Here is a 72,089-nt window from a genome sequence, read left to right as displayed (position 1 = left end):
ACATGTAACTATGCATTAGCAGGCAATCCTAAGCAAATGAGAGGAATGATAGTGAATCCCAGTTTTCTCCAGCATGCTAGTCAGCTCCCAACAGTGTAAGAGCAGGAATAGCTTGCTGCAAGCCTAAGAGTGGGGGGGGGGAGGATGTCAGGCATAATGTAAGTGGATTGGAGCCCTGTGGCTAGGGTTTTCTCCTAGCTAAGCACAGCTAAGCAAGGGGGTGTGTCTGAGTCTGCCTAGCACTCTTTACATTGCCTAAGCAGGTGTGCGTGCTGTGCACCGGGTTTTAAAGGAAAAAAAAAAGTTAAACCAGGAAATAGCAGCTCTGTGCACATTTGACACTCTGTTTGTGCGACGTGCCCCCGGGCTTAAACAGGAAGGCAATGGGAAGGGAAAACAGCAGTAGGAAGGTAATCAAGGAGAACTAGCATAGCTGACAGGTGAAATGTATCAGAATCAGCCAATTACACAGGCAGCAGACCAGCCCAGCCCAGAATACTACTATAAACTATGCAAACACCTTCTCTTCTGTTATTTCCCACACTCTACACCACCGGTGTATACAAGCGGGGAACTTTTAACAAACAAAACAACAAAATGATAGGGGCTGCAATAGCTATCATACAACAACTTGTGGAAGAGGCTGAGGGTCGTGAGGATGTGAATGCTGTCGACCAACCCACAGTGAGGAGACAGAGAAGAGTGTACAGACCCAGGGTAACCTACCAGGGGCTACATAAGCTGTAGATAATGGAGCACTATAGGGTGGACAGGGACCTCCTACAGCAAATTGTTGAGCTGTGCCGGCCACACCTGACACACAGAACTAATAGAGGGGAACCAATCCCAGTGGATACCAAGGTATGTGTAAGCCTAAGAATATTAGCTACAGGTACCTTCCAAAGGCCAACTGGGAATATGATGGGGATCTCACAGAAATCAGCATCCAGGTTACTCCACCAGTTCCTGGATGCCATGTGAGCACATGCTGGTGAGCACGTATATTTCCCTTACACCCGTGAGGCATTGGCCAGCAATATGCAACTGTTTCACCAAATAGCAGAATACCCTGAGGTAGTGGGTGCTATAGACTGCATGCACATAAGCATCAAAGCACCACCTGGTGAGCGGGGCAGGGTCTACATCAACCACAAGGGCTTATCCTCCGTCAACTGCCAGGTCATGTGCAATGCACAGGGCATAATAATGAATGTGTGTGCTGGCTGCCCTGGAAGCTATTACGATTCCCACATCTGGCATCTGACACAGCTGTACCAGAGATTTGCCAGTGGAGACATCCCTCATGGTCACCTAGTGTGGGATGCTGGATACTCACTGGAGCCATGGCTGATGACACCCATCAGAAATGCACACACACCCGAACAAGAACTCCATAATGAGGCACATGCACAGACCAGAATTATAGTAGAGCATGTGTTTGGGATGCTCACGTCACAGTTCCAGTGCCTGGACACATCTGGTGGAGCCTTGCAGTACTCACCAGCTACATGTACCCAAATTGTCATCGTATCTCCCACGCTACACAATATGATCCTGCGGAAACAGCTGCAGCAGGAAGAGCACAGGGCAGGGCCACACAGCCCCCAACCATTGCTAAGGCCTGCACAGGCACAGAGTGACTCGGAGGAGGAAAAACCTGAGCCTGCCCCAGTAGGCAGAAGGAGGCGTGCCCAGTATGCCCTGGCCTTGACAAAGAGGCAACGCATAGCACATACACTGACACAGGAGGGACCCAGGTAATAACACCTCTCTCTGACTCTCACATACAGTAAAAGGGATGCCAAACATGACACTACCTGTGCTCAGCCATGTGTAGGATGTGTATTATGTGCATCCGACATAAGCAGCCCTGCAGCACCACCCCTAATACTGGGACACCCACAAGGTAAGTGACTCACGCATGCCAGTCAGGGGGCTCACATTCCCAACAACACTCACAGCCATCAGGACAGATGTAGACAAATACAAACAAAGGCTGTGCTATGGCCTCTGAATGATGCTTATGGGTAACCTCCCCCCCAGGTCTACACAGACAGACTACAGCAGGTTAGGCAGTGGGACATTAGTTCTGAAGGGTAGGAAGTCAGAAACTAATATGTAGGTCAATCAAAGCTAAGATCTGTAGTACACTGATATGCCTCTAGTCAGCATAATAGCTTAGAATACAGAATGAAATGGAGTACCTGACATACCAGTAGAGTCGCAGCAAATGTGTACAAGTGTCAGGTGTGCCCCCCCCAGTCCTGCGTACTAATGTAATAACAGTCAGGTGTGCCCCCCCAATCCTGTGTAGAACTGTAGAAATAGTAAGGTGTGCCCCCCATCCTACGTAGAACTATAGTAACAGTCAGGTGTGCCCCCCCAATCCTGTGTAGAAATGTAGAAATAGTCAGGTGTGCCCCCAATCCTGTGTAGAAATGTAGAAATAGTCAGGTGTGACCCTCCCAATCCTGTGTAGGAATGCAGAAACAGTCAGGTGTGCTCCCCCAACCCTACTTAACTATGTAGTAACAGTCTGGTGTGCTCCCCCATGTGATGTACACACATCGTAACAGTTAGGTGCCCCCCCCACAACCCTATGTAGAAATGTAGTAACATGTATGTGTAGGTATAATATCAGTGGAGCACAAATGCACAGAGGTGGCCAAGGTAGCAGGATAGGTTGTAGCATCTGCACAATATGCAGATATGTGTGTGTTAGGTTGGTGTGTGTCCCATATCATGTGAGAGTGGTCGGTATGTATGCATGTTGAGGAAAGCCTGGTGGCCATTGCCCACTACCGCTGATGACAGGGACAAGTTCTCACAGCTGCAGTGCCATACACTATACCCATCAGTATAACACAAGATAGCAGTAAGCCATTGCAAATGTATGGTGGTAATATATGTCACCATCTGAAAGACTGACATGGCATGGCTGTTGGTCTGGATATACAAGCAGTACACAGGGGAAAGTGCCCCAGACATACAGTATATATTGTGTCACTGTGAAATGGGCACACCCTTGGAAAAGCACATACAGGTATGCATCACATTATCTGGACCTGTAATAGGGGATACTGGTGTTGTCTGCCCAAACACTCGCAGATCACAAAGGAGGTAGGACTGATGTATTGGGAAACAGCTGCTGGACCTGCACATGCAAGCATAACTGGAATGCCCAATGCATATCTGTGTGTCAGATGCAAGTAGTGTCCATAGCACACATGCACCTAGCTCATGCAAACACCACCCACAGGCACCTCTCTGGTCATATCCCTGCTGTGGGGAATGGGTACAGTAAGACCCCACCTGTATATGGCAATAGTGGAAGACTGCAGCATGCAGTGCAGGTGTGCCATGCAGGTGTGTCCCTAGCTGTAGGTAGCACCCTGCCAGCATCCACACCACCTGAGCAAGACTGTTAGGAGGTATTGGCATGAACACCTATCACACCTACCCTGTCACCCCAGGGGAATATACTGTATGGTGGTCTGGGACTGTAGTACTGGCAGAATGCAACAACCTGCCACATATGGCATGCAGCAACACCTAATGACCTACAGGCATCTGCCAAAGGCCTGTGTCTCACACATACTGCCAATGCATGTTATGTCACAGGCACCCAAATAACAACATAACATACTCCACATAAGCCATATGCAAGGCCATGTGGACAAACCACAGTAACATGTCCACCATATCCCACTTCATGAACTGTGGACCAACACTAACACACACCTGTGATGGGGTGATACCCTTAGGGAAAGTATCATAGAATGTATGCATAATGTATGGAAGAGGTTAGAATAATGGGGGGAGCATGGGCAGCATGGCATATGCAGGGTCCGACATCAAGCTGTGTTTACACACTATCCCTGGCTGCAAACACTTACATGGGTGGCTACACACCTGCAAGTACACCGCAATAGGGTAAATGTGCTGATCCATGGCCCTTGCCCCTGGCTGACCTGTGTGAATCTGTACAGCTGTGAGGCATTGCCACAGCAAGATAAGCCCAAACTGTCATGTTGATGGGCGTACAAGTATGGGATCCTCTGCCAGTACTGTACCAAGGTGCTGAACCGGATACACAAACTCAGCACCAAGTGTCTGCAGCTCCCCCTCCAGAATGGCATAACTTACCATGAATATGTAGCTGTCTGCCCACATTACTGGACACAGCTGCAGTCACCCTTGTCCCCTAAGACATCACTGTGAGCAAGAATGTACACCTGACAGCACATGAGGACAGAAAACATCACAGTGTATAATGGTACATGTCTGAATATCTCTGCTAACAGCAGTACCATGCAGCTGAAGCAGCACAGACACAATCACCTACAGTACACACTATCCCCTGCACATTTTGTCCCCATATTGCCAAATGATTGACGGATACCCTGCAGAAACAGTATACTACCTGTAGGTGTACAACACAAAGGTCTGCACTGCAGTACAAACTACCTGGACTCGATCCACACATTCAATACAGATGGCCATACTGGGAATGCTCACACACAAACAAATGAAGGCCATGTCTGCAAACACCAGTGGACCAGACATATCTGGCAGTCACAAATGTTAGTGCAGACACTCCTCAGTATGCACCACTCATGCTTTGCACACACAGTGGATAGGAATACAGACATATATCTAAGAAGAACACACTATAAGCCAAAAGTAGACATACATATATGTGTGGAAGAAGGTAACTGTGACAAGGAGCCATCCAGGCCTGTCCCACCCAGCACACAGCCAAAAGGCCACTACCACATGAGGTTTAGATGTCACTCACTGTAGATGCAAGCCACAGGTACCTGTCACCATTACAGACTATGTGGTGCTAGTGCTAGCTGTGCAACATGACTGTACAAGGAAGTAGTCATCTAGCAGCTGTATACATGTACCTGTGGAATATGACCCTGTGTGTGCACACATGTGGCGTGTCAACCTCTAGATGAATGGGTTATGGCCCATGCACACACACTGCCTTCCCCATAGCCCTACTATGACAAGCCTGCTGAGGTCATACACTGTGAAATACACCTTTGAGAAAGTTGTAGCCCATTAATCTCCGTGGCATGTCCTATAACTGCGTACTGCTGTAGTGTGATAAACTAGTTAGGTAGGAATTCCAATCCCAGCCATGGCAACTTTGTGAGTGTGAGTGAGTGTGTGTGTGTGTGTGTGTGTGTGTGTGTGTGTGTGTGTGTGTGTGTGTGTGTAGAGAGCAATGCTTTTTAGGGTAGTCACACTCCCTACAATTCAAATGCCCTACTTTGGTAAGGCTGCTGATGCCATCCACCTAGAAATGCACCTCTGGGAAGGTTGTAGCCCAGTAATCTCCATAATGCATCCCATAACTGCATACTGCTGTAGTGTGATAAAATAGTTAGGTAGGAGTTCTAATCCCAGACTTGGCAAGAGTGTGTGTGTCTGTCCCTATCTGTGTAGAGAGCAATGCTTTTTAGGCTACTCACACTCCCTACAGTTCACATGCCCTACTTTGGCAAGGCTGCTGATGTCATCAACCTTAAAATACACCTCTGGAAAAGTTGTAGCCCAGTAATCTCTGTGGTGCATCCTATAACTGTGTACTGCTGTAGTGTGATAAAATAGGTAGGAGATCTAATCCAAGACTTGACAACTGTGTGTGTGTGTGTGTGTGTGTGTGTGTGTGTGTGTGTGTGTGTGTGTGTGTGTGTGTGTGTGTGTGTGTGTGTGTGTCTTTCCCTGTCTGTGTAGACAGCAATGTTTTTTAGGCTAGTCACACTCCCTACAATTCAAATGTCCTATGTTGGCAAGGCTGCTGATGTTATCTATCTTGAAATACACCTTTGGGAAAGTTGTAGTCCATTAATCTCTGTGGTGCTTACTATAACTGCATACTGCTGTTGTGTGAAAAATAGTTAGGTAGACGTCCTAATCCCAGACATAGCAACTGTGGGTGTGTGTGTGTGTGTGTGTGTGTGTGTGTGTGTGTGTGTGTGTGTGTGTGTGTGTGTGTGTGTCTGTCTATGTAGAAAGCAACGCATTTTAAGCTAGTCACAGTACAATTCAAATGCCCTACTTTGCCAATCCTGCTGATGTCATTCACTGTGAAATGCACCTTTGGGGAAGAGGCATTCCAGCAATCCCCATGGTGTGTCTTATAACAGCATCATGCTGTATTGTGATATAGAACTCTGGTAGGGGTTCTATTCCCACACATGGCAATTGTGTATGTTTTGTCTGTGTTTCTATGTCTGTGTAGAGAGCAATGCATTTTAGGCTAGTCACACTCAGTCCAATTCAAATGCCCTACTTTGGCAATCCTGCTGATGTCATTCACTGTGATATACACCTTTGGGGAAGGGGCACTCTAGCAGACCATGTGGTGTGTTCTATAACAGCATCATGCTATAGTGTGATGTAGGACTCTGCTAGGAGTTCTATCCCCACACATGACAGCTGTGGATGTTTTGTGTGTGTTTCTATGTCTGTATAGGGAGCAATGCATTTTAGTCTAGTCACACTCAGTACAATTCAAATGCCCTACACTGGCAATCCTGCTGATGTCATTCACTGTAAAATAGTAGTTAGGTAGGAGTTCTAATCCCAGACATGACAGGGGTGTGTGTGTGTGTGTGTGTGTGTGTGTGTGTGTGTGTGTGTGTGTGTGTGTGTGTGTGTGTGTGTGTGTGTGTGTGTGTGTGAGTGCGTGTGTGTGTGTGTCAGTGTGTCAATGTGTGTCATTCATATCTTGTGTGGAGGTGGTTGTGAGTGTGTAACAACTGGACTCAATGTGGAGCGGGTTTTGCAAACTTCTTATATGATGGCCCAAGTATATATCACAATGTCCACCTTACAGTGATAACAGATGAGAAATAGCTGAGAGGCTGGGGTGCAAATCCAGACCCCTAAATGTGACATGAATGCCAGCTGAACAATGTTAGCAACCCTTGTATTACATAGGGAACACTCTCAACCCATGTCTCATACATACACACGCGCCTTGGCAACAGCCTCTATGTTGGTAGTACCCTGCATATTGCCCACTAATAGTAACCATGTTGTGATTGCAGTGTGCTACAGAGGGCATGGCACCCTGTCCATCAGTTCAATAGGCATGTACATGGTGACAGTGCACCCCCCCATATTCCCCACTGGACACCTGCAACACCTGTGGTGCCATCAAATGTGACCCACAAAGGACATACCTGCCTGAAACACAAGCCCTATATGGACAGATGCCACTGACACCAAGGAATACCGGTATCATGCTTTCGATGTAAGTGCAGGGTCAACCTGATGTCCATTAACAGTTCCCGCCATATGATGCTAGGACTGGCACATCTGATGATAACATTCTGTGTACACAACATGGGCCAGACACCCCAGGTACAGTTACACATATCACTGTACATGCATGTAGGAGGTGTGCACATCCCAGACACTATCCATATCATTGACTAAGGAACACATACATGGCAAGCAATGCACAGCGTTGGCCACACGCAATAGTCACCCAGGTGACTGGATGGTGAATATAATACCCACCTGTGTGGGCAATTCCAGACATTAGAGCCCTGTGCCACAATGCAGACCATTGTTATGTGGCCTGATGACAAGGTATACCAACCACATAGCCTTGCATAGCCTTCTGGCACTGTCGACCACAGCACACCTGTGAAGCAGTGCACCCATGCATGTCAGTACTGGCACCAGTGTCTGTGTTGTGTGATGCATATGATCACATTCACACTCGCTGCAACCCCATTGGCATACTGAAGCATGCTGTGTGATGTCAGACACCTCCACATACCCTTTTCACATATAACCTCCTTATGAACCCTGTGGTGCATATGATACCTGCACAGTACTCTGTTGTGGCAATCCCACTAGTGATGAGTTGTATTCCTGGCCCTGCCAAGTGTGTCAGTGTGTGTGCATCCCTGTGAGAATGTGGCTGCATTGACGCTGACACCTGTTCATGCAGACAGGCATGTGTACTACACCCACTGCATAGCTACCATATCCCCGCTGCAGATGTCACTCACCATCACATATACATTCTGAGGGCTCCTCAACATGTAACCTATGTGGTGCATCCAATAACTGTAAGGACATGTGATAGCACTACATAGTCATGAGGGGTTTGATACCCTGTGCTGGTAGGTGTGTGACACAAACATGCTTAAGTTTTACTCTCCCTCCCCTCCCTGGCTTTTCTTTGCCTCTGGCTGCCTCTCTCACTCCCTCTCTGGTGGATGTAGAGACTTACACCTGCTTTGCTTAACCAGCAGCATGTGTATTTTAAGTGAAGCTCATGATCAGCTGATGGCCTCTGCACAAATTGCAGCCCTCCTCTAGCTGATTGGATGTGGAACAGCTGTGGTAACATTCCCATTGCCAATTGCATGGAAACACATACCAATATCTAGGAACGTCATGTTGCTGTTGGGCCTTTCATTCACTGTGAGCAGGAACTCAATCTGTTGTTTGGCAAACAGCATCTCAGATGGATTGGGGATTTACCTCTAACAGCATACACTGTGGAAACAGGCCAACACCCCGGAGGGGGATGTGTCTGACCTGACTGCAGACTGTAAATGCTGCTATACTGCATTTGGATTCATGTTGGTTTAACAGGGTTTGTGTGGATATGGCTGTCCTACATGTTTTAATACCTGCTATGTCAGGGCTATGTTTATGAGGGAACATCCATCTGTAGGGTCATCTGCAGACTGGCCAGTGTGTGGTGCCTTTTGTTTCAGGTGTTACTCACAGTGCACCTATCTGTGAACTGCAGAAAGTAGAGTGAGGATTGCAGTCTGTAGATGGTGACAGCTTTGAGAGTTACTGACTTTATATCCCTCATAGGAAATATGTTGCAACAAACCCTGTTACAACAGTAAATGAATGAGTTTATCACAGCAACATGTCAATATTGGCCCTGTGTATATGTCTCCAGCCCCAACCCTGTCAACCTTTGTACATATGTCATGCAGTAAGGGGTGCATATGTGCTGTACACCATAATTAGTGACATCATATCTGATAACAAGCCAGTGAGATATCAGACTGCTTCACATGTTATGTATAGTAGGGGTAATATTTGATGACATAACCTGGACATTCTGTGGTTGTGTGTACAGTACTAAGGTCTGTGTACTTATGGCTATTGTCAGCAGTGTGTGTATTGTTAATATGTACCTTGGCCTGTGTACAGACTGTGATAGATGTAATTGTTCTTGGTCCTGTTCTATCTGATGTTACATGCTGCTCCAATGTATGTTACCCTATTGGCTTACATGTTTGTAAGGCTATACACGCACATGTCCCATACAACAGACAGGCATTGGACCACACTGTGTAGCGGCCCAGTATATGTAGGGTTAGTATATGAGTGGTACATATGAAGTTGGTGTTGAACAGATAGTCCATATACTGTAATAATATGCTAGCATACCATATGTGGCTGTGGCTGTGTTCACTTTGGTTGTGGTTATGCACTTTCACACAGGTGTATGCTACTCTGTGCTGTGGCATGCCTGTAGAGCCTGCTATATATGCAGGTACATGTGTATTCCCCCATAGGAAATGTAGGCCAGTGTTGAGCTGGTCTGCCTGTAGCCTGCACAGTGCTTTGTTACATGCCTAGCAGCTTAGTGTCCTTACCCAGTGAGATGTAATGTCCAGATACTTGCCGGATGTACTGCTGCTGGGCCACCATAACAGTCATGTATGTCAGACAGAGCAGTGGGATGCTGTACAGATGTATGTCAATATCTAGTGGGTAGTATGTGGCCATGGCACCTCTGTACCAGTGGTTATTATGTGGCAGGACATACAGGGATGTGTGAACGCATAAACTATGGAGGCACATGTATACCAGTAGTTACGTGTTATACCCATCTACATTGCTGTTAACATCCATATTGTCAGGATTGGTCTACAAGTCTTGCACTAAAGGGTTATGTGTATACCTCTGGACTGTCCAGAGTGTGTCAGACTGTCCACATATATTGGCCATTATCTCTGCTGTAGTGCACAGGAGCATTACCTGCTAGTAATGATACTGTACTATGATGTCCTTAGGATGTCTGTCAGTAGCCAATGGCGCACATGTTAAAAGCAGATGTGACCTCCTACACACAACATGTCTGTGAAGACACTCCCTATTAAAGTAGCAATAGTCTACAAATATACCTGCTATACATACCTGACATCCCCTTGCACTATGAAGTTGGGACTATAGTGGCTGAGGTAGGACTACACTCTATTTTCAGGACACATGGTAAAGATATATGTACATATAATTATCCAGATATCTATATAGACACACACACACATACATATTGACATACATAGATGGATATGTATATGTACATAGATATACATATAAACTCACAGATATATACATATACAGAGCAATATATGTCTATACATATGCAGATAGAGATACATATGCATACATATGTATGGACATCTACATATATATTGACAGTTGTAGGTATATCAGAATAGATATGTATGCACATATAGTTATTGATATCTACATATATACCAACATAACTAGGCATATCTGTACACATAGGATGTGCATACATATATAGCTATATACATATACGTATATATATATATATATATATATATATATATATATATATATATATACATCTATATATACATATATGTATATGGGAGCGCTACAGAATCCTGAAAGCCCAAAATCCTGAAGACCATCAGGGGTGAGCTTCCTTAAGGTATATGGATGTACATTACCATACAATCCACCTTGGGTAAATGCAGGCCTACTACCACCTGCCATACAGACTGTTCTGTTTGTCAGTGTGCTTGTGATGGTGTCAGTTATACCTTGTTATGTAGCAGTTACATCCCATTGTGTCAACTGAGGTCTTTACCCCCTAGGGATTGTCTGCGGAGTGTAGATAGAGGCTGCTGAGCTATACATCTGCATTATTTACTGTTGATTGTTTGGTATCCTGTGGCCCAGTCTGAATTTACTATTGTACTACTTGATGGCCTTAGCCTGGACAGCAACATTTGTTAACTTTTCCAGACTACTGTATTAATATAACTGTTTCACAGTTGCATTACTCAGTTTATATGGATATCCGTGTCTAAACAGCTATATGACATGGCATATACAACTGTAATAGTACACAAATAAAGCATTCCCATTTATGCAAACCTGTGTGTAGTGTTATATCCTTTGATCTCTCTGTGGGTATATGTTGCAGGCAATGATTGTCATTTGTATGGGTGGCTCATACAGTCTCCAGTTGGGAAGATGGTAACTGTAGGAATAGTGGCTGTTCCATATTATGTGCACCTTCCACATAAGTATCTTACTATGCGTATCTCTGTGTGTGTATGTGTAGTTACATATATATATATATATATATATATATATATATATATATATATATATATATATATATATATATATATATATATATATATATATATATATATATATATATATTTATATATATATATATATATCTGTATCTGCATATATGTGTCTGTGTACATGTATCCTAGGGATGTTACCACATTGTACATTCCCTATGGGAGCCAGACTGTACTGCATGATATGTTACTGATACCAGGCTGAAATCATGCAGGTGGGATGGAGTACTGTTAACATCTTGTGCCCATGTCGTGTCAGATCCTGGGTATCGGGGCTGCAACAGTTGGTAGTGTATTGCAAGGCAGATGTGTTTGACTGTGGAGGGGGGAAATACCTAATCGTACAAGACATATGTTGTTTGGGGCCTCTCAACCCCAGTAACGGTGCATGTGGACATATATGTTTATGTTAATTTCATATTGTTATCTACAGATATATGTTCATATATACCTATACAGATATATATATATATATATATATATATATATATATATATATATATATATATATATATATCTGCTTACATATATATATAACTTGCTGTATATATGCAGACATATAGATATAGACATATATATCTATTGATGTATGCATCTGTATGTATATATGTTTACATTTATTTATATAAATATATATATGTATGTATATATTTCTATAGTATTTCTATATCTACATATATAGATATGTTATATCTATTTAGATAATAGTATCTACACACACACACACACACACACACACACACACACACACACACACACACACACACACACACACACACACACACACATACATTTTGGAATACATTCCCTGTACTGTTGAATAACTGGGCTGGATGATATGTTTGTAAATACATCAGGGTTATGTATATCTATCATGGCTTAGTAGAAAAATCCGTTTGGCTATGGTGTGCAGGCTCCTGGGTTCGAGCTTTGCTAAGGCTGTTTATTTTGTTGCTGGGCAGAACAAGGACCATTGGATACAGAGTGATTAAGGCACTTTTGAGGAGTTGTAAGCAGGTTTGCACAGGTTTGTGTGGAGGTAAGCACTGCTAACTTCCGGTTGCAGTTTCTTATACTCAGTTAGCTTCTAAATTGCTTAACCAGTGTAGGCATTGCTTACCTTCATGCAAACAGGCTGAAACCCACTTACTGCTGCTTAAAAGTGCTTACTCCCGCTTACCCCTGTGCTAATTTCTGTAAATGAAAAGAAAAAGGGGTTGATAGAAAAGTGGTGAAAAAAGGGGCACAAAGAGGGAAAGACAGTAGGAAAAATAGCTAGGGATTTGCAGGAAGGGTGTAGGGAAGGTCCATAGCTGCCCATGTCTTCTACAGCATATACATTGCATATACACTGAATTTGGAGGTAGATTTGGACACTCAAACCCCTGGGAGGGAGTGAGGACAACAATAATAAGTTGCAATGCCAATTAGACCAGATTACATGTGTCCAGTGGACACATATGCAAAACTAACAGCTATGTATGGGACAAGATTTTTTCTTTGGGAACAGATTGTCCTTTTTTTTTTTTCAGGTGAGAGTGGGATGTTGGGGAGGGGTAGTAGGAATACTTGTGGAGGTAGGCTGGGTAGGTTAACAGACACGACAAACAAGATGAATACAGGGGCAGTATATGACACATGTGGGGGGTAAACACCTTGATGGGGAGGGGTGTTGGGTAATCAGAAGCCCATGAGCCCCTAGTGGAAACAGTGGGACTGAGGTCCCCACCCATGGGCAGTCACCACTGCACCTTCACAGCCCAGAAGGTGGCTTTGCTGGGGGCTGAGTCACAGAGCCCGGCTGACCCTCTAGTCATGACACACAGCCCTCAAGCTGGTGTAGCAGATCACCAAACTGCTGCTTGAGCTCAGTACGCACCACGACCTGGACCTGGCGACTGGTGACAGGTTCCTGTCTGCGCCCGATCCCATGGGGGGGTGAGCCCCATCCCCTGAGGCACTTCCACCCAAAGGTGGTGCAAGACCAATGGACGAGGAGGTCCCGGGTTGGGCCCCAGACATGCTTGTGCCCAGTGCCATGGCCAGCTGAGCTGAGACAGGTAGGTCCGCTGGGACAGGCCTTCCCAAACGTGCTATAGTGTTTAGATATTGTCATATGTGGGTTAGTAATAGTCAACACATTCCAGGGTTAGGTATAACAGCATGCATGGATATTCCCATTAACTGAGACACCAGATACGGAACAGTTGCATAGCAAACAGAACACATGCATATATGGGGCCACAGTGGTAATAAGAACAGCATGCAGGTGCATTGATTGCACCATGCCACCAATGGTGGAATAATTCAATATAGAATATGCATGGGAACAATTAAAATATTTATCAAACAATTGGACATTATCAGAACTTAGGTGTCATTACATACCACTTGGGGTGGGTATGTTGATTATTGTTGGAGATATGGTAGGGGGGAAAGAAAGATGTCAATTAACAACTAGTATATTCTTGTAGTCCACATTACTTTCCTAGTCAGAGCAATAATCTTTACCTTACAAGTCTTACTACACTACCCTATAGCCTTAGTTTGGAAAGTGATATGGCTGTCATCATTGTTATACACGAACTGGTTTTACCTGCAGTATACACCTCTTACCTGGTATACCTGTGGAAGGAATATTTGTTAACACTAACTGTTTCTACACATACTCCAAGATTCTAAGTTGATGTTGTGCACATAGCTATCCAACTCTTTCTGCACAGACTCTGGCCATGTGTTGTCCACATGCAGGTGTTCCGGGACATATCTAGAATATTCTCTCTTCAACCTTTAGTGACCTGACACACACCTATACATGCTTTCTTACACAGTTATATTACGTAGCACAGTGTGGGTGACAGTGATCAGTGATATGTTATTATTCAGAGAAATTGCAACACTCACAATTCCCTACAATACCAGAGTGAACAGTACCAGTACAGGTTATAATGGTTTTTATTTCCCAGCACAGTGTTTGCATCCAACGTACCTGTGGGAGCAATGTTTGTTAGCTCTACCTGAATGTTCTCACACACAGTATCAGATTCCACATTACTATTATGCACATATATCTCACTCTGTTACTGTACACACTTTGGCCACAGCTTGACAAGCTGGGGTGTAAATGGGACATATGTGGCTTCTTCGTCTCATAAGGTATTGGAGAGTTGCTACTGTGCCAGCTTTGTTCTCATAGATGTGTGTCAATCAGTTGTATTTCCACTTTGATGCCTATACGTCTGGGATCATCCCACTGATTTCCCAGGGGTACACATTGATAGGCAACAGGTATGGGCCACATTACTGGACATTCTGGTCATATCTATTTGGGGGGTATGATTCTGTATACAGACGACTACCACTGGCAGGATTCGAACCATGGCTGTGTGTGCTAAAAATACAACAGTTCACATCTTAGTTGCATGTGCTATACTTTTTGTTTTATTTCCTATGACAGTAAATGCATGAGTATTACGTACTTGCCTCACGTCGCAACCTCACCAGGCAACTGACGTGGGCCTCCTGGTTTGTGGCCTGCTCCATTGCAGCGGTGGTGGACATAAGAGGAATATTTAGCCATACTTATCCATGATATACATGAGCTGGCAATTATTACACACATAGTGGGGTGATACTTACACACAACTGGAACACCCCTGCCACTCTAGCCTCTTGGATCCACTGCTCCAAGAAGTCCCCCTTATGCTGCTTCAGGTCAGCATAGTGATGCCTGACCTGCTCACCAGTTCGGGATATGCCAGTGGCACTGGTGAGGTCATGGGCGAGACAGTCCCAGGCCTCTGCCTTATACTGGGAGCCCTGGAACTGGTCCTGCAGCAGTATCTGATCATAGTCTTTGAAAAGGAGTCCTGCCATGACTCTGGACACCTGGATGCACCAGCACTGCACCCGAAAGCACACACCTTCTCCCCTTCCTGACATGGTGCCTGCAAGGGGAAGCTACAACCAGTTATGAGATGCAGTCCCACCTCTTGGGTTTAAGTAGGGCCGATTTCCCACACTTTTCTGTGATTGGCCAGTTTTGAAAAGTCTAGGCTATGGGCAAACCTGTTTACCTAGGGTTGACATTGCTTAACTGGGTATACCTCTGAGCACACTGAGTTAGCTGGCCTACACATTGCTTACACCTCCTAAGCTGGCCTGTGCAATGTTCGGCATTGCTTACATTAGACTTTGCATTATAATGCCTTTTTGACATTGATTTATTATTCCTTACACCTTATATGTATGCCTGGTATCTATGATTCATGTGTATGTACACTGTATGGGGTCCTTGTGTTTTATTGGGTACATCAACACTCTATTACAATTACACCTGACTTCTGGGCTTACTGCTGTACTCTAGTTCACATATTTATGTTATGTAGTGGGTTAAGGTACATATGTGTGTATACTGATTCCTTTCATAGGTTCATAGGTTGGTACTAGGCTACCGGCCCTAGGGCCTATACAAGCCTAGCCATAACAATTCCCTGGATATTTCTTCCCACAATATTTATTTCTCTGGACCCCTGTCTACTAGGGTGACTGACATGATCCCTGGGGTGAATTTCCTATATAGGTTCATAGGTTAAAGTATTAGTTCTAATTGTCGTTGGAAGTTTATAGGTTCATAGATTCATAGTTTAGTACTAAGCTAACTGCCCTTGCGAGCCATTTTAAGCCTAGCCAATAATCCCTTGTGAGACTCAAACCCTGCACCTTGTGTTTGTAAGGCAAACACCTTAGCCATTAAGCCACCCTCCCAACCCAAGTTGGTTCAGTTTGATTTTACTATGGTGAAGACTTGTTTGCTGATACCTCATTTGTCTGTACTTCTGTGATGGCTTAGTGGTTAACTACTGTGACTACGGTGTATAGGATCCTGGGTACAAGTCCTGCATGGCTGTCTATTTTGTTGATGGGCAGAACAAGGGTCATTGGATACAGAATGATTAAGGTACTTTTGAGCATTTGTAAGCGGGTTTGCATGGGTTTGCGCGAGGGTAAGCAATGCTAACCTCCGGTTACATATGCTTACAGAGAGTTAGCTTCAGAGTTGCTTAACCTGTGTGTGCATTGCTTACCCCCATGCAAATGGGCTTAAACTCACTTACTAGTGGTGAAATATGCTTACTACTGCTTACTGGTGCTTAAACCTGCTTACTAGTGCTTTATTAATTATGATACTGACACCTCACATGTGCATTTAGTGCAGTACTCCAGTTTATAAATATATGTTATTTAATGGGTTATGCAACATAAATATTAGTCATAATGTGCTTTGCCATGGAAAATGGAATGTGTTGCAGTGGGACTCAAACCAGGAATGCCTGCTCATAAGGCGAACACTCTGCCCACTACACTATTGCTATGCTACTTTATTTGCATATATCTTCCTTGTTATCCTCTTCAGCCATTTAAGCTGCATTAATCGAAGCTAAGCAATGGGCACACCTGCACACCTACGGTTAGCTTTAATCAGATATCAAAAAAAAAAAAAACAGGTTTGTTCATTTTATTTCTGTATACTTGCTGTTGTACATGACGGGGACTGTTGGTGGGGATATGCAGACACCTATGAGTGGTCTCGCACATTTCTTACCCCTTTCTGTTGTTCTTCATTGCAGGGGCGTGTATATTCTGAGAGCTCTGCTCTCAGACACACCCCCTGCACTCTTACATGCTTTGTGTAAGATTAGGAGCTCAGCCAGTGAGCCTCATTAATATGCATGCACGCTGCCATCCTGCTCCTAAATGGCCACCTCCGTAAAGGACTAAGCTAGTCCAGTATGGAAGAATAGTAAATCCGGGGGATGGTATTTTTCACTACGAAGTTTATATAAAGAATTACTAAATTAAAAATTAAGTGGTCAGCAGCCAAAAAAAAAAAACACAACTTTGAACGAACTGCGAAGCAGGTGTCAGACTTCCATGAAATCACAGTAAATTTATAATGCAAAATGTGACATGAAAAAAATACATTTTGCGCTTTCATCCACTTTCAAAGTGTTAACTTCATCAGAAATATTTGAATATCAAACTGCCCTTAAACAAAATGTATGTTTACGTCATTCCCAAATCCTTATAATTACATGTATACATACACATTAAAAAGCCCTCATTTTATAACAGTAGTCTGTTAGAAAACATATATATATATATATATATATATATATATATATATATATATATACACACACACATAGTGCAAAAATGCATATGTATGTATATGTTTGTGTGGACTTTAAAAATATAAAAATAAATGTATTAGAATTAAAAATAATATAAATATGAATATAAATATAAGTATATTGAGTAAGCCATTGTAGCCGATGTTGCACTAATGCTGAATGTACTAAAAATATCAACTATCATTGATCAAAATTAACATATATATGTAGAATATGAAATATACAAGTAAAAAAATATGCAAAACAGTTTATCTTTTAGATTCCAATTAAGTCATTTAAAAACATGCACATATACATATATACATATATACACACACTGTGAATATATATATATATATATATATATATATATATATATATATATATATATATATATATATATATCTATATATATATATATATATATATATATATATATATACATATATACATATATATATATATATATATATATATATATATATATATATATATATATATACATATGTATATATATATATATATATATATATATATATATATATATATATATATATACATATATATATATATATATATATATATATATATACAGATCTACCTTACAAGCTCGACACTTCACAAGATCGACGTTTAGAACGACAAGACCACAAGACTGATGGAGCAGATAACTGACGACTTGTAATCCCGACAGCGAAAACACAGACATGGGAAATGTGTGAGCATGACTCTGTAAGGGTGCAGGTAAGGTAAGTGTTCGATAGTGAGGGATTTAGGGTTAGGGTGCGGGTAAGGTAAGTGTGCGATAGTGAGGGACTTGAGGGTTAGGGTCAGATTAAGTGAGTTGGGGTTATGGTGCAGGTAAGGTAAGTGTGCGATAGTGAGGGACTTGAGGGTTGGGGTGGATTAAGTGAGTTAGGGTTAGGGTGCAGATAAGGTAAGTGTGCGATAGTGACGGAACTTAGGGTTAGGGTTTGGGTTAAGGTTAGTGCATAGATAGTTGAGTGCAAGGTGTAGTGTAGGTTTTTAGGTTAGTGGTGTGCTTGTGTTGTGTGTGTGTGTTGTGTGAAACAGCGAACTTTTTGTTTTGTTAACTGTTGGGATTGTGGTTTGTCGGTCGTGTGAACTTTCGTGTTTTTGCAGTTTCATTGTTGTGGTCTCGTCATTCTAAATGTCGATCTTGTGAAGTGTCAAGCTTGTAAGGTAGAGCCATATATATATATATATATATATATATATATATATATATATATAGATATATATATATATATATATATATATATATATATATATATATATATATATATATATATATATATATATATATATATATATATATGTGTGTGTGTGTGTGTGTGTACATATATATGTATATATATATATATATATATATATATATATACACACATACATATATGGCGACCACAGCAAACATAAGATCATTTCTCAGTATTTACAAATCCATGGCTTTAAGCTTCAAAATATTGGTGATGGAAACATTTTCATTTAAGCCTGGGGGATTCTGGCAATTCAGTCATAATTGCCGAAATAAATCTCTGTACTCCAAAATGGTTTCCCAAGGTCCCTTCTAGGATTAGGTGTTGCTCTCTCAAATACTGCAGATTTGTACTTCTTGAAGTCAGAACAGGCCATTGTATGCTTGTAAAGTGTATATTTCTCATTCGTCTTAGGAATGTCATACATAAGTTTATAAAGACACTTATTAAGGGACTGTTCTGTCTTCCATATGCAAAATGCTTTGCTGGGGTCATATATAGCAATATATACAATAGCTATATATATAACCTCTGTAGACATACACTTGCAAGAATCAACCAGTTTAATATTCATGTTCAGCATTATAAGTGTCAGGACTTCTTCCAAAATAAATCGACACTGATTGTACTTCCCAGATTTTGTCATTATTCTTACTCATGTATCACCCCAGGTTTTCTGTTCTCATATATATTTTCCAGATTTTTTCTCCTTTTGTGGGTTATCAAAGGTCCATTTCACACCACTGTCAAAACATTTTTATCAGTTGAAAATACTGAATAATATTTGTTGATAATTTTCCTAATCTCCTTCTTCTGGGTTGGTGTTCTAAAACCAAACTTCTGGTGAAATCTGCTGTGTCAGAAGACTTCAACAACGGTGCAGCTTGGCCCAAAATGGGGTTAAATCTAAGATGTCTTAACATGTCTACTTCCTTTCTAACGTCACAAACAAATTCTCTTGGGTAGCCTCTGTCGAGAAACATACCCACCATTTTCTCAAATTCCTTGTCAAAACCATCTTGTCAGTAATTATCCTGGATATCAAATTGTCCTTTGACTAACAAAACTTTTTTGAAACTTAGGGTAGTTACTCTGGAAATGTAAGTATGAATTTGGGAAGGGAAGGGCTTTCTGTAAATATTTGATTTGTATTGACCATCTTCTTTATAATGTAACACACCTAAATAGTTACAAAAGTTTTCAAAAACTGAGTGGGTGAATCTAACATATCCGATACTTGCATTAATATATTCTATGAATTCTTCCAACTTGGATCGTGTGTCATTCCACAAAATAAATATGTTATTAAGAAAGATAGTATATAATGACCAAGTGCATTTAAAGTGCGAGTTGAAAATATATATATTTTCTCCCATGTGCACATAGTTATGATTGCATATAGTGATGCACAAACAGCACCCATTGCTATGCCTTCCTCCCCTTCCTTTGGCTCTGTCTGGTTCATCAAATCTATCAGCACTTGTGTCTGCAATGCTCCAGTTTCCAACTCTGTAACAGTTACTTCATCTCCTTCTCCTTCCTTCAGTAAGTTTTCTCTTGTTCCTCTCTCCACATCTGCTGCACTTTCCTCCATCTTGGAATTCCTGGAACTGCAGCCACTGGTGGTACCTAACAGCTCTACAGAGTGCTTCCCTTCCTCTCCTCCAAACAGTATTGGACAATCCCCAGTGTTCTGACAATTTTCATCTTGTCAGTATAAATGCCACCTTGGTTTCACCTTAAAAGAGACATTGGCTTAGTGGACACAGCTGGTAAATAAATTGTATACTTATGGCATTGACTGAATATATTTACTCCAACTGATTTTACAAGGAAATGCTAAAAAGAATTGGGAGAATAAATGTACTGGATTGTAATCTAACCTGTCTCTTAAACAATTACAGGTTGAACTGCATTTGATATTCACCTTTAGCGTTGCCTTAAAGTCCTGTAAAGTGGTTTGTAACCTTGCCTCTGGAGGCATGGATTCCAGTGGATGATGCAATGTTTTTGAAAAATCTTTCCCTACAGAGAAACCACAATGAGACTTAAAGAGATGTCAATCATCTTGGGTACTGCTGAGAGCATAAGATGGGTTGCTACTAAATGCCTCATTTAAGAGGATGGCAATGGCCAGGTGTAAGAATTTTGAATGACGCTGTACATAATATTGGAAGTGCCTGTTCCTTGTTCCTTTATTGGGAGCCAATTAAAACATTTAGCAAGTCAAAAAGATGTGCATAATGGCTGACCAAGAGGAAAACAATGTCAAATCGTGTTTTCTTTTGCCTGTTGCTTCTGGGTGTTTGCACTAGAGTAGAAATATCAAGTTTCTCACAATAGATTGTCTAACTTTAGGTATAAGAAGGTGATCAATTCTTGAACAGAATTCTGACTGATCTAGAATTTTGTTTACTGTAAAGTCCATATGGGTTGAGTAAGGCAATGAGGGACCAAGCAGAATGCCAAGTAATTATTTTTGGATAACAGTGAGTATTTCATTACTGAAAGCATCTATTAATAGTAAGCTAGGTATACTTTATTATTTATCCATTTGTAGTGAGATAGGATTTTTCCTTGCAAATTTTGCTGAACTTGGGAGAATGACTGGTTGTAGAACAGGAGAGGAAGATAATCTGTATATATAATCAGGATCATATCACGAATGTCTTGAGTGCAATCATTTATGAATTGATAGAACAGAAGGGGAACAAGAAGAAGGAAAGTGTTTTGTGGTACTTCTGTAATTATCATTCCAGTATTAGAGAATTAGTGATTGAAGCAGACCTGGAAACCTCTGTTCTCCAGGTAGGTTGTAAACCATTTCACTGTATTTATTTCAAAGTAAACTAAGTAAAGTTGTTGAGAAGCAAGTAAGTATTAACATTCTCAAATATATCTGCTCATGGAGATGTATTTCTTTACAAGAAGTCAGCAAGTTATAGTGGTTGAGACTAGTTCTTCTAGATGGGATAGCCTTAATTCAGCTTGTACAAACTACATTGTCCACTCAAATGTTATGGCGTCATTTTATAGGCAGACAGACACACACACATATAGTCTTCTTCTTCTTTCAGCTTTTCCCATTTAGAGGTGGCCACAGCAGATCACCTGTCCGCTCAAGATTAGCAGTAGAGTTTTATGGTGTCAAGTTGCCAGCCTGGTTCCCAACCTTCCACGGAAGACACACACATGCATGCACTCACACTTAGGGCCACTTTTGAGTGTCCAGTCCACCTACAGTATGTCTTTGGGAGGAAAATAGAGCACACAGAGGAAACCCACACAACAACAGGGAGGACATACAGACTCCACACAGAAGGCACCCCAGCTTAGTATCAAACCAGAGAACTTCTTGCTGTGAGGTGACAATACTAACTGCTGCACCACCATGGCCGCCCACATATATAAGGCAAGGGAGAAAAAGAGAGATGACATAAATTCTGCAGTCTGTGGTCATAAATTGCAGACTGGAGATCGAAAATTGTTTGGAAAGTCTGGTTCTTTTGAATGCATACAGAAAATGTGTGTGTGCGTGTGTGTGTGTGTGTGTGTGTGTGTGTGTGCGCGCGCGTGCGTGTGTGTGTGTGTGTGTGTGTGTGCGTGCATGCGTGTGTGTGTGTGTGTGTGTGTGTGCGTGCGTGTGTGTGCGTGTGTGCGTGTGCGTGCGTGTGTGCGTGCGTGTGTGTGCCCGCACCCAAGTATGCATGCATACATGTGTGTGGGTTTGAAACTGGAGGAGTGGAGGAGAGAGAGAATTGTAAGCAATGATTCTAAGTACAGTGCAGAAAATAAGGAATTTGAAAAAAAAAAAAAAAAAACAAGGATGGACACTGCTTAAGGTAGATCAGCAGAAAGGAAATGTGATAGAAATGTAACCTGTCAAAGAAAAGAAGCAATGAATGATTTTAATGAATTAGATAAAAAATATGTGAAACTCGGGGAGTTGAAGAAAAGAATAATAGTGAGAAGGTTGAATAAATAAAGCAGAGTAGAGAGCCAATGGTTGCAGAGGGCCTAGAAATCCAAAGTCACTTCCTAGAGCTTGCCTGAATCATAGGGTTTGAGAACAGATGCACAGAAACATGATAGAGACTAAAGAAATATGATGTGTAGGTATAACAGGTAGTGTGTGGCTCAGTCAAGGAATGAGTAGGAAAAGGTGAGATAGTGGAGACCAGAAATGAAGGTCATCAGTGACAAGCAGGGTGTTTGTCAAGTACGACAGAAAGGGGGCATTTAACCCTGTTGGGTAAGTTTCCTGCAGTTCAAGGGATAATATCAAAGCATATTCTATATTCTGAGAAAGCAATGCACTGAATTGTGTTGTGAGAAGCAGAAGACCATATCTCTTTATATGCTTATATGGTAAATGAACAAAGCTACCTATGATAATTACCCTTAGAGGGAAGCAATAAGACAGGTGTGACAGTGGTTTCATTTTCTTGGGAAAGCACTGGGCTGTTGGGTGCATTGATATGGGCATGCTGTAGGTACATTTACAGTAACAATAGGATTATAGTGATTGAAATCAACTTTAACAAGGTACAGCAAACCTATTAGCTCATCTAAAAAAACTAGAAAACACTCTCATATATAAAGGTAGGATATAAATCCTAGCTAGTACGTTTAACGATGAGAAGTTTTTGCCTTATGAATCCTACTTCTGTGTGTAAGTCATGTAAGGCCTCAGCACTGTGGGAAGAAGGTATACTGTGGTGTTAAAAGTTTTATTTTTGTTGAAAAGTTATTTGGTTGCTTTACTTTGTTTTTGATGATCTTGACTGCAGTCAGTCTTACAAGTATATCTCAATGAACTAACAATGAGGTAGGAAGCCATGCTAGTAAAATACAGGTCTATAGAACTGTAATGGATTTGCTGGCATGGAATGAGTCTTAAATGTAAACCTATAACTCCTCAATATGGCTACGGTATATTTTTTTCTTTTTTGCATTCTAGCATATTGGTATACTTTCACATGTAAACCATGCTGTATTATAATATTAATGATATTAACAAATTCAGAAAGGTTTTGCATTGCTGCTTATATGCTGCTGATTATATATATATATATATATATATATATATATATATATATATATATATATATATATATATATATATAAATATACATATATATATGTGTGTGGGTCTATGTTATAACATCAAATGATCAAAAGATCGAACACTGTTATATCGACCACAAAAGAACGAAAACAAAAAAGAGCGAACTGCCAGAACAGCGGATTTTTTCCAAGGGAAAAAAATTAGCTGTTCCCAAAACAAAAAATAACAAAAAAACGCACTAAACACAATTTTAAGTAGGGGGCTTTGCCCCCCACACCCACCGCTACTTAAATATACCAACTCCGAGATGACAAAAACAGCAAAGTGACGGAAGCAGCCAAGCAACTTCTTTCCCAGGGAAAGAATTTGCTTAAAAGCCGCTTTGTCATTTTGTGTTTTCGACATTTACAGTTCGACGAAGACTCATTCGACATAATGCGTCTTCGTTTTTCTAACAGGAACCCGTGTGTGTGTGTGTGTGTGTGTGTGTGTGTGTGTGTGTGTGTGTGTGTGTGTGTGTGTGAATATATATATATATATATATATATATATATATATATATATATGTATATATATATATATATATATATATATATATATATATATATATATGTATATATATATATATATATATATATATATATATATAGGTATAGATATGTATATGTATTAGTTGCAAATAACTGCATTTGTCATGTAATACTAGCAACTGCATGTGCAGTATGTGTGTCTCTCTCACTCACTCTCTCTCTCTCTCTCTCTCTCTCTCTATATATATATATATATATATATATATCTGTATCTATATCTATATATTATATAGGGTGCTAATTCCATATGCCAGAATGAAATATATCTGCTACATCCAGTTGCTGTATGACAAGAGGCAGAGGACATCTAACTTAAGCAGTGGTTAGCTTGCTGCACTCAATAGGAATGTACTCCATTCTGCTTAAATTTAAGATGGATTTTCATTTCTGCCATTGTTGCATTTCAAATGTTTGTGTACACAATTCACTGCAATGTTATGTTTGCACACTCACAGAGTTACTATATGATCACTTATTAATTTAGTATAGGTTTATCCCACATAGCCCAGCATGTTAGTGCTGCAGTAACATCAGTGAGCAACCATTTAAGTAATTATTTGGACCATTTTGTGCTTCATTGTAATTAATTGTTGCACAGAGTATTGCAATGATAGCTTTGTATTACTCAGTATGCAAATCCTTCTGCAATTTCATTAGGCTCTTTGGTTCCTTAAAGGCAGGTGGCCTTGTTGACCATATAGAGTCTGGTCACACAACACACTGAGTTTAGTGAGTGGAATTGTCAGTTATGGACATGCTGGCCATAATGCATAATGATAAAAATGATAGATTATGAGTATTTGCTATTGTTATGTTGACTAAGGTAAAGCAGATGTAATAAAAACTGAATTCTCTATACAATGAAATAGAAATATATTTGCTTTTGATGTTTTTATATTGTGTGTAGCATAGAGCAGTAACATTATCTTTTACTCTAAACTTTCTTCAAACGAATATGTAGATACGTATTTTGCAATGAGAGACTTGAAGAAAATGCCTTTGTGTTTACATGGTAAGGTATCTTATATGATCTTCAAATTATTTAATAGCTTGCAACTGCATGCAGCAGCTTATTTTCCTTATTCTGGAATATTGTAGGCCTGAGTCTGTCAGGTCCATGGTAAATGATTTCTGGTGGGATGCTGGTGGCGCAATGGTGCAGCGGTTAACTTTGTTGTCTCACAGCAAGAGGTTGTCTAGTTTGTTTCTTGGTTGGGGTGCCTTCTGTTTGCAGTCTGCATGTCCTCCCTGTTTTTGTGTAGGTTTCCTCTGGGTGCTCTAGTTTCCTCCCACATTACAAATACTTGCATCTGGAGTGTGTCTCCGCAGGACGCCACTGAAAATTGGCTGTTCCAAGTCGGAATTTCATGGTAAACAAATGTTAAATAAAATAAATAAATGTTTTTGTTATTTTCCAAAACCCCCCACCAAGGTAGTCACTGGAGGTTCTGCAGCTTGAGGTAATTCACTATTCTACTTATAATTATTTAGCAACTTGAGAATGCAGGTGGTCATGGGCATGCATGACATACAAAGACATAAAGATGCACTTTGCGTGTCTTTACACATATTGGCGTGTTCGCATCTTAGCAAGTTAATGTATTCATAACAATCCAGGGGATTCAAGTATACTGTGTTCATGATCACACTGAAGTTAGCAATATTTAGATTCCATATGCGATGATCCCCAACTTTTATCACATATGCATGTCGCCCTGCCACTGTACATGGTTAGCAGCTCCTTGTCATGGCTCAACACAGGCCTGCAGTCAGATTGTGTTAGTGTATTTCAAGGCCAGATTACAATATGAGCAACTGTGTTTAACACATAACTGTGCATAAGCAATGATGCTAGTCATTGCAAGCCCATTGGGGACATGTTGGAAAACTGTTAACAGTGTATTGGCGAAAGTTAAAGCAATATATATGTAGAGAAATGCTCTATGAAACTGACACACTAGGGATGGCTACAGGTGGAGTGTAAATGTTCTACTACAGCAACAAAAAACACAGAGAGAGACAGAAGTGTGCAAAGGGAACTGCCACAAAAGCCCTAATACCTAAACACAGTGGAGAAGAGGGTATGACAATAATTGAATGCATAATAATGTGAAACCTAGGAAGGAGAGGTGTGATACAGTGAAGTAACAAGCTGTATCAACTTCCACCAGTCCTAATAAGATAATAGTTTGATCAGTGTACTTGTACTACAATGTGAATGTCATTAAAAAGAAAAATATTAAAACTGAGGGAATCTGACCTATCAACCCTGTATACTTGCATTCTCTCCTTAAGTTCTTTAATAAGGTAAACTATAAAAGCACTCATACTGAATATGTCAGAAAACCCATATCAGGGAAATGTAACACATTTGCAGACTAACAGCAGGACAATTCAGGCCTCAATGGAACTGAGCTTGCAATGTTATATCTCATATTCTTTGTAACAGTTCCTCATCAAGGTGAGGCACAGAACACATTGAAGGTGTCAGAAAATACATATCTGTGATACATAACACATGTGCATAAATACAGCAACAAAAGTCACAATGAGTCTTGAACCCATACCTTTGTAATTGATATTCTCTACATGAGTGTATCATCAAGGTGAGAAATAGAAGCACTCATACAGAAGGTGGTTCATGAGATGATGCTCCTGTTAATTACAATTGATTCCCTTTCACACTATACTTGTATAATGTAGGAACAAATTATTTACACACACACACACACACACACACACACACACACACACACACACACACACATACACCGATGCCAGGCATGTGTGCCTATGGGCACTTAGATGACCATCAGTTCACTAAGAGTGTATTTTAGATATGGAAGGAAACCAACTCACCTGTCAAAAAACACAAACTCAGGATGGACATGCTGGCTGTACATAAAAAAACTCCTGCAGTGCCACATGCTGCCATGCAGAAATGCCAAGCACCGTGCCACTGCTTACAACCAAACCAAAGTCAATGTAGTGCACAGAAACATTCACATCTTGTTTTGTGGCAGAAGTATTTTAGCCAGTTTAATTTGAGGATCTGGCATTCTGTGAAAAACATTTCAGAAAATGAATGGGTACCTATATAAATATCTAAACAGTGACATAGCTAAATCTATTTAAACATGCAGAAAGCTGCCCTTGGTATCAATACTTTAAGTACCCTTGGCCATACCATTTTAATGATGCATTTTACTTATAGAATTAAAAAAAGAAAATAACCATTTTATGCTAAATGAATGAGTGAACTCCAGTTTATACATGTGCTATTGCATTGGGATAGGTACCTATGAGATATTCAATATTTTACAGTGTCACAGAGTACTAGAATATTTCATTTTAGTTAAATATTACAGACTTCCAAATTTTGGAAATATAGATTGTGATGCATGCATTTCTGTTCTTGGTTCATACATCTGAAATCAGTCTATGCATTATAGGAAAAAAAGTACACTTAGGAAATATAACCAATGATGAGAATGAAGCAGAGGATGCATTGAATTCATGGATTCTACCTAGAATTCAGAAAATGGTTTTAAAAAACTAATTGTCATTAAAAGAAGCTATTATAATGGATTGTGAAGACAACCAGCTATAATACACTGATTTGGTTGACAGAGTTACACAAGGGCTATTACAAACTGTGCACTACACAAGGAAATGAATGAGATATCTTTTAAATCAGTGTTATTAAACAGATCTGAGAACTATATATCATCAACTCTGAAAAATAAACGTACAAATTAAGTCAAATATGAGAATTTCCATGCAACTGAGCATCATTCAATGTATAGATATAATATCATGTGACTAAAGTGAGAATAATTTGCCAGATATTCTCCTGATTGGTTAAATGGAAGTTTTCTGATAGCCATAAATCCGTTATATAGCCAACTTGAATATTCAAAGTTAATCAGGTAACAGATTTCAAATTAGCTCTCATATCCATGTCTTTCAAGCACTTCCAAATGCATGTGCACAGACACACACAGACACACACAGACACACAGACACACAGACACACACACACACACACACACACACACACACACACACACACACACACACACACACACACACACACACACACACACACACACACACACACACACACACACACACATACACACACACACAGTCACACTTTCCTCTGCACCTATCACTAGAAAAATAAAGATTGAACAATATTTTCAGTCTCAGCAGCAAAGCAAAGCAAAATCCCAATACGGAAGCTACTACTTCAGTCTCCCTCATGTGATCTCCTACCCTTGTTGTATCTTTCGGCTTTTCCCAGTTAGGGGGTCGCCACAGCGGAACTCCAGTCCGCTAATGATTGGCAGTAGATTTTTACATACCGAGTTGCCAGCCCTGACGTACAACCTTCAACGAAGGTACGCCCATTCACGCATGTCTCCACACAGAAGATGCTTTAGCTGAGAATCGAACAGGACAACGTCTTACTGTGAGGCGACAACGCTACCAAAGCACCACCACCGCAGTCTATGTGATCGCCTATCCTATGGTACTTAAACCCTCTCTCTTGTGCTTTTTGAGCTCCAGGATATCTCTGATTGGTTCTAATGTATTATAAGCCACTAAGACTGGAGGTTTTGCTCACAGAGCAGCTGAACGGAGCAGGTTATCTTACAGATGGTACTCAGATGTTTTTTTTTTGTTTGTTTAATTAATTGTTGTATTTAATTTTATGTCCATGCCAGGCTCTCAGCCAGCACAAGCCACTAGGGGCACAGGTAAATAACATCCTTGGGTGGCAAAAGCCAGGGAACCTTGTTGGCTAGGCTTACATAGGCCCTTGGGCCAATAGCCTTCTACCTACCTATGAACCTATAAGCAGCTGCCTTGTCACACTGTGCTGGATCTGGCTTGGTCACAAATGCATGGAGAAAAGAACAGTTATAAAAGTGTGAAAGGAGCAATGCAGGTGATGGCAGCACCCAGACTGATTCTGTTCTGATTTCTTGCCATTCATACACCTCACATTTAGAATTAGATTCCCATCTCTGTAATATCTGGGTTCATTGCTGACAAACTAGATTAAATTAGATGCAGTGTTATATAACTAAAGTGACTCTAAATTGTTATGACTTTTTGGATACCATTGAGACAGTATTTGTTTGGCTGTGTTAAAATTACTTCCCTGACCCTTTCAGTCAAAGGAAAAGAGTGAGCAGGTGTCTATCAAAGGATTCATCACTTATTTTTAAAAACTGGCAATATCAATGGTGTTTGTACTTGTTATGAGCTGCAAATGGAGTTTGTGAAGACTTATGTCCATCGTGGAAATTTTTGTATTGATGGATTGCTGTTTGGCCTGTTCTCAATTACTGGTCACCAGTGAGATACTGACACAAAATTGTATCACATTTCAATAGACATCTGACTTGAAATCTTTCATGACTCCATGTTAAAGACAGAGTATGTCTTTATATTCATAAAGATGGAAATCCTCTGATATAATGCTACAGCACTGCACATTATATTTGTAATAGATGGTGAGATCTTTGTAACCAGTTGCCTTATTCTGTACACTATGCAGACCATAAAAAAAGGGATTGGTTGTTACAGTCACATTTAAGAAGACTTTTTAGTTCACATAAGTCTTATAACTGCCATGTGAATGATATGATACCGTACAGAATGTCCAAGTCTCATTTGTCTTAAAACAACATTCACATTATAGAAGGAATGGCAAAAAAAAGTTATGTCCACAGCTTGGATAGGTGTGGAACTGTGATAAACTAGCGTTTCCAAAAAAGAGAGAAAGATAAAGAAAATTAAATTATTTTAATTCTGCTTAGATATCTGAGCTGTACTTATTCACCTGTGTGGTAATAATACGTTGTACTTTTCCACTCTGTTGCATCTGTTTGCATTTTTAAGCTTGTTCTTGGACCTTAGTCTTATTTATTAACAGCTGTCGGAAGATTGTTTTTCTGTGTTATTCTGCACTTCTACTTTCAGAAGTAGAATTGCTTATAAAAGCTATCCATTTGTATTGTAAACCCTGTTCAGCCTTAATCTTGTAGTTTAATTCACATTGGTGGCAGAGCTGTGTAATACTGCAAGGTTTTGAACCTTAGTCATTTATTATTGCTTTTCTTCTGTAAACAGTTTTAATGGTAAATTTCTGCATAGCCTGGTGCCTTAAACTGTGGTAGAATGTCGATAGTGAGATAATTATTTATGCTTCAGTGCTTTCATAGTCACACCCACTTGAGTTTCCAACATACAAATATGGGAGAATTCTTCACTGTCCCAATGTCTCATCCTCCATGTAAGGTAAGCTATGTCCTTTGAAGTCAAAATGAACTCTGCAATCCCATTAAAACCAGTAACAGGAACTATTCGGGGGCAAATTACCTTTTATTATACAATGACCCCCCCCAGAAATATTCCAAAACATGCACGCTGATTGGCTAGCATGCCCATTGTAAATCCCACAATATACCAGCAGAAAAAGATCTGGTCATCCGGACTTTTTTCGTTGGTATAAAGTGCTAAAAACATTTTTTCTAACAAATAAAAAAGAAAAAAAGGAGCAACAGAGACTTTCTTTTCTACGTTGCTTCCATTTCTAAGCATTGATGTACTGGGTATGCATGGGACCCAAGTCCCATATGCATGCTCAGTACATCAAAACAAGGAAGCAGTGTACCACAACCAGCGGAAGAACAGTAATGCACCGTTATACAAAGACAGTATTTAAGAAAAGTACGTTTTTTTCTTAAATGTCATTGTATAATAGCAATAACCGACTCTGTCGTTGTGGTATATTGAAATATACTCATGGTTGGCTTTATTTAATCAAGCGGGCTTCACCCTCGTGAATAACCACACCAACCATGGGTAAATCTTCAACATACCACACCACATCATTGGTTATTGCTTAATTAAGTGATGGTAGTCAAAATTCAATGCCCCTCCAAACCCAGAGAACACAGCAGCCTTATGCTAAATTGCTCTCAGGAACTCTGTACAACCATGTCAATGGCTGCATAGAGGCTTCTGAACCTAGCAGAAGTAAGCCTGGGTGTGGACCTAGAAACAAACCACTCTGGTGGCATCCCAAATTAAACACAATATACAACAGAATGAAAAAATATATATGGCAAAAATCAGGAAGGGTAATTTCCATAAAATAAAAACTCTCTCATCAAAGTAAATAGGTGAATAAGAGGGCCAATTAGGTCAAGCAAAGCTACCTTTGAGGTGTCACATTCACTGAGCCTGGTAATATAGCAAACCTGTTAGTGGACAAATTCAGTTCCAACTTTACCACCCTCTCATGTCTAACCATACCCTCAAACACAACTTTTTCAGATATAACTATGGAACATGTACTGGCTAAACTCAATAAAGCCAAGAACATGGCCTTAATGAGCCCCAGTAACATCCCAGGATGCCTAACACGTGACTTATCAAGACCCCTGGAGTCATTATTTAACTGTAGTCTTAAAAGAGGCTTTGTGCCACATGAATGTGAACTGCAACAATGCCCCCACCACCCCATTGGGGAGAACCTTCATCAAATTCTGGAAACTACAAGCCCATTACTCTGACTAGTCTTATTTGCAAAGTCATGGAAAGAATTATCATGGAAATTATTAATGAGAACATAGAACACTTTCAGACACTGGATCCATCCCAGTTTGGCTTTATCAAAGGAAGGTCATGCTTACTGAATCTGGTGGACTTCTTTGAAAAAGTCAATATGGCAAAATATATGGGTATAATGGTGCATGTTGTCTAGCTAGATCTGGCTAAAGCATTTGATAAAATACTCCACTTGGGCATTGTCAACAAGCTTATGGAACTAGGTATAAGCCCATCTATAACATGCTGGACCCAAGAGGTTAGAATTGATGAGGCCATTTCCACAAAGAGGCTGGTCACCAGTGGAATCCCTTAAGGGTCTGTGCTGGGCCTACTCATCTTTGGCATCTACTTCTTGGATGTCAAAGCCAATATCAAAGGCCTTTGGCTAACCAAGTTTACAGATGATTGCAAATTGGGAGCATTCACTGAATGTCCCAAAGATAAGAACACCCTTCAACAAAGTCTAATACAGACAATTGCTTAGTGTCAAAGTTATGGCATAAAACTCAATTCTAAGAAATGCATTATAGTACCGTTTGGAAAGTCTACAACCCCAGATAACTACATCATCAATAAAACACCCTTAAAAGTTGATTCACTAGTAAAGGATCTGGGAACACATGTAGATAGTAACCTAGCCTTCAACCAGCAAGTGTCCAAGGTAGTAAGAAAATTCTTCCATGTTGTTCAACTTATGAGCAAGATCATGACATTTAGATCCAATGAGGTTATCATACCACTGTACTCGGCCCTTATCAGACACATCATAGAGTACAATGCCCCCTTCTGTATACATGATACATGCAGCAACTGAAATGTCCACAAAGACTCCTTATAGAAAGAATGTAATTAGTAAACACAATGTCCTATACTGATCACCTCAAAGCCCTGTCATTTCACCCAGTATCATAAGACTTCTGAGAAGTGATTTTTGCCTGGCATACAGGGCATCTCTATACCCTGTTTTGCACATCTGCAAGACAATCATCATCAAAACTTCTAGATTAAAAGAGCTACATTTTGCTTGGGACATAACTGGGACATGTTGGAGAGGCAGATGTGCTTCTCAGAGAATTCCCATTCTCTGGAACGGGCTCCCCATCCATGTAAAACAGAGGTCCTCCCTATCTCTTCTTAAGAACAACTTGGACAACTAGCTGGCTAATCGTAAAATCACTCCTGGTCTGGCCAGAGCTAGATCATGGTCAACTGGGACGCGCCCCTAACAGCAGCAATTCCACTATCCTATTGCTTGGCTGTTTCTCCCCAGTTACGATAAACACTGTTCAAACCTGTCAGTGTGCATTCTGTTATTTCTTTACTTCTACAATGATTACAGATATTTGGATTTAATTTAAAACTTTTATTTCAAATTTTATAACACAAAAACTGTTTATTAAAAAAATATTACAGTCTCACAATGAAATCACATTTAGCATGAAGAGTAAACTTCTCTGCCCTTAAAACTAACATTAATTGAAACTGCATTGAAACCCACATTCAAAGAAAATGCTTCTGGCCAGTCGTGGGTCAAGTTTACCTTTGGGCTGTTTTCATACCATGCACCCCTTGCACACATTTTTAGGCCCATGAAAACATGTAAGAATTCTGTGATTCACCTTCCTGGTTGTTTTATATTATATTCCTTGTATAATACAGCACTTCTTGTTAGAGTGTGTTTTAAATTTGTAGTTTTAAACATTTTTCCTTTAAGGAATGAAGAAAAAAATGAATGAACCAATACTGAAAAAATACCCTTTTCTTAACATTTCAACCATAAAAGATCTCTCAAGCTTCTGTCATTACAATCCATTAATATCAGTATATATGCACAATCTCAGCAGAAGTAAAAATCATCTGAATAATTCCACAATAAACAGATCTGTAACTAATTAAGGAGTTGCTTCTGGCAAACAACTTTACATGTTAATGTTTCATGTACAAATTTTGTGCCTGCTGCCCTTGATGAATAAATGGTCTGTGTTAAATTAAAAAAATAAAAAAAAAATGGTACGGTGGTAATGTTGCAATAGGGAATGGCTGACAAACCAGCATTAGTTTCATAGTTACTAAACTTCTTATACAAAGGAGAACACTCTCAGGAGTGCAGCATTCTCATCGCACTTAAAAAACACAGCAGTCTCTTCACATGACGTGCAAGTAGAACTTGCAGCGTTCTGTACCAAAGGCAAGTATGCTACTTGTTGTGCTACTAACACTGCTTCCAAATTCTATAGGAAAAACACTGACAACTATTTGATAAACAAAACAGTTGTACATTGAAGACAGACTCAGAATGAGCAATTGTAAACTTCTCTTCTCTTGAAACCTCAAATTTCCTTGAAAATGCAGTGAAATGCATTTCTTTGAAAGTGCAATGAAACTCACATTTCTTGGATATGCACCCCTGATCAGTCAGTAGTCTGGTAGTTGGTGTAGAGGATTCAGGCTCTTCTCCCTTGTAACCAAGGTACATGGTTTGAGGCTGAGTAAGTTCACACAAGCACACATTCTAAACAGAGTTGTTCTGCATTCTGTGCTTAGGAACAGCATTTTAATTCTGTGAGGGAGAAGCAAAGTCAAGTGTGTGCGAGCAGTAGAAGAGAGTTGTTCTACGTTCCCTATAAGCAGCACAAGAGTTATTTTACATTTGAATTCCATGTAGAGTTTAGCTGTTTGTGTGCATGCAGAAAAGAAGGGGAATGGGAAAGTTAAGTGTGCATATGTGACACAGAGTGTTTTCATAAAGAAGAAATGTAAGTTTTTTTTTTTTTTTTTGAATTAAAATAAAATGTTGTGGTATCCCCTGGCCAGCTGGACCCCACCCAGTGGCCCTATGCAACTGGCAAAATTGCCTAGTGCTATAGCCAGCTTTGTGTATGGCTGCTATGTCTCTGATGGACAGAGGCACTCAGTAAATCACCACCAATATAAATCAAATTTTTGGGTCATAGTTGGGTTGCACAGTTAGGCTTATAAGGTTCCTAGTGTTTATTAGCCTACTATACACCTATGAATCCATGAACTTAAGAAAATGACTTCAAAACTGATCATTGCATTTACTTTTCAAACTATATATGAATATAGAAAAAACTTTAAAATTAGGTTTCAAACCACAGTACTGCATCCCATCTAACATGCAGTCTCGTATCTCATCATACTATTAAATGAACACTCTGTAAGCCAAAATAATACTTTCATCCAAAGAAAATTTATTTTCTACCAACTTGTGTGTTTCTAATGTTGCTGTCTAAACTATACATTTATTTTAGCAGTGATATGTTGTTATATAAGAAATTACCTTTTTGATAATTTATCAAAGCAGGTAAGTGAGTATAGTGAGAATATAATGACATGGTTTCAGGATGTGAATCTTGTCAAAATATATTCCTGTACAAAGCATTTGTGGGGGTAGGCAGACAAGAGGTAGACAGTCAGAGAGACAGATAGTGAGAAAGACTGACATTAGATAGATAGATAGATAGATAGATAGATAGATAGATAGATAGATAGATAGATAGATAGATATAAGAGAGACAGATAATAGAATGTCAGAATGGCATAAAGATATATGCGTGGCCTTGTACTGATACATATATAAAAATATTTTCAGTCCTCATAGGTGAGCTATATTTTTGACCACTAAATTCAGGGAATTATATTTCACAATGCCAATATTTCCCAATCACTTGAGGTACTGATATAAAGTAATTAAATCAGAGTACAGAGGCATAAGACATCAAAGAAGAAATTATATCTCAGCTGTCAACCATATTTATTTATATATTTACATATATTTGACAACTGTGCATCAGTCCTGATTGTAGAAATAAATACTGGTAGCAGAATATCCACTTGTAAATGGCAGGTAACATTACACTTTTTGACATCTTCCACAGAAAATGTGTATGACCCAGGATTTACAGAAGCTTGGTGCAAGTTTTGGCAGTGTGTGGGGAGTGAGCAATTCAGTGGCAGATATAACACAGCTATGTAATGCAAAAAATAGCATGGTATACAAAGCATGCAAATGAATGAGGAATTCGATGTAAATGAAACACGTTGATTTTAAAAGTGACAACATCAAATGGGGCAGAGTGATAAAAAAGTATAAAGCAGGTATGTTGCTTTACAGTGCATACCTATTGTGAGCAGTAGGAAGTTTTGAAGTACAGTATCGATATGTTAGGCACAGCAGCAGTTAGAGTTGAACAAAGTGTGCTAGTGGATGCCATCAGTTCTAATACCCACGATTTTATGTGTCACAGCCATTTGTGTTGTCAATTAAGGTACCGACAATGTCCAATGTACCAACACATTGAAGGCTAGAAGGGCATAAACTGAAACTGGGTGGACAGAAAGATCAAAAGAGAGCTAGTCAAACTAAGGTATCCACAAGTAGTAACAAAGGGATGCATGAAATGTCCATCTCTGTGAGGAAAGACATATGTGCAGTGGTAAACATCTTAACTATATGGACCCTTTGAAGACTGAAAAAGAACGCACAGGGCATATTGCAGGTTTCAGCCTCACTTATCATTCACTTTTTCCATGACATCATGCTGCAGCATACAGAGGAGCATATCTGGTTCCCAAGACTGCAGAGGAGAGAAGACGTACTCTGCAGGCATTTTATAATACAACCCATTTCTTTGTTGTCCTGAGAGACGTAGACTGCACATATATGATAGAGCAGTAAAATGGATTTCTACTTCCTTGGGTACATATGGAATGTAAGGCCAAATGTGTGCATTGTTTGCATCACTGCAGAAGTGCCCTCGATTCAGACACATGCTACATATCTGACTTATACCACTGGTTTGTGTGGGGAGACTTCCCAAACTGAGAAATCTAGGTGGCATGCATTTGCATAGACAGTAGACACACCATGCAGACTTGGAGGAAACCACATGTAATGGTGCAACTCATGTGCTTTACAAGCAGTGCCAGGTGAGCATAGAATCAAAGTATGATGACTGTCATTCACTGCTCACAGGCTATAATGATGATCGCATACACCAGTGATGCAGAGATGTGTAACATTCATGTGCATGTGCTTGGATAAGTAAAGGGATGCTACACTGCCTGGACATATCAAGGGGTTTACATCGGAACATCGAAGGCTGATAAGTCCAAAGCTCTCAACCTCGAACTTCAAACCTCGAAAGCTGACAACATTGAACCACAGAACAGAGATCACCAGAGAGTGTGGGAAGGGAAGATTTCCCTTTACTGCACTATAGTGCAATCTCAGAGTTGGTATATTTAAGTAGCGGGGGGTGTGGGGGTGCAGGGGGGCTTGCCCTCCTGCATAGAGCATTTTATTTTTGGGTAGTTAGTATTTTTTTGTACGTTCAATGTTGTTAGCTTTCAAGGTTTGCAGTTCGAAATTGTGAGCTTCGGACTTGTACGTTTCATCTGATATACACCCCATATCAAGCAGGGTACTGCAATATGTAACAGACATCTACAGCAAAAACTTTGTGGTGTGCACAATGTTGCAAAAGCAGCTACAACAACAAGGAAACATTCCAGCCCTGTCTGGCATAGTTATGCTGCCTACAGTGGAAGAGTAGGCTGAAGTCAAAGAGGTAGCAGCAATATCATATATGAGATGGAAGTGGACACGGTACACTGTAGCACTGCAAAAAGATAGTTCCCAGCATTCAATAAACTCCATGTAGGAATAGTATTATTCATACATTGAGTGAATGCTGTTCGCATCCACATAGCCATCTCAGCAGCGCGCCTTACATATTCATGGAGGCTCGCTACTGAGAATGGATTTGCGGACATGAACACTGAATGAGTGCAGGGGGCATGTTGCAGTAGTGCTCACAGATCCAACACACCACCTGCAGTCACAAAGTGCTGTACAGCACTTTTTAGGTGCATTCAGTTTCTGCAGACACTGAAAGCAGCTAAGAAAAGAAAAAACAGTGTTGGCGGACACTGAAAGAGTTATTAGAAATTTAAATAAATGCAGGGTGTGTGTGACAGGTACTGTCACCCCCCCCCTCTGCATTGTGAAAGTACTGTACAGCACTTTTAACATACCCCCCAACCTCGTACAGCAAAATATCTGGACAAAGCCTAGAATGATGGGGGGACAAATATGGACAGATGTTAAATATTGTTCCTACAAATGTAGAAAGTTGATAGAGGACAGGGTTTGTATTAACATAACATTTATGGAAGGATTAGACATCTGAAACTCAAATGTATGCCATTATGTAGTGACTTCAATCCTGATATTGCTCATACAAACTTAGAGAGTTGATAGAATGACGGGTAGTGCATTATCAAATATGAATTACTATTAGTAGTAATACATATAATTAAAGTGCTTGTATTAATTATTTTTTTCCATTCTAAGTTAAGTTTAAGCATAGCTGAGTGAATCTGCACATTGTGGCCCTCTGCTCAGCATTGCTTAAACATCTTATAGGAGCTAAATGCAAATGTATAGATAAACTCCTCAATGGTGAGATAGCGTAGTGGTTAGACTTCCAGCTTTGCATGCAGCAGTTCACCATATGAGTACAAAGACAGGCCCTTCATTTTTAAATGGGAAAGCATTGTTAAAATTAGTTTTTTATTTTAAATTATGTAATAATTGATATTTGTTAACCAGGGTAGTGTAGCTGGTTCAAAATGGAAGGGTCAGTGGATATAACATGTGAAATCACCCATGTATACACAAGTGTCCTATACAGTATAGTCGCACCCCAAATTAATGTAATGAAAGCATACAGGGGGATGTCATGTAAAGTAAACCATATACACTTAATAATATGTCAGTACTGATTAATTAATTTACAATTCTGATATTTTTTCTTAAATGAAAACTGAACGATGCTTAACAGTGCTTAGCTCTGCTAAGCCAGTTTGAGCATTGCTTAGATGTTAATTCAAAGCAGCAGTCAGCTCAGCTAAGCAGATTTTCCCACCGCTAAACACTGTTCAGCATTTTCCCCTTTAAGCAATGCTCAGCACAGCTTAGTGGATTTGTGCAACTCTAAGCTGTGCTCAACATTTTCAAAATGGTCCAATGACGGCAAAGGGTGGGCATATGTCCTTATTTAAATTGCACAGGAGGGAATACAGCCAGAACCTGTTGCAGTTTGATCTATGCAGAAACCATGTCTGGTGTTGGAGAGGGAGTGAGTTTTTAGGCGCAGCACAGAGGCATTCTGGAGTCCAGCGTCATGGCTGAACTCCTCATTGAACACCATGATGACAGACTGCTGCAGGGCCAGTACCAGAGCGTACAATACAAAGTGGAGGTCTGGGACTATCTGGCATTGGAGCTCACCAGTGCCACTGGAATTCCTCGAACTGGTAAGCAGGTACAGCATCATTATGCCAACATAAAGCATAGGAAGAGGGCACTATTGGCCAAGTGGATCTAAGATGCTCAGGCATGGAATGCTGCAGTAGTTTGTAAGTATCTCATCCATAGCTGTACCAAATTCTAGCCTGAGTATGTGATAGACAGATATACATAATTTTTGTTTTTGCCACCTACAGCTGCAGAGAAGAGGGCCAACAATGTGGATGCCCATGTGGAAAGACTGTCAAGGCTGCACCGACATAAAGTTTGCCAGACTAATATTGATCTTTAAGGATATGCATTAGTAAAGCACAGTGTTGTATTACAAAAATAAAGACTTATACCACAAACTGTTGTGTTTACTCTGGTATGTTGTTGTAGAAATAGAATGTGTACAGGTTCTTCACAGCAAATATGGCTTTGACAGCATGCATTAACTGAGGTTGGTCTGAGAACCAGCTATTGTGCAAAACAGTTGATTGTGGAGCTTTGAAACAAGATATAAATGAAATATGAAATATGTTATTCACTAAGATCTGAACCCTGAATAGTAATGTGCAATGTATTATAGTGTGTCCCCTGCAGCATTGCCTTGTGTTAACCTTTGCTTTCCAGATTGCATTATTTCAAAGGATTAATACACAGTACACTATCTGCCATGCATGAATCTCAGGATTACAAGGTCATGCACTCTAACCAACATAGTATTAGGCAGAAGACAGTCAAACATGAGACAACAGTTTCCCAGTAGCTCAGTGTAATGAGAAATAACTTTGTCATTCATTTTTTGCACACCCACACATGGTTTAAATCCAGGGAGTGGTACTGAAATATGTGCATATATACAACCAAGAAATCTTGAATATTTGTAGAAACAAGCAGATAGTGTTAACAGATATTTTCTCCAGAGGTCTTACAGGTAAAGAAATGTTTGTAGTAGCTGTATGAAGGGTATACCAATACACTGTGTACAACTCTCCCACTGTCCAACCCCATGCCTGCAAATGACAGCAGGATAGGTGCATACACCATGCACTCTTCCCCATACATGTTTCTCAAGTGTCACACTGTCATGGCTAGTGGTCACTGCTGCCAATAACCTTGGACACAGGAATCCAGGTGAAGGATGCCAGTAGCACACTCACACATCAGTGTAGGGTACCCTTCTTTGTCAGATATGTAACCCTGACATGTATGAGTCCCCTCTAGTAATGCACCCATAGTTTTCACAGTTTGTCCCATATCCTTCCAGGTTGACAGTTTAACAGGTATGTATGTGCTACAGAAGCTATGGGCCATAGGTAGATGTAAAGTGAGGGCAGACCTGTAGAGTATTGCCCAGTACTGTTGTGAAAAATAAAAGCCTATACAGTTGTTAATGGACTTTTTTTCAATCCCCACACTCCTTATCTCCATCACTAATTATTATTTATATACTACGGGTATGTTTTTCTCAAAAGCTAATGTTGGGACGTGTTCTATTATTGTTCATATATTTAATTTGTTGCATATTAACATACCTTGTTCAAATACCATTGTTGGTGGCCTGTTGTCATCAAAGTAACTGGCATGCTGATACAATGCTTACTGTTGTTCCATTTATGCATTTATTCTGTTTGCTATGCAACTGTTTCATATCTGTTGTTTTGGGTTAATTGGAACACCCAGGCATGCCCTTATAACTAATTTTGAAATGTTTTGTTCATGACTAATCAATATATTTTGGGAAACCTCAACATCATAACACATTTGGGAAGGCATATCCCAGCAGATCTGCCTGTCCTGCCTCATCTGCCTGTGGCACCAGGCCACAGCATGTCTGGGACCCAACCAGGAACTTCCTTCTCCACTGATCCTGCACCACCTTCAGCTGGAACCACCTCAGGGGATGGGTCCCGTTCCCCCCTAGGCACAAGCACTGAGAGGAGACCATCACCAGCAACATGCTCTGGGGTCTGGTGCACAGTACCATCTGCTCCAAGTTGGATAGACAGCTGTGCCAGATCAAGGGCAGCCTGGCGTACCTCGAGTGGCAGCCTGCCCATGCTGACCAGCCGCCAGCACAGTCACTTTTGGGGCCATGAAGGTGCAGTGGTGACTGCCCATGGCTGGGGATCTCAGTCCCACTGTATCCATTTCGGGAGATCATGGGCCTCCGATTCCCAACCACCCTCCCTGTCCAAGGTGTTTACCCCCCTCGTGTTTCATATACCACCCCTGTCTGCTGCCTTGTGTGTCTCATCTGTCTGTGAATCTAACCTATCCTACCCAAACTACCTCCCAAAACATACCTACCGCCCTTTTCCAACATCCCACTCTCACCTCAATATCATTGCCCCATACATAGCTGTACACTTCACCCCTATGTACAGTGACATAAATCAATCTACACTCAAATTACTCTACAAATGTATGATACCAACCCCCTCCCTGTGGGGAATGAGGCTGTAAATTCCAAATGTTCCACATTGTTCACAGCTGTTGCTGCAGAAGAAATGTAGAGCTATGGTCCTTTCCTACACCTGTCCTGCACATCCCTAGCTGCTTTTCCTAGTGTTTTACCCCTTGCTTGCCCCCATTTCACCACTTTCCTCTCACTCTTTTTTCTTTTCTTTATTTAAAATTAACGTGGTTTAAGTGGGAATAAGAGCCGCTAAACAAAGCTAAGGGGACCTAAGCATCTCTTAGCATCACTTAACTTTGCACAAAACCACGCAAACCCGCTTACCACTGCTTAAAGCTGCTTTAATCACTCTATCTCAATCAGCCCTTGTTCTCCCAGCAAGAAAATAATCAGCAGGACCTGTGCACGACAATCACAGCAGCATAACCGCTACACCATCTGAGCTTTGGAATTCATAATGCTTTTATAAACATATGCATTACGATCATTTAACATACAGGAAAAATACACATCCCTGGCAAGTCTTAAACCCAGGAGCCTGTGCACTCCAGTCACAGCAGCTACCACTACGTTATAAGAGATGCAAAATATATTAATGCTGCAGTAAATATATCATGCAAGATGGTCATCCAACATTAGGGAAATCCTGTGGAAATAGTAATGTTATATACATACACACACACACACACACACACACACACACACACACACACACACACACACACACACACATGCACACATATATATATATATATATATATTGTTTTATATATGTATATATATATATATATATATATATATATATATATATATATATATATATCGTTTTATATCTATCTATATATATATATATATATATATATATATATATATATATATACACACACAAACACACACACACACACACACACACACACACACACACACACACACACACATATATATATATATATATATATATATATATATATATATATATATATATATATATATATATATATATATATATATATATATATAGTGGTGGTGCTGCGGTAGCATTGCCGCCTCGCAGTAAGACGTTGTCCTGTTCGATTCTCAGCTAGGGTGTCTTCTGTGTGGAGACATGCGTGAATGGCTGTACCTTTGTTGAAGGTTGTGCATCAGGGCCAGCAACTCGGCACGTAAAAATCTGCTGCCAATCATTAGCGGACCGGAGTTCCGCTGTGGCGACCCCTAACTGGGAAAAGCCAAAAGACACAACAACAACTCAACCTCTTACTGCAAGACATCTGCACAATGCCTGATAAAGTGGGGGGACCAAGGCCAAAAAATAGGGACATATTTAAAATATGGATTTTATAAACTTAGAAAATTGGTAGAGTATAATGGTTTGTTTTAGTATATATTGTCTGATAGATGTCAAGTCTAAACACAAATGATTGTCATTATTTAGTGACTTCAATGCTCACGTCATCCCAGTGATTTGTCAGAAATGGACAACAGTTATGTAGAACACACCAAAAATATAAGCCACACCTCTGGAGAGTCTATGAAAATCTGGACAGTGGAGACATATGACTGCAGTCATGTAACAGAAGGGAAAAAAACAATGAAAGCTGCCAACCAGTTCACCCAGCACCTACCGAACTACAGTCAGACCAACACAACACTACACCAAATCAGCTCTGGGGAATTGTTCATACATTTGCACATTTATCATGCACTACAGGGATGTAACTGTAGAGAAAACCGGACATTGCTGTGAAATTGTCTACCCACAACCATTTGCACCACAGTCACAGCAATGTACCAGTAAGCCTGCTGACCTCTACAGTATAACGACTGTTTCAACTAACATAACCTGATCACCAGTCACACAATACTCCTATATATACTGCCCCAAATCACACTGTACTTGGAATCCTGAGGTTCTAAGGGACATGTCTCATTATGCCCCTACAAACATACATAGCTGATAGACCACCAGCAACTATAGCAGCATGCACAGTCAGATGGAAATATATCTATGACATTCACATCTGCCTCTCTCCCTACTCAGCCCAACATTTACCCAATACACTTCTACACAATCTTGAAAGTCTGTTAAGTCTGTCCAGACATACATAACTCTTTACTGAACAGATTTCCACAGAATGTCCATGGTTTGGGCCCATATTTATGGCCTCTTTCTCACAACATTTCTGACAATCTTCTACATCGTTGGGATGATATCAGCAGTTAAGTCACAAAATAATGATATACCAATCCTCTCAACCTCTTAGTACAAGAAATCTGGACAAAGCCTGACATACTTGGGGGACAGAGACCAAACAATAGGGGCATATTTTAAATAGGGGTGTTATAAACTGAAAAAGTTGCTGGAGTGACAGGGTTTGTTTTAACATAAATTTTCTGAAGGATATGAAGTCTGAAACACAAATGGATGTCATTATGTAGTGACTTAAACCCTAAGATCATCCTAGTGATTTGTAAAAAAAAAACAATTGTATGAGGAAGAGACCAATCATAAGAGGCAAACCTCTGGACATTCTGCAAAAATCTGGACAGTTGAGAGGTATGTCATATACATATCAGTGTTGGACATAAATCACACAGAAAATGCATGCCTAGACAAACCCTATTAATCTAGCAAGTTTCTAACCGTATAACAGCAATACTTACTATCTGTTCCAAATTCTGGAACCTTGTCCCACATTTCTTGTTCTAACAGCTTGACAGGTATGGAGACACAGCATGCAAAACTGTGGTCATATCACATCAATCCAAACAGTGGACAGTATTTCCACCTACCCTCTGTGATGCTGTAGCTCCCATGCCTCAATAATGTCCTCCTCACAGGCAAGGAAAAGGGGCAAGGCCCTCATGAAGGCCTTAATTATAGCACTGTGTTGCCATGCCATTGGCTAATGGAAAGACAGCACAGCTGTGCTGGATGCAATTAGCAAGTGAGAGACACCAATTGGTACACAGGCCATCACCTGCTCATGAGCATTACTTACAAAAGGCAAGCTGATGCTTATGCAAAACAGGTCAGTATCTTTCTATGCAAAGACAGACTGTGAATACAGAAAGCAACACTTCTGGATTACTTTGAGAAAACACTACAGCACTATAACAGGTATGTTAAACAATTAAGCATGTAATGGAATGCAGAAGGGGGATGCAATAATGGGAAATAGGAAGTTAAACAATAGGTCTCAACAATACTTGCTGGACTGACATGTTGCTGTCCAGCACCTATGGCCATCCCTGCTGGTTCTGTCTGCAGTGACATAGAGCACAGCTCTGGCCCCTGAGTCAACCCTGCAAAGATCAGCTCACATATGACTACTACTGGAGCGTCTATTGTACAATACTGACTGTGACACTGCCAGGCCAGCTACCTGCAATGTTGTAAATATTCATATGTCACTTGCGAATGCTGCTTTGATACATATGTTTGTCTTACAAATATAGGAGATCTATATAGGGTATATGCATAGTAAACAACTGGTGCAGAAGTGTGTGTTGAACTGTATGTTATATACTGAGCTCATACCTTTCAACTGTCCAGAGTTTTGCAGCCTGACCATGTTTGCCTCATATTTGTAGTCATTTTCTCATTTTGTCTGGCAAATCAGTAAAGACTGAGGCCATAAAATAACAGGATACCTTTGAATGTCAGATGTCATATCCTTCATAGTATTCCTGTGAATGCAAAACCTACTTTGCTATCAATTGTGTAATTGTGTTACAACAATATTTCTAAAGTGTCACTATTTTTGGGCATTTGCCCCCCATTTATGTGTGCCTTTGTCCAGATGTCTTGCGCTAACAGGTTGAGAGGTATGACTGAGCTGCAAGAGTGTAAACACAGTGTGCCATACTGACAAAGAACAGAAATGTGCACATGTATGTAGTAATAGTAGTAGCTGGAAGCCTCAAACATACAGATATGGTTGCAAAATGTCAGGTAAACTGCTGTACTTGTTTTACAAATGTGTAACCTTGGTTTCAGTGCATCAAACAGACACAAATATCTACAGCAACAGGTTTTTGTATTGCCTTGAAACAGAAATAATTACTAGCTTGAAGTTAGAAAAATGTTTAACTGTGTCAGGACTTTGTGGCCAAGCCTACACCAAACATCTCTATGAGGACCTACATAGCTGTATGAACTCAGCAATACCTGATTGGACAAAATCATCTCCCCCAAGGTAGCTTAAACCTCTGTGGTGGGCAGCAGCTATACATAAATTGCGTAATAGGTGAAAATATTGGCTCTACAGGGTCAAAAAAGAGCAGGTGCCAAACTGGGAGCAATCTCACCTTTGTCTGAACAAGCAAATGAGGTCACAGGTGAATTACTCTATGGCTAACTTTGAGGGCAAATTGGACATATCCACCAAGGCCAGTCACAAGGCCTTCTGCACAAATGTCTGCAATCCCAGAGGCAACACCCAAATCTGCTCTGTACTGGTGGTCAATAACACCACATACACATACGTCAGAGATATAGCCAACCTACTGCAGACAGGTAAGTAAAAACTTCACCACCCTATCCTCCCATCAGTAAAGGAGGACACGCATAGCACCTGCCCCCTCCCCTCATCACCAGGGAGCATATCCCTAATGGCCTCTCAAGGGCAACAAACTGAAGTCTCCATGGAACCTGATAACATCCCTGGCTGCATCCTACATGAACCCAGGCATGAGCCTTCAGCTCCATTACACACTGTAGTCAACCAAAGCCTGAGCACCAGTGTTATCCCATCTGCACAGAGGACAGCCTCTGTCACCCTCTTCACAAAGGTGGAGCATCCATTGACCCAGCCAATCATATGCACATCAGCCTAACTAGCCTGATCTGTAATACCATGGAAGGCATTATCAAGGACTTTATAAACAAGGACATCGGCAACCTCAAAATGCTTGAGCCAACACAGTTTGGTATTGTCAAAGGGAGATCGGGCCTGTTAAAACTGGTTGACTGCTTTGAAGGGGGTCAACAAACACATGGATGAAGGGAAGAGGGTGCACACTGCCTACCTCCACCTAACCAAAGTCACTGGCAATAATCCCCAGTTGGCCAAAATATGTAAGCCTACATAATCCCACTTACACGACCTGCACACAAAGCCCTCACATGGTCTGTGACATGAATAATACTTGTTTTTGTGTTTTAAAAACAAATGGTTTTATGAAATAAGTTTTATTGTCATTTGTATGTAAAGGTTAAGCGTAACAACATGGCATGATGCTCAGCAATGCTTAAATGAAAATGAAGGGGTGTATATATAGCAGTTTAACAGCAAATCCTCATTGGCTGAATAGTTAGGATACCAGAATTTGTACCAGAAGTGCAAGGGTCAAATCCTGGCCATTCAGCTTTTTACACATGATATGGAAATGTTGTAAATGTTTTGTATTTGTTTTGTATATATTGACATATGTTAACTGTGGTGGTCCAGCCTGACCAGAAGCCTATTTGCAGTGGAGACCTGAGAATAAATGCCACAGTTACTCACACATGTCCAATGCAGTGCAGTGACAGGAAAAGATAACGTACTGAAATGCATATGTTTAGGAGATATAATAAAATAGTGTCACTGGATGTATGACGTGAAATCCCCCATGTGAACACAAGTACCCCAGACAGTACAGTCACACCCCAAGGTAATGTAACAAAAGCACATAGGGGGACATCATGTAAAGTAAAATATGTACACTTAATATTATATCAGTAAAGACTAATTAATGTGCAATTCGTTAATTGTCTAGAAATGAAAACTGAGCAATGTTTAGCATGCATAACTCTGCTTACCTGGCTTGAGCATTGCTAAGAAGCATAATTGTAAGCAGCATTCACCCCAGTTAAGTGGATTTGCGCACTGCTTGGGCTGTTGGACTGGCCTTGGTGATGCCATACATTATTATGCTGATGTCGTGGCTAGACGGTGGGGTGAGACATTGTCTTTGCTTACCCGTGCAATGTCTGTGCTTGAGCATGAGGTGGGAGTAGGGCATCGGCCATGTGGACGTAGGTCAGCAACAAGATCAGCTGAGAGTCCATGTGGTTGTGTACATTCACACTCCTGTAGTGGCAGTACCACCAGCAATATCAAAGGGAAGGTATTGTCCACAACAGAGCAGGCCATGGGCACGTGGTCCTTGTGGGGCCCGTCAGGACATAGATCCAGCAGACAGCAGTCACCATTTGGGATTAGTACTGCATCTGGCCTTGGACCTGGTGCTGCTAGTGAGACTCCTGGCAGAACCAGTTCCCGTGTCCGTGGCCAGAGATGGTGAACTGTACATCCTGCCATTTACAGTCCATGGCTGTCCAACATACCCCTGTGTAGGGCAAACACATGGCTTGACTGTGTGCATACAAACACTCACACATCTCTATCACAGGCAGGTCTCCACCACACACACACACACACACACACACACACACACACACGCGTGCACACACACACACACACACACACACACACACACACACACACACACACACAGCTCCTCTGCATGGTCCAGTTGAACAACACCCCTCCAGACACACACATACTTACACACATGATGTCAACCGTATAGCTCAGCCTAGGCCTCATGCAGACCCACACCACACCCTGTGCATGTGATGATACCTGTGTCACAAACCTGTTATGCATACCACCGATGCAGGGACATGCTAATATGGGTCTGATGCATAGGGTGAATATAATGCAGTGTAGTAATATAATGCTGTGTAAGGTGCTGTCTGCTGGCAATTGTTATGGGTACACATCAAAGTGTATGTACCTTTTTAGCCATAATGCATTATTGATGTCTGTACTGCTGACAGACTGTAGTCTCACATACTGTATTCAGTTCGTGTTTCAGGTGTCTGTGTGTCTGCAGGCTGTGGGCCTGATGACATTACCAATGATAAGTATGGCAGAGTGAAAAACAGTGACCCTTTAATAGCCATGGTACAGCTGTATATGTACATGTTTACCAGGTGTGTATATATGCAACAGAGTGTGAGGGACACTGGGGGCAGACAGTGTGACCTTTCATACATACTCCTTCATACAGCCAATTAGCCTTCATACATGTCATCTGGGTGTTCTGTAGTACCACAGGCTCATACATACAGAGGAAGTTACTTGTGTACTGACACTAGATTCCCCACAAGCCTAGCCATTACTTTACCCCAACAGATTCACCTATCTTGTGAGCACCAGGTAGTCAAAGGGCCTTCACAGATCTGCATATTGTACACACATAGGCAACACACAATGTGTGCGATATTATAAAATGTGGAGTGTGGGCCACAACGTCTAGTAATGTGACAGCAGGACATAGCATACCCACGACAAGTGCAACACATATGACTTCCTCTGCTTTGCTACTATGACAGCTTCACTGTGTGACATTACCTTAGCTTGCGGTATTTCTCATAACATTAAGGTGCTTCTGATGTGCAATAACTACTCTGTGCTATCAGTACAGAACTGTATGACATGTTTCTTGTCCTCCACTCTTGGGACCTCTTTTCACTGTTTCATTTGTGGTCACAGGTTACACTATACATGCTATACATGGACTGGAACCTGCAGGGTGGTACAGACATACCTTTCAACTGTAGGTTCGTAGGTTCGTAGGTTAGTACTAGGCTAACTACCCTTGTGGGCCATTTCAAGCCTAGCCAATTTCCCCATGTGAGAATCAAACCCTGCACCTTGTCTTTGTAAGGTAAACACCTTAACCATTAAGCCATCCTCCCACCCATACATATCTCCACAGAATGTCCAGATTCATTTCTGGTCCATTTTCTCATAAACCTGTGTTTTTCTGGCAGATCATTGCCAGAACATTGTGGGTTGGTGTCAGAAAATAATGACAGACATTATGAGTTACAGATGTAATACCTTGCAGAATATCTATGCCAATGCAAAGCTTGTTATTCTACCACCTTAATAAGTTTGTAGGATCATTATATGAAAAGTGACCCTATTATGTTGCCTTTGTCACCCCATTATTCATTGCTTTGTAAACATTTCTTGCTCTATGAGCTTGGGAGGTATGAGTATAGATGATGGCCATACCTCTGACTTCTGCATATGTGTGCAGATAGTCCTGATGTCTGACACATAATTTTTTTACATCTGTCATAAATCTGAGGTTTTCTGGCCAAATTCTGGTAAAATCATGACAGGCTGACATTGTAGATTAATGACGGATATTGTCATGTAACGATACATACTCCTTGGAAGGTGCATTCAGTTGCATGACCTGTTCTGCTATCTATTTCCTATGTGTGTCAAAGCAATATGTGACTGGTGTGCTCAATGTTTGCTGTTTTCCCCAGCTTCCCATATTGCTTTAACCAGATGTCTTTCTTTGAGTGGTTGAGAGGTATGCTGGTACACACATACATACACACACACACACACACACACACACACACACACACACACACACACACACACACACACACACAATGATGACCTGCACCTGCTGATAGCCAAACCTGTACCTGCCCAGTTTTACAAACAATACTGCTAGATACATAACAGAAACACCACAGAGATAATGTAGTGTTGCAGTGTCTGCCACTACTATTCAAGTGGGTGACAATTGCAGGGGCTGTTAGGATTGCCAATGGGGGGTTCAGAGGCCCTCAACATGGTAGATGCACCTGTAACACACACACACACACACACACACACACACACACACACACACACACACACACACACACACACACACACTGCTGCATGGGACATGCATTGAAACACACATGCACACAGAGTTAACTATTTTCACATTAGATACCCCACCCCACCTATATATTTATGTGCAATGCACAGTGATATGATGACTGCATGCACCACAGTGCCGTTTTGTTAGAAACGGTGTAACTGTGCTTGTAAGGTGAATGACATCTGTAGGGGCTGCAACTAGGTTGGAAATGGGGGAGTTAACAGGGTGGAAGAGGCACAGAAGATGGTATAACCATTGCATACACATAGTAAAGACAGCCACAGGGGATATGCATACAGTAACACATACACAGTTGCCAATAGATTACTAACCCTACATATCCAATTGTATGTACTATAGTGCTTTGTACACATCACATGCACCACGGAGATTATATGCTAGGGACATAACTGACTACCTCTTAGAACAAGTCATCTTGGGACTGCCTTCATGGATGGTGGGATAAAACACCCAACATAGCAACCGGTCTCATGTATTGCTCTTATATACTTGGACAAGTGATAGAGTAACAGACTTTGTATCAGCATGATATTTCAGACAGATACGGTGTCTGATGCTGACATATCTGTCACTACGATAACTGTGACATGTTTTGCAATGACTACTTATAAATGCCCATTGTTAGTGGACACAGGCCACACATAGGTTGCAAACATCTGGATATTCCATATACATCTGTACAGATGACTGGTATGGCCTGGATAGTTTAACATGGCGCATGTAAGGCAGATATCATTAACTGCCTCCTTAAAGAAATGCCATAGGGAGTGTGTCAATAGGCCTTAAAAGGGTATAACTAACACACACAACAGACACAAGGGATATGCTTCACACATAGTACTATAGTTGCCCGTATTGGAATTAGATCCCTTACCTATCTAATTATTTGTATTATAGCATTACACAGTTATTACTCATCCCACAGAGCTTATAGGACTGAAGAGTGTCTACAGATACTTCTAAGGTGAATGGCATCAGCGGGCCTTGCAAAGAAGGGCAATGTGTAGTGTACTGGGTGGAACACACCTCAAAAAAGCATAGCACACACCACCAGGGATATGGTTCACACACCAAAACATACATTTAGCAGGACTGAGATTAGAACCCCTACCTACCTTGTTATTTGGACTACAGTGTTACGCAGTTATTGCTCACACTACAAACTTTATAGGGCTGATAGCTGTCCAAAGGTACCTCTAAGGTGAATGACATCAGCATCCCTTGTAAATTAGGGAAATGAGAAGTGTACTGGGTGAAACACACCTCAATATAGTTTAACCCCCCAGAGGATATGGTTCAGACACACACACACACACACACACACACACACACACACACACACACACACACACACACACACACACACACACACACACACACTTGCCAGAATTGAGTTTACAACCCCTAACCCCTACCTATGTAATTACTTGTACTACAATGTTACACAGTTATTGCACACACCATGGAGCTTATAGGGTTGAGGGCAGTCCAAATGTACTACTAATGTGAATGACATCAGCAGTCCTTCTAAAGTAGGGCAATGGGAAATGTATTGGGTGGGAAAGGCCTCAAAATACTTTGACCTACATACACACTTACAAACACTTATACACACACACATTAGCCAAAACTGAGATTAGAATGCCTACCTATCTAGTTATTTGTACTACATTGTTATGCAGTTATTGCACACCCCATGGAGGTTATAGGACTGAGGGCTATCGAAAGGTACTTCTAAGGTGAATGACATCAGCAGCCCTTGTAAAGTAGGGCAATGGGAAATGTACTGCATAAGAAAGGCCTCAAAACACTGTGCTCTACAAACGTGCACACTTACAAAGACTTATATGTGCACACACACATTAGCCAGCACTGAGATTAGATCCCTTACATATCTAGTTATTTATACTACAGTGTTATGCATTTATTGCATGCACCACAGAGCTTATAGGACTGAGAATTGCTCAAAGGCACTTCTATGGTGGATGACATCAGCAGCCCTTGTAAAGAGGGCAATGGGCAGTGTACTGAGTGGGAATGGCCTAAAAATCTTTACCCCACAAACACAATTATATTTGACAAGACTGAGGTTAGAATCCCTACCTATCTAGTTATTTGTTCTGTAAAGTTACACAGTTATAGGTTCATAGGTTCATACTAGGCTATCTGCCCTAGGGCATTTATAAGCCTAGCCAGAATGTGTTTGGCTTTCGCCACCCATTTTAAATTTATTTTGTATGCCCTTTTTCGAGGTTAGTATACTGTGCCTCTGTCTAACAGTGACAGAGAAGTGATACCCGGGGTAAACCTACGATCTCCCATCCACTCATCAAGATTCCTCTTGAATAGAGTCAATGAGGGACTCTGCCTAACCTGGACTGGGATTTTATTCCAGAGTGAAGGGAGCCTCTGGGTTATGAATCTGTCCCTCCAGCATGTCCTATTTATTTCAGTGCTGAGGTTCAAGTCTCTCGAACGCGTAGCTCGATGGGATTTGGATTTTCTGAGGTGCAGCATGTCCATTAATTCCGTGTTGGGCATGGCTTTATACGTCAGGCACAGATCACCTCTGAACAGGCGGCATGCCACTGAGTAGAGCTGGAGTTTCTTTAACCGGAGAGCATATGGCATCTGTTTGAGCCCTTTGATCCTCTTGGTGAGGTACTTTTGGGGTCTTTCCAGTTGCTGCAGGTGTCTTGTAAGGTACATCTCAAAAGGGGCATTGTACTCAATTATGGGCCTGATGAGGGATGAGTAAAGAGGCACGATGACCTCCCCTGATCTAGATTTGAATCCCTTCATGATTAGGTGGTCTATATAAAATGTTTTTCTAACCACTTTGGCCACGTGGTTGTCAAATGAGAGATTGCTATCAACTTGGGTCCCCAGGTCCCTAATTACTTCTTCTGTACTTAATGGATTACCACCTATGTGGTAATTTGTGGGCACTTTGTTTTTGCCAAAGGGGATGACTATACACTTTTTGGCATCTAGCTTGAGGCCATGGCTCTGGCACCAGTTGTCTGTTTCTATGAGGCCCTTTTGGAGGATGCTTGTGTCGGCTGGAGAGTCGATTATGGCACCCAGTTTGCAGTCATCTGCGAACTTGATCAGCCACAGTCCTTCCGTGTTGGCCTGTACCTCCAAAAAATATATATCGGACAAGAGAGGTCCCAGGACTGAGCCTTGTGGGATGCCACTTGTAACTGGTTTGGAGTCTGACATGGCTCCAGCAATTCTAACCATGTGGGTTCTGTCCTTGAGCCAGTTTGCAATCCATCTAGTGACATAGGGGTTTATATTTAAGCTGGTGAGCTTATCTATAATGCCCGAGTGGGGTATTGTATCGAAGGCTTTTGCGAGGTCCAGGTAGGCTGTGTGGACCACCTTCCCCTCGTCAATGGCCTTGGTCACTGTTTCAAAGAAATCAACCAGGTTTAAGAGGCAGGATCTGCCCTTAACAAAGCCGAACTGGGTAGGATCCAGTGTCTGTAGGTCCCCAATATCTTTATTTATGAGGTCCATGGTGATCCTTTCCATAGCTTTGCAGACCAAGCTAGTCAGGCTTATGGGGCAATAGTTTCCAGGATCCGTTGAGGCACCACCTTTATGGAGAGGGACCACTGTTGCTGTACGCCACTCTTTGGGCACATATCCTGTAGTAAGGCTGAGATTGAACAGTAGTTTTATGTTTGGGTTTAGCTCTTCTTGGAGTTCATGTAGGACGCAGGCCGGGACACCGTCTGGTCCCACTGATGCTGTGTTTTTTGCTTTGGAGAGGGCGGCTCTTACCTTAGCATCTGAGATGTCAGGAGGGCAGCACTCTGCTGGGATAGATATTTGCCCTTTTGGTGGGGAAGGGGGGTAGTTTGCGCTGAACCTGTCAGCTAGGATGTTGGCAATGTCTGTGGGTTCAGTGTATTTTTTGTCATTTTGGACTAATTCTGAGCATATCTGGGAATTCCAACCCAGGTTCCTAACATAACTAAAGAAAGCCTTGTGATTATCCTTAGTGTCCTGTGCAATTTTTCTCTCGAAGCTGGCCTTAGACAATTTTATGAGTGCCCGTAGTTTTCTGCTAATACTGACCAGTGATGCCTTCCCTTTTTGGGATTTTGCTCTATCATTTAGTAGCTTCCTCCTTCTATTGTATAGTTTGTTTATGGCTGGGGTCCACCAGACAGGACGTCTGCCTTTGGAGGATTGGGTCTTGGTTTTATTTGGGATTGCATGATCCATGCATTCCTGAAGGTGTTCATAGAATGCGTTTATAAAGGATTCTGCGGTCTGGGCCGTATTTTCCACAGGCCCGGGGGCTTTGAAGGATTCCACCTCAGTTTTGAGGAGTGTGAAATTTGCTTTAGAGAAGTTTTTCACTGTGGTTTTCTGGGCAGCGGGTGGGGTCGGGATGTGAATATCCAGTGAGATTAGTTTATGGTCTGATCTTACCAGTGAGGGATACACTTCTGGTCTGGAGTATAGAGTCCCCATGTTGGTGATGATCAGGTCCAGTATGTTTTCCCCTCTTGTGGGATTGGTAACAAGTTGTTCCATAGCATTTGAGTTTATAAATTCTAGGAACCTTTGGGCTAGGGTGTTGGAGCTAGAGTAATGCTCCCAGTCTATGTTTGGGTAGTTGAAGTCGCCCAATATATTGGTGTTTGGAGAGACCTTCATATTTTCCAGTGTTCTCAGGAAGGCCGAGTGGGGTTCCTGGGTTTGGGAGGGTGGTCTGTAGCAGGCTGTAAACTGGAAGGCAGTTTTACCCACTGTTAGTTGCACATGGATAGTCTCTGATGCTTCGTGCTTTGCCACCAACCTGGAAATGTGGGTATCTTTGATGAATATCGATACTCCCCTTCCTTTTGTGGTTCGGTCCAAGTTTTGGGGCCGAAAAGCATGGTATGAGGTTTAACCTGGTAGTGCTGGGGTGCTCTCGGGAGCCCTGAACCAGGTTTCTGTTACTGCACAGATATTGATGTTCTCCATGCTAAGGAGAGTTTCGAGTGCGTGCATATTGAGGTTTAGACTTCTGGCGTTGAGTAGCATTACTCTTAGTTTCTTATCCCTTGTGATACCTATGGAGGTGGGTTTGTCTTTTGAGCCTTGCCTAAAAAAGGCACTATGGGAGTAGCAAGAGCCTTTGCCAATATCTGAAAGCCCAGGGGTGACAGGTGCAAGCCGTCCCTAGCGAAGCATTGTGGCTTGTCGAGCATATCATCCCAAGCTGACAGGCATTGGATCCCCTTTGAATGACACCAGTCTTAAGCCAATTGTTGAAATTGATCATCTTGTCTTCATATTGTGGCATCATTCTTGGTGAGGGTAAGATGCTACTCAAGGTCAGGGTCATACCAGCCTGGGCTACATGCTCAGAGAGCTCCTTTATGTCTCTTTTCATGTAGTCCAGGGAGGTACGTCTCAGGTCATTCACACCAGCATGGACAATGACTGAGTCATATTTGTACTTGCCTTGGAGTGACCTGAGTGCTTGTGTTATGTGGCGGATCCTAGCGCCCGACAGGCTGCTCACCGTGACCCTCTCCTTGTTCAGCCTGGTGAGCGGGACATCAGTGTGCCTGACGATAGTCACCTATTACAAGTGTATCAGGTGTGTTGTTTAGTCTTAAGGGCTGTGACTGTTCGGCACACTGGCTTTGTGAGATATGAGTTGCACGTGTTTTGTTTTGGGGTAGCGGTTGCTTGGATGTCTGCTTTGGAGGTCTCTGCTGCTTAGGCAGATCTTTATTTAGAGCCTCCAAGTATGTTTTTGTGTGATTATGTGTTTGGTTTGCTGTCGTGGTAGGTCTATGTGAGACTGGAATTGTAGTGAGTGTGGTTTCCTTCTCCTCCTGACTGGTTATGCCAGTACTGAGTTAAGAGAGCTTAGCCTCCAGTTTGGCTATATGGTTGCATCTCTCACATGTGTTGGAATTTGTTGGGAGGAGGAGAGGGTTGTCTGTGTACATGAGGCAGTTGTAACATTGCCTCAAGATTCCCAGATTCACCAGCTGGACCGGAGAGGAGATTGACAACTGATCTTTGGACATGCTAGAATAATATTGGGAATTCCTTAATAATTGAAAACAAGGGCCAGTGGGGAGTGAGAGTGTAGTGATTTTAATTTTTAGTGCTGACTTATATAATTGCTTTAGTGAGCAAGTGCCAGGTAACTTATGTGTTACAGGTAACTTAAATGCAAAAACGACAAACAGTAACTTTCTTTCAAGTGAAACAAGGAAATAAGTACAGTAAGCAATGCAGATATCACTAGTTATCCACAGAAGCGCTGAGAAGCCACATATTAGGTGTAATTAGCGTTCCAGGGAAATAACAAGCAAACAAACAACAAGCATATAAACAAAGCTAGATTCAGCAGGCCTGGATCTAGTCTATGCTACAGCAAACAAGGTGTACCAATTTCAGTAAGATACAGTTCAAATATTCAGGCAATATAAACCTTTAACCAGAAATTCCCAGCTCAGAAGGGCAGAGTCCAGCCTCTTCTCCCACAAGAGTGCAAACCACGAACCTTCTTAATGTAAAATAACTGGCCTGAACCCAAGTGCTTAAACCAGAACTAATACACTTTAAGAATAACAGACACTGGGCTCTCAATCAGCAGTTCCCAACTTAGAAGGATGAAAGCTTCCTGTCCTGCCACCACAGTGCATGCCACAAACCTTCCTAATGTAAAACAACCGGTCTGAAGCCCAAGTGCTTAATCCAAAAGACTTAGAATGATAGCTGCACTTTAATCAAGTTACTACCAAGCAGTAATAAATACAATTGAATACTTTAGAGAATGCCTGGATTAGTGCTCAAGTTACACAAACAAAGCTAGATCCAGCAGGCCCGAATCCAGTCTATGCCACAGCAAACAAGGCGTACCAACTTCAGTAAGAAGCAGTTCAGATATGCATGCACTATAAGCCTTTAACCAGAAATTCCCAGCTCAGAAGGGCAGAGTCCAGCCTCTCCTCCCACAAGAGTGCAGACCACAAACCCTCTTAATGTAAAATAACTGGCCTGAAAGCCCAAGTGCTTAAACCAGAATTAATACACTTTTAGAATAACAGACACTGAGACCTCAATCAGCAGTTCCCAACCTAGAAGGATGTAAGCTACCTGTTCTGCCACTACAGTGCAGACCACAAACCCTCTCAGTGCAAAACAACTGGTCCGAAGCCCAAGTGTTTAAACCAAAAGGCTTAGAATGAGTTACACCAAGCAGTAATAAATACAATTGAGTACTTTTAAGATGATGCAAAAGTAAAAAAAATTAGGTAGAAACACAAGTACAGTAAAAGCAGATTAAATTTTTATTTTTATTTTTTTTTTTTTCTGAACAAGTGCTGAGATCAAAGAAACAGATTTGAGTGCTGAAACTAGAAAACTGGCTAGTTATAAGAAAAAAAAAAACTAAGCTAGAAGGCTTCCCTCCAACACAGAAGGGCTTGGGGGCTCAGAAGCCTACAAATAGTCTATACCACTTAAGAGGAAAGGCAGGAAACAAGCTTAATTTTTTTTCTGTTTCCCAGATGCTCTCTTTGTACACAGTAGGAGTGCTTGTTATCAGAATATGATCTCACTGCACTCAGTTGAGTGAGCAAATGAGATGGGCCTAGAAGGAGAATCCAAACATAAATTTACAAGAGGGGCGGGCAGTTGCAAGGCCACTAGGATTAACACCAAAACAAAAACAGAGAGGGTGGGTGGGACTAACTGAAGAGCAGAGTCAAAACTTCCAGTTCAGTTAATATTCCTTCCACACAGTGAAAATCAATTTAAATACTGTATTTTTTTGAAAAAAAAGTGCAGATAAAGGTACTTAAATTCTCTTATACGTCCAGTTGAATACAGCAAGATATTAGCCGGCCAAAGCTGAGGTTTTTAAGCAGAAAATATTTCACACTGTACCACTTAAATAGGCAAGGACAGGAAATCAAAGAATGTGGCTACCCCCACACCTGTAATTACTAGCAAATAACAAAATTCAGCAAACACTGACTAACTTCCAGTTCAGTTAATATTCCTTCCACACAGTTAAAATCAATTTAAATTCTGTATTTTCTTGAAAAAAAAGTGCAGATAAAGGTACTTAATTTCTCTTATACGTCCAGTTGAATACAACAAGATCTTAGCTGGCCAAAGCTGAGGTATTTAAGCAGAAAATATTTCACACTGTACCACTTAAATAGGCAAGGACAGGAAATCAAAGAATGTGGGTACCCCCACACCTGTAATTACTAGCAAATAACAAAATTCAGCAAACACTAACTAACTTCCAGTTCAGTTAATATTCCTTCCACAAAGTTAAAATCAATTTAAATACTGTATTTTCTTGAAATAAAAAAGTGCAGATAAAGGTACTTAAATTCTCTTATACGTCCAGTTGAATACAGCAAGATCTTAGCCGGCCAAAGCTGAGGTTTTTAAGCAGAAAATATTTCACACTGTACCACTTAAATAGGCAAGGACAGGAAATCAAAGAATGTGGCTACCCCCACACCTGTAATTACTAGCAAATAACAAAATTTAGCAAACACTGACTAACTTCCAGTTCAGTTAATATTCCTTCCACACAGTTAAAATCAATTTAAATACTGTATTTTCTTGAAAAAAAGTGCAGATAAAGGTACTTAAATTCTCTTATACGTCCAGTTGAATACAGCAAGATCTTAGCAGGCCAAAGCTGAGGATTTTAAGCAGAAAATATTTCACACTGTACCACTTAAATAGGCAAGGACAGGAAATCAAAGAATGTGGCTACCCCCACACCTGTAATTACTAGCAAATAACAAAATTCAGCAAACACTGACTAACTTCCAGTTCAGTTAATATTCCTGCCACACAGTTAAAATCAATTTAAATACTGTATTTTCTTGAAAAAAAAGTGCAGATAAAGGTACTTAAATTCTCTTATATGTCCAGTTGAATACAGCAAGATCTTAGCCGGCCAAAGCTGAGGTTCTTAAACAGAAAATATTTCACACTGTACCACTTAAATAGGCAAGGACAAGAAATCAAAGAATGTGGCTACCCCCACACCTGTAATTACTAGCAAATAACAAAATTCAGCAAACACTGACTAACTTCCAGTTCAGTTAATATTCCTGCCACACAGTTAAAATCAATTTAAATACTGTATTTTTTTGAAAAAAAAGTGCAGATAAAGGTACTTAAATTCTCTTATACGTCCAGTTGAATACAGCAAGATCTTAGCTGGCCAAAGCTGAGGTTTTTAAGCAGAAAATATTTCACACTGTACCACTTAAATAGGCAAGGACAGGAAATCAAAGAATGTGGCTACCCCCACACCTGTAATTACTAGCAAATAACAAAATTCAGCAAACACTGACTAACTTCCAGTTCAGTTAATATTCCTTCCACACAGTTAAAATCAATTTAAATACTGTATTTTCTTGAAAAAAAGTGCAGATAAAGGTACTTAAATTCTCTTATACGTCCAGTTGAATACAGCAAGATCTTAGCTGGCCAAAGCTGAGGTTTTTAAGCAGAAAATATTTCACACTGTACCACTTAAATAGGCAAGGACAGGAAATCAAAGAATGTGGCTACCCCCACACCTGTAATTACTAGCAAATAACAAAATTCAGCAAACACTGACTAACTTCCAGTTCAGTTAATATTCCTTCCACACAGTTAAAATCAATTTAAATACTGTATTTTCTTGAAAAAAAAAGTGCAGATAAAGGTACTTAAATTCTCTTAGTCGTCCAGTTGAATACAGCAAGATCTTAGCCGGCCAAAGCTGAGGTTTTTAAGCAGAAAATATTTCACACTGTACCACTTAAATAGGCAAGGACATGAAATCAAAGAATGTGGCTACCCCACACCTGTAATTACTAGCAAATAACAAAATTCAGCAAACACTGACTAACTTCCAGTTCAGTTAATATTCCTTCCACACAGTTAAAATCAATTTAAATACTGTATTTTCTTGAAAAAAAAGTGCAGATAAAGGTACTTAAATTCTCTTATACGTCCAGTTGAATACAGCAAGATCTTAGCAGGCCAAAGCTGAGGATTTTAAGCAGAAAATATTTCACACTGTACCACTTAAATAGGCAAGGACAGGAAATCAAAGAATGTTGCTACCCCCACACCTGTAATTACTAGCAAATAACAAAATTCAGCAAACACTGACTAACTTCCAGTTCAGTTAATATTCCTTCCACACAGTTAAAATCAATTTAAATACTGTATTTTCTTGAAAAAAAGTGCAGATAAAGGTACTTAAATTCTCTTATATGTCCAGTTGAATACAGCAAGATCTTAGCCGGCCAAAGCTGAGGTTTTTAAACAGAAAATATTTCACACTGTACCACTTAAATAGGCAAGGACAGGAAATCAAAGAATGTGGCTACCCCCACACCTGTAATTACTAGCAAATAACAAAATTCAGCAAACACTGACTAACTTCCAGTTCAGTTAATATTCCTGCCACACAGTTAAAATCAATTTAAATACTGTATTTTTTGAAAAAAAGTGCAGATAAAGGTACTTAAATTCTCTTATACGTCCAGTTGAATACAGCTAGTTCTTAGCCGGCCAAAGCTGAGGTTTTTAAGCAGAAAATATTTCACACTGTACCACATAAATAGGCAAGGACAGGAAATCAAAGAATGTGGCTATCCCCACACCTGTAATTACTAGCAAATAACAAAATTCAGCAAACACTGACTAACTTCCAGTTCAGTTAATATTCCTTCAACACAGTTAAAATTAATTTAAATACTGTATTTTTTTAAAAGAAAAGTGCAGGTAAAGGTACTTAAATTCTCTTATACGTCCAGTTGAATACAGCAAGATCTTAGCCGGCCAAAGCTGAGGTTTTAAGCAGAAAATATTTTACACTGTACCACTTAAATAGGCAAGGACAGGAAATCAAAGAATGTGGCTACCCCCACACCTGTAATTACTAGCAAATAACAAAATTCAGCAAACACTGACTAACTTCCAGTTCAGTTAATATTCCTTCCACACAGTTAAAATCAATTTAAATACTGTATTTTTTAAAAAAAAGTGCAGATAAAGGTACTTAAATTCTCTTATACGTCCAGTTGAATACAGCAAGATCTTAGCCGGCCAAAGCTGAGGTTTTAAGCAGAAAATATTTCACACTGTACCACTTAAATAGGCAAGGACAGGAAATCAAAGAATGTGGCTACCCCCACACCTGTAATTACTAGCAAATAACAAAATTCAGCAAACACTGACTAACTTCCAGTTCAGTTAATATTCCTGCCACACAGTTAAAATCAATTTAAATACTGTATTTTTTGAAAAAAAAGTGCAGATAAAGGTACTTAAATTCTCTTATACGTCCAGTTGAATACAGCAAGATCTTAGCTGGCCAAAGCTGAGGTTTTTAAGCAGAAAATATTTCACACTGTACCACTTAAATAGGCAAGGACAGGAAATCAAAGAATGTGGCTACCCCACACCTGTAATTACTAGCAAATAACAAAATTCAGCAAACACTGACTAACTTCCAGTTCAGTTAATATTCCTTCCACACAGTTAAAATCAATTTAAATACTGTATTTTCTTGAAAAAAAGTGCAGATAAAGGTACTTAAATTCTCTTATACGTCCAGTTGAATACAGCAAGATCTTAGCCGGCCAAAGCTGAGGTTTTTAAGCAGAAAATATTTCACACTGTACCACTTAAATAGGCAAGGACAGGAAATCAAAGAATGTGGCTACCCCCACACCTGTAATTACTAGCAAATAACAAAATTCAGCAAACACTGACTAACTTCCAGTTCAGTTAATATTCCTGCCACACAGTTAAAATCAATTTAAATACTGTATTTTCTTGAAAAAAAAAGTGCAGATAAAGGTACTTAAATTCTCTTATACGTCCAGTTGAATACAGCAAGATCTTAGCCGGCCAAAGCTGAGGTTTTTAAGCAGAAAATATTTCACACTGTACCACTTAAATAGGCAAGGACAGGAAATCAAAGAATGTGGCTACCCCCACACCTGTAATTACTAGCAAATAACAAAATTCAGCAAACACTGACTAACTTCCAGTTCAGTTAATATTCCTTCCACACAGTTAAAATCAATTTAAATACTGTATTTTCTTGAAAAAAAAAGTGCAGATAAAGGTACTTAAATTCTCTTATACGTCCAGTTGAATACAGCAAGATCTTAGCCGGCCAAAGCTGAGGTTTTTAAGCAGAAAATATTTCACACTGTACCACTTAAATAGGCAAGGACAGGAAATCAAAGAATGTGGCTACCCCCACACCTGTAATTACTAGCAAATAACAAAATTCAGCAAACACTGACTAACTTCCAGTTCAGTTAATATTCCTGCCACACAGTTAAAATCAATTTAAATACTGTATTTTTTGAAAAAAAAGTGCAGATAAAGGTACTTAAATTCTCTTATACGTCCAGTTGAATACAGCAAGATCTTAGCCGGCCAAAGCTGAGGTTTTAAGCAGAAAATATTTCACACTGTACCACTTAAATAGGCAAGGACAGGAAATCAAAGAATGTGGCTACCCCCACACCTGTAATTACTAGCAAATAACAAAATTCAGCAAACACTGACTAACTTCCAGTTCAGTTAATATTCCTTCCACACAGTTAAAATCAATTTAAATACTGTATTTTTTTGAAAAAAAAGTGCAGATAAAGGTACTTAAATTCTCTTATATGTCCAGTTGAATACAGCAAGATCTTAGCCGGCCAAAGCTGAGGATTTAAGCAGAAAATATTTTACACTGTACCACTTAAATAGGCAAGGACAGGAAATCAAAGAATGTGGCTACCCCCACACCTGTAATTACTAGCAAATAACAAAATTCAGCAAACACTGACTAACTTCCAGTTCAGTTAATATTCCTGCAACACAGTTAAAATCAATTTAAATACTGTATTTTTTGAAAAAAAAGTGCAGATAAAGGTACTTAAATTCTCTTATACGTCCAGTTGAATACAGCAAGATCTTAGCTGGCCAAAGCTGAGGTTTTTAAGCAGAAAATATTTCACACTGTACCACTTAAATAGGCAAGGACAGGAAATCAAAGAATGTGGCTACCCCCACACCTGTAATTACTAGCAAATAACAAAATTCAGCAAACACTGACTAACTTCCAGTTCAGTTAATATTCCTGCAACACAGTTAAAATCAATTTAAATACTGTATTTTTTTGAAAAAAAGTGCAGATAAAGGTACTTAAATTCTCTTATACGTCCAGTTGAATACAGCAAGATCTTAGCCGGCCAAAGCTGAGGTTTTTAAGCAGAAAATATTTCACACTGTACCACTTAAATAGGCAAGGACAGGAAATCAAAGAATGTGGCTACCCCACACCTGTAATTACTAGCAAATAACAAAATTCAGCAAACACTGACTAACTTCCAGTTCAGTTAATATTCCTTCAACACAGTTAAAATCAATTTAAATACTGTATTTTTTGAAAAAAAGTGCAGATAAAGGTACTTAAATTCTCTTATACGTCCAGTTGAATACAGCAAGTTCTTAGCCGGCCAAAGCTGAGGTTTTTAAGCAGAAAATATTTCACACTGTACCACTTAAATAGGCAAGGACAGGAAATCAAAGAATGTGGCTACCCCCACACCTGTAATTACTAGCAAATAACAAAATTCAGCAAACACTGACTAACTTCCAGTTCAGTTAATATTCCTGCCACACAGTTAAAATCAATTTAAATACTGTATTTTTTGAAAAAAAGTGCAGATAAAGGTACTTAAATTCTCTTATACGTCCAGTTGAATACAGCAAGATCTTAGCCGGCCAAAGCTGAGGTTTTTAAGCAGAAAATATTTCACACTGTACCACTTAAATAGGCAAGGACAGGAAATCAAAGAATGTGGCTACCCCCACACCTGTAATTACTAGCAAATAACAAAATTCAGCAAACACTGACTAACTTCCAGTTCAGTTAATATTCCTTCAACACAGTTAAAATCAATTTAAATACTGTATTTTTTGAAAAAAAAAGTGCAGATAAAGGTACTTAAATTCTCTTATACGTCCAGTTGAATACAGCAAGATCTTAGCTGGCCAAAGCTGAGGTTTTAAGCAGAAAATATTTCACACTGTACCACTTAAATAGGCAAAGGACAGGAATCAAAAGAATGTGACTACACCCACACCTGTATTTACTAGCAAATAACAAATTTCAACTTCCAAGGTTTCAAGCCGAAAATATTTCACACTGTACCACTTAAATAGGCAAGGACAGGAAATCAAAGAATGTGGCTACCCCCACACCTGTAATTACTAGCAAATAACAAAATTCAGCAAACACTGACTTCCAGTTCAGTTAATATTCCTTCCACACAGTTAAAATCAATTTAAATACTGTATTTTTTGAAAAAAAAAGTGCAGATAAAGGTACTTAAATTCTCTTATACGTCCAGTTGAATACAGCAAGATCTTAGCCGGCCAAAGCTGAGGTTTTTAAGCAGAAAATATTTCACACTGTACCACTTAAATAGGCAAGGACAGGAAATCAAAGAATGTGGCTACCCCCACACCTGTAATTACTAGCAAATAACAAAATTCAGCAAACACTGACTAACTTCCAGTTCAGTTAATATTCCTGCAACACAGTTAAAATCAATTTAAATACTGTATTTTTTGAAAAAAAAGTGCAGATAAAGGTACTTAAATTCTCTTATACGTCCAGTTGAATACAGCAAGTTCTTAGCCGGCCAAAGCTGAGGTTTAAAGCAGAAAATATTTCACACTGTACCACTTAAATAGGCAAGGACAGGAAATCAAAGAATGTGGCTACCCCCACACCTGTAATTACTAGCAAATAACAAAATTCAGCAAACACTGACTAACTTCCAGTTCAGTTAATATTCCTGCAACACAGTTAAAATCAATTTAAATACTGTATTTTTTGAAAAAAAGTGCAGATAAAGGTACTTAAATTCTCTTATATGTCCAGTTGAATACAGCAAGTTCTTAGCCGGCCAAAGCTGAGGTTTTTAAGCAGAAAATATTTCACACTGTACCACTTAAATAGGCAAGGACAGGAAATCAAAGAATGTGGCTACCCCCACACCTGTAATTACTAGCAAATAACAAAATTCAGCAAACACTGACTAACTTCCAGTTCAGTTAATATTCCTGCAACACAGTTAAAATCAATTTAAATACTGTATTTTTTGAAAAAAAAAGTGCAGATAAAGGTACTTAAATTCTCTTATACGTCCAGTTGAATACAGCAAGATCTTAGCCGGCCAAAGCTGAGGTTTTTAAGCAGAAAATATTTCACACTGTACCACTTAAATAGGCAAGGACAGGAAATCAAAGAATGTGGCTACCCCACACCTGTAATTACTAGCAAATAACAAAATTCAGCAAACACTGACTAACTTCCAGTTCAGTTAATATTCCTGCAACACAGTTAAAATCAATTTAAATACTGTATTTTTTGAAAAAAAAGTGCAGATAAAGGTACTTAAATTCTCTTATACGTCCAGTTGAATACAGCAAGTTCTTAGCTGGCCAAAGCTGAGGTTTTTAAGCAGAAAATATTTCACACTGTACCACTTAAATAGGCAAGGACAGGAAATCAAAGAATGTGGCTACCCCCACACCTGTAATTACTAGCAAATAACAAAATTCAGCAAACACTGACTAACTTCCAGTTCAGTTAATATTCCTTCAACACAGTTAAAATCAATTTAAATACTGTATTTTTTGAAAAAAAAGTGCAGATAAAGGTACTTAAATTCTCTTATACGTCCAGTTGAATACAGCAAGTTCTTAGCCGGCCAAAGCTGAGGTTTTTAAGCAGAAAATATTTCACACTGTACCACTTAAATAGGCAAGGACAGGAAATCAAAGAATGTGGCTACCCCCACACCTGTAATTACTAGCAAATAACAAAATTCAGCAAACACTGACTAACTTCCAGTTCAGTTAATATTCCTTCCACACAGTTAAAATCAATTTAAATACTGTATTTTTTTGAAAAAAAGTGCAGATAAAGGTACTTAAATTCTCTTATACGTCCAGTTGAATACAGCAAGTTCTTAGCCGGCCAAAGCTGAGGTTTTTAAGCAGAAAATATTTCACACTGTACCACTTAAATAGGCAAGGACAGGAAATCAAAGAATGTGCCACACCTGTAATTACTAGCAAATAACAAAATTCAGCAAACACTGACTAACTTCCAGTTCAGTTAATATTCCTGCAACACAGTTAAAATCAATTTAAATACTGTATTTTTTGAAAAAAAAGTGCAGATAAAGGTACTTAAATTCTCTTATACGTCCAGTTGAATACAGCAAGTTCTTAGCCGGCCAAAGCTGAGGTTTTAAGCAGAAAATATTTCACACTGTACCACTTAAATAGGCAAGGACAGGAAATCAAAGAATGTGGCTACCCCCACACCTGTAATTACTAGCAAATAACAAAATTCAGCAAACACTGACTAACTTCCAGTTCAGTTAATATTCCTGCAACACAGTTAAAATCAATTTAAATACTGTATTTTTTGAAAAAAAAGTGCAGATAAAGGTACTTAAATTCTCTTATACGTCCAGTTGAATACAGCAAGATCTTAGCCGGCCAAAGCTGAGGTTTTTAAGCAGAAAATATTTCACACTGTACCACTTAAATAGGCAAGGACAGGAAATCAAAGAATGTGGCTACCCCCACACCTGTAATTACTAGCAAATAACAAAATTCAGCAAACACTGACTAACTTCCAGTTCAGTTAATATTCCTGCAACACAGTTAAAATCAATTTAAATACTGTATTTTTTTGAAAAAAAGTGCAGATAAAGGTACTTAAATTCTCTTATACGTCCAGTTGAATACAGCAAGATCTTAGCCGGCCAAAGCTGAGGTTTTTAAGCAGAAAATATTTCACACTGTACCACTTAAATAGGCAAGGACAGGAAATCAAAGAATGTGGCTACCCCCACACCTGTAATTACTAGCAAATAACAAAATTCAGCAAACACTGACTAACTTCCAGTTCAGTTAATATTCCTGCCACACAGTTAAAATCAATTTAAATACTGTATTTTTTGAAAAAAAGTGCAGATAAAGGTACTTAAATTCTCTTATACGTCCAGTTGAATACAGCAAGATCTTAGCTGGCCAAAGCTGAGGTTTTAAGCAGAAAATATTTCACACTGTACCACTTAAATAGGCAAGGACAGGAAATCAAAGAATGTGGCTACCCCCACACCTGTAATTACTAGCAAATAACAAAATTCAGCAAACACTGACTAACTTCCAGTTCAGTTAATATTCCTTCCACACAGTTAAAATCAATTTAAATACTGTATTTTTTGAAAAAAAAGTGCAGATAAAGGTACTTAAATTCTCTTATACGTCCAGTTGAATACAGCAAGATCTTAGCCGGCCAAAGCTGAGGTTTTTAAGCAGAAAATATTTCACACTGTACCACTTAAATAGGCAAGGACAGGAAATCAAAGAATGTGGCTACCCCCACACCTGTAATTACTAGCAAATAACAAAATTCAGCAAACACTGACTAACTTCCAGTTCAGTTAATATTCCTTCCACACAGTTAAAATCAATTTAAATACTGTATTTTTTTGAAAAAAAAGTGCAGATAAAGGTACTTAAATTCTCTTATACGTCCAGTTGAATACAGCAAGATCTTAGCCGGCCAAAGCTGAGGTTTTTAAGCAGAAAATATTTCACACTGTACCACTTAAATAGGCAAGGACAGGAAATCAAAGAATGTGGCTACCCCCACACCTGTAATTACTAGCAAATAACAAAATTCAGCAAACACTGACTAACTTCCAGTTCAGTTAATATTCCTGCAACACAGTTAAAATCAATTTAAATACTGTATTTTTTGAAAAAAAAGTGCAGATAAAGGTACTTAAATTCTCTTATATGTCCAGTTGAATACAGCAAGATCTTAGCCGGCCAAAGCTGAGGATTTAAGCAGAAAATATTTCACACTGTACCACTTAAATAGGCAAGGACAGGAAATCAAAGAATGTGGCTACCCCCACACCTGTAATTACTAGCAAATAACAAAATTCAGCAAACACTGACTAACTTCCAGTTCAGTTAATATTCCTGCAACACAGTTAAAATCAATTTAAATACTGTATTTTTTTGAAAAAAAGTGCAGATAAATGTACTTAAATTCTCTTATACGTCCAGTTCAATACAGCAAGATCTTAGCCGTCCAAAGCTGAGGATTTTAAGCAGAAAATATTTCACACTGTACCACTTAAATAGGCAAGGACAGGAAATCAAAGAATGTGGCTACCCCACACCTGTAATTACTAGCAAATAACAAAATTCAGCAAACACTGACTAACTTCCAGTTCAGTTAATATTCCTGCAACACAGTTAAAATCAATTTAAATACTGTATTTTTTTGAAAAAAAAGTGCAGATAAAGGTACTTAAATTCTCTTATACGTCCAGTTGAATACAGCAAGATCTTAGCTGGCCAAAGCTGAGGTTTTAAGCAGAAAATATTTCACACTGTACCACTTAAATAGGCAAGGACAGGAAATCAAAGAATGTGGCTACCCCCACACCTGTAATTACTAGCAAATAACAAAATTCAGCAAACACTGACTAACTTCCAGTTCAGTTAATATTCCTGCAACACAGTTAAAATCAATTTAAATACTGTATTTTCTTGAAAAAAAGTGCAGATAAAGGTACTTAAATTCTCTTATACGTCCAGTTGAATACAGCAAGATCTTAGCCGGCCAAAGCTGAGGTTTTAAGCAGAAAATATTTCACACTGTACCACTTAAATAGGCAAGGACAGGAAATCAAAGAATGTGGCTATCCCCACACCTGTAATTACTAGCAAATAACAAAATTCAGCAAACACTGACTAACTTCCAGTTCAGTTAATATTCCTTCCACACAGTTAAAATCAATTTAAATACTGTATTTTTTTGAAAAAAAGTGCAGATAAAGGTACATAATTGTCTTATACACATCCAGTTGAATACAGCAAGATCTTCTTAGCCAAAGCTGAGGTTTCTAAGCAGAAAATATTTCACACTGTACCACTTAAATAGGCAAGGACAGGAAATCAAAGAATGTGGCTACCCCCACACCTGTAATTACTAGCAAATAACAAAATTCAGCAAACACTGACTAACTTCCAGTTCAGTTAATATTCCTTCCACACAGTTAAAATCAATTTAAATACTGTATTTTCTTGCAAAAAAAGTGCAGATAAAGGTACTTAAATTCTCTTATATGTCCAGTTGAATACAGCAAGATCTTAGCCGGCCAAAGCTGAGGATTTAAGCAGAAAATATTTTACACTGTACCATTTAAATAGGCAAGGACAGGAAATCAAAGAATGTGGCTACCCCCACACCTGTAATTACTAGCAAATAACAAAATTCAGCAAACACTGACTAACTTCCAGTTCAGTTAATATTCCTTCCACACAGTTAAAATCAATTTAAATACTGTATTTTCTTGAAAAAAAAAGTGCAGATAAAGGTACATAAATTTTCTTATACGTCCAGTTGAATACAGTAAGATCTTAGCCGGCCAAAGCTGAGGTTTTTAAACAGAAAATATTTCACACTGTACCACTTAAATAGGCAAGGACAGGAAATCAAAGAATGTGGCTACCCCCACACCTGTAATTACTAGCAAATAACAAAATTCAGCAAACACTGACTAACTTCCAGTTCAGTTAATATTCCTTCCACACAGTTAAAATCAATTTAAATACTGTATTTTTTTGAAAAAAAAAGTGCAGATAAAGGTACTTAAATTCTCTTATACGTCCAGTTGAATACAGCAAGATCTTAGCTGGCCAAAGCTGAGGTTTTTAAGCAGAAAATATTTCACACTGTACCACTTAAATAGGCAAGGACAGGAAATCAAAGAATGTGGCTACCCCCACACCTGTAATTACTAGCAAATAACAAAATTCAGCAAACACTGACTAACTTCCAGTTCAGTTAATATTCCTGCCACACAGTTAAAATCAATTTAAATACTGTATTTTTTTGAAAAAAAGTGCAGATAAAGGTACTTAAATTCTCTTATACGTCCAGTTGAATACAGCAAGATCTTAGCCGGCCAAAGCTGAGGTTTTAAGCAGAAAATATTTCACACTGTACCACTTAAATAGGCAAGGACAGGAAATCAAAGAATGTGGCTACCCCACACCTGTAATTACTAGCAAATAACAAAATTCAGCAAACACTGACTAACTTCCAGTTCAGTTAATATTCCTTCCACACAGTTAAAATCAATTTAAATACTGTATTTTTTTGAAAAAAAGTGCAGATAAAGGTACTTAAATTCTCTTATACGTCCAGTTGAATACAGCAAGATCTTAGCCGGCCAAAGCTGAGGATTTTAAGCAGAAAATATTTCACACTGTACCACTTAAATAGGCAAGGACAGGAAATCAAAGAATGTGGCTACCCCCACACCTGTAATTACTAGCAAATAACAAAATTCAGCAAACACTGACTAACTTCCAGTTCAGTTAATATTCCTTCCACACAGTTAAAATCAATTTAAATACTGTATTTTTTGAAAAAAAAAGTGCAGATAAAGGTACATAAATTCTCTTATACGTCCAGTTGAATACAGCAAGTTCTTAGCCGGCCAAAGCTGAGGTTTTTAAACAGAAAATATTTCACACTGTACCACTTAAATAGGCAAGGACAGGAAATCAAAGAATGTGGCTACCCCCACACCTGTAATTACTAGCAAATAACAAAATTCAGCAAACACTGACTAACTTCCAGTTCAGTTAATATTCCTTCCACACAGTTAAAATCAATTTAAATACAGTATTTTCTTGAAAAAAACGTGCAGATAAAGGTACTTAAATTCTCTTATACGTCCAGTTGAATACAGCAAGATCTTAGCTGGCCAAAGCTGAGGTTTTTAAGCAGAAAATATTTCACACTGTACCACTTAAATAGGCAAGGACAGGAAATCAAAGAATGTGGCTACCCCCACACCTGTAATTACTAGCAAATAACAAAATTCAGCAAACACTGACTAACTTCCAGTTCAGTTAATATTCCTTCCACACAGTTAAAATCAATTTAAATACTGTATTTTCTTGAAAAAAAAGTGCAGATAAAGGTACTTAAATTCTCTTATACGTCCAGTTGAATACAGCAAGATCTTAGCCGGCCAAAGCTGAGGTTTTTAAGCAGAAAATATTTCACACTGTACCACTTAAATAGGCAAGGACAGGAAATCAAAGAATGTGGCTACCCCCACACCTGTAATTACTAGCAAATAACAAAATTCAGCAAACACTGACTAACTTCCAGTTCAGTTAATATTCCTTCCACACAGTTAAAATCAATTTAAATACTGTATATTTTTGAAAAAAAAGTGCAGATAAAGGTACTTAAATTCTCTTATACGTCCAGTTGAATACAGCAAGATCTTAGCCAGC

Source organism: Protopterus annectens, chromosome 2.part0 (genome assembly GCF_019279795.1).
Source record: "Protopterus annectens isolate FY-2018-M chromosome 2.part0, PAN1.0, whole genome shotgun sequence".
In the NCBI taxonomy this organism is placed as follows: Eukaryota; Metazoa; Chordata; order Ceratodontiformes; family Protopteridae; genus Protopterus; species Protopterus annectens.
Note: the sequence above shows the minus strand (reverse complement) of the source record.